The sequence below is a fragment of the Leiobunum rupestre genome, chromosome 4 (genome assembly GCF_980474605.1).
Source record: "Leiobunum rupestre chromosome 4, qqLeiRupe1.1.hap1, whole genome shotgun sequence".
In the NCBI taxonomy this organism is placed as follows: Eukaryota; Metazoa; Arthropoda; class Arachnida; order Opiliones; family Sclerosomatidae; genus Leiobunum; species Leiobunum rupestre.
Window position 1 is genome coordinate 43,646,527 of NC_143387.1, and position 72,089 is coordinate 43,718,615.

Genomic DNA, 72,089 nt, shown 5'->3' on the forward strand with positions numbered 1-72,089 from the left:
TCTTCTTTCTTTTTCTTGCAGACCGCTCTAAAGCAAAACCTACTTATCCGATTTGCATAAACATTGGTGACCACCTTCCACTTGCATTCCCATTGTGGCGTTCTAAAGGATAAGTCTCAGTACCTAACCGTCCTTGAGTTGATGAGGAAACACTTTAGCCCCACCACAATATTTTATAAAATTTAAAACCTGTTTGTTTCCGTGGTTTCGTGTCTCCGCTATATCTACAAATGTATTATCGTAACGATTTGGACCTAAACTATAGAACGCTTCGTCACGTTTCAATTTAAAATAGTATTTACGATTTTTTATTTAATATATATTATCATATAATAAGAAAAGCTTGTCATAACTCCCACTATATTTATTTAGCTGAATAATTTGAATATACATTCAATATTATCTTTATTTAGCTGAATTATTTGAATATTCAATATTATTATTGAAATACTACAAGACGTGCCAGAGGTAAGAAATTGTAAAATGGTTAGCGTACTTTTAGAATCTAAAATCATACAATTTTCCCCTACACGTTGGTTTAGGAGGGGAGGGGGGGTAGTTTAAACTCTCTATTGTCTCAAAATTATTTAATTTGGGATGTGGAAGTTTTAGGATCAGATTTCCAAACCGCAAAGAAAATTCTCTCGCGTTGTCTAATTCTTTTCTAGATTAAAATAGATCTTGCAAATCATGAAAAAAGGCCGCGCAAGGTCTAGCGTATTTGATGTCAAGTATAGCGTGAAAGCCGTGATATGCGGGCTTTTCTTTACCAAGAGTTATGTACAGGCCCGTATAGAACTAGTCCATATTTCTAATTTAAGACCTTGCCCATGGTTTGATTTCACTACGTTCATAGGCTGAGACATTAGGACGTAGTGTTGGGCAGAGGACCTTGCGAATTTTAACCTTAAGGTTTTTGGACAGATTATGTAATATCACAAAGCATTAAAAAAAGTTGACGATTTGACAAAATAAATTAATGAAGCTTTAATCACACATCCAATACATAACACTCGCCAGGAATTGAAACTATATAATTTTCAATGCCTAAAGGCCCATTTTCACGCTCGCTGGTAGCGGATAAAAATCATCAAAATTCGCATCCGCCACTCGCAAGCGTGAAAATAAAGCTAAAATATCTGTTTGAAACAGATCGACGCGGAAAGTGAACAAGTGTGTAGCGGAAGCGGATTTTGTCGATTTTTACCCGCTACTAGCGAGCATGAAAATGGGGCTTAACACCCCTCCTGGATCAACGATCCCCAAGCATTGTAAATGGTTTTTCATTCGTTGACTCGGCAAGATTTGCGTCAACTGGTCAGCTTGGTTGGATTCAGTTGGTACGTACTTAAACTTGATGTCTTGGTTTTCTATAAGTTCGCGGATGTAAAATAGTTTCAAGTCAATATGCTTCGATCTGTCTGATGGATTTTCCTCGAGCTTCATAGTTCCTTGGTTGTCTATGTTGACTTCCATAGTCAAATATAAATATGATATACGAGCTAATAGAATTTAAACTTTATTATTTTCTATGCCTAACAAATTTGCAATAGCGAGTCAGCAGAGATGTATGTAGCAACCGTTTCTTATGTTTTGCGTATTCTGTAAATGTTAACCTCTCTACATAAAGATGGGATAGGATTGAAATGTGCTATCAGTTTGGCAGTGAGGTCTTTATAATTAACTGTTGTGATATCTTCAGGTAATGTTAGATTCGTTAATAATTCCAATTTTTCCGGGCCTAAGAATAAGAATGCAGCTTTTTATTTTCTCATCTTTTACGTCATTGATCGTGAAATGTACATTCAGTCTTATTGAATATTGAGACCATGTTTCTACCGTAACATAAAATTGGCATATTTGAGGGTTGATTTTATTTTGGTTTATTTAGCTACTTGTTGTTGTTCTTCTTTTGTTGAAGGTTGAGTTTAATTTTGAATTTTTACCGTTATTGAATGTTGACTTCCAAAGTGAAACTAAAAGTAAATATTTCCTTACTCTTCAGGGCTAAACTCCTCTTTACTCTGGAGGGTAGATTTTTTTTCTTAGCGTTAGAACTTTAACCCACGAGTGTCTGTGTAGCCTTGTAGGGTTGAGTAAAATTTTCCTTAAGCCATGTCTCTTTAAAGCCTTTAAGGGTTGAATTATTTTGTTACTTTTCTTTTTCTTGGTTTGATTTATCGGTTTAAGATGGTGGCTATTGGTGAGGTCATCAATGTGTGGCTCATTTTTCTCATTTATTTAATAAAAATAATAATCAGCTAGGCTAATACCCAAGGCACCACCTTAGGCGTAAGTCCTCAAGCAACTTTTAAAGCTATTAAATAGCATTTAACAATTGGATTTTCGTTATTAAAAGCTTGCCACATGTGAAGAGGTTCAAAATCCGTCATGTTTAAGCAGACGAGTTTTCTATATAAGCAGACGAAAAAGCTAGATTACTCCCTCTAAGCCTCCTTTCAAGGAGGAGTAAAAAGTGTAACCTTAGAGCTCTGGAACAAGCGAACAAAGTTCGTGACAGGGTAAATCTTACCACGAGAAGAGGCGAATGAAACGTTTTAGGGTAAAAAGCTTACACTTTTTGTCCTCGGACAGGCGAAAAAACCACTTCAATAAATATGGCTCCCGGTCAAGTTAGTTCGCCGCTATTGAACTCAAGATTGAAATGCGGTAAACCTATAAATTCTGATGCCAAGCAATTAGTTGTTAATACTTATTCTTCTTTAAGAATTAAACATCCTGATTGTAGTATTAACAAGGTTTAATCTCTTAACTGACAGGCGTGGGTAGAAATACGATGATTAGTTTAAGACCGAGGCTAAACAAAATATCGATATAATGTCTTTACCTCGTCGTAGAGAGCGGGCTCCAAAATAATTAAACCGATCGAAAAGACTTGATAAATACGACGCCTACATAAAATGCGTAATACGACAAATTATTCATCGATATTTTTTGAGAAATGAACTTCCAACTGCGAATAAAATTTTACAAGTAAGTAGCGTTAATGTTATTTATCTAGAACGTCGCTGTTACTAAAAGATACCTCTAATTAATCGAAGGTCATTAACGGTGAACCAGATTTACCCTCAATGAGTGCTTCAATCTTACGAAGGCTTACGAATGACACACAAAAGCGACAATTTGGCACGACACAAGTATCCAATCAAGCCGACAAGCGTTTCTGTCTGGATTATCTACCGGTAACAAGGCACCCTCTGAAAAAGGAGGAAGAATTGTGGTAACACATATTGGTCTGTGACTTAAATCATTTACTTCCTCAACGTTCTTAAACATATCTGCGGTTCTTTCAATAGCGAACGAAGATGGTTTCGTACCAGGAGCTTTAGATATTTTTATCGCTAAGCAGGGAGACGGCGATTGCCAAGCTGAAATGAATGGGCCTTACTACTTCAAAAGGTTTAAGGAGAAGGTTTTACCAAATCTACCTAAAAGCAGCGTTATTGTAATCGACAATGTGCCTTACCACATAGAAAAAGTGCCAAATAAGCACACTCGAAAAGCAGAAATACAAGCATGGCTAACCCCAAAAGGCGACTTGATAAAACAAAATGGGCAGTAGTCTCATAATTGACTTAAATTTGTGTGTGCAGGTGTACAGTGGCAGCCGGATATGATTATAAGGGAACTGTTGGCTTGAGTTGAACGTATAAATGAACAATACGGTGGTTATTAAATTGACAAACTTGTGGAAAAAGAGGGACACACCGTTTTGAGGTTACCACCTTAGCATTGTGAACTAATTCCTATAGAACTTGTGTGGAGCCAAGTAAAGGGGTACGTCGCGGCCAATAACACAACATTTAAGTTGCCAGATGTGAAGCGACTATTTGAAGAAGGAGTTATTCAGGTAACAATGTGGCAATCATGTCGTAAAAACAATGTTGGAAACTTGATTGTATGATTGATCAAGTTGTCGAACCTTTCATCATAAATGACAATTCCAGCGACAACACAGACGACAGCACCACAAATGAAGAAATGAATTGATTATCTGTTAAATCAGAGAATGAAAATTATTTATTTTCTTATATTCTATTATAAGTGTTATTTTTTGCCGAATACTGTTATTTTTTTATTATAAAGGTATATTTTGTTTTATAGGATATTATTTAGATAATGTCATGATAATGAAGTGTAGTAAAATCTAATTACCTTATCAGAAACCAAAATTAATTTGCATAAGTGATTAAAAGATCTATCGAAGAAAAGTTTAGAAGCAATTGTAGACGAATTTTTGTAGACTGTTCAGTGCTTAAACCGCTGTGTAAGTTTGATTTAAAAGTCGCGCCGCACCAAAACGGAAGAAAATACCGCCATCTAATGAAACTTCGCCAAGTAACATAGATTTCAACAGGCCCCTAACATCAGAGTGGATTAACTGAAGAATACCCCCTTTCTTTGTTACCAACGCTTGTATGACTTCTGTAATGTCTTACTTCAATTAAAAGATCTACGGTTCAACGAAAAACAAATACTTTTTATTAGCTTAGTTACAAAAATACTACTTGGTTCGTTCCATAACCCACACTCCGATTGCCATAGTGTACAGGTTGTATTTTGGAAGTCACATGGTCTAAATATTTGAAAGTAGATGGCGCAAGTTAAGTTATGCACGAAATTTAAATGTTACATTCCTCCCTTTTTAAAGATATAAAGTTCTACTAACATCGTGAAGAAGTATTATTTGATTAATAGTATACAATTAAAGTTTATCAATTAAATATCGCGGTGGGCGACGATTTTGTCGCTGCGGATATCGTTTTTCAGCATGAACTTGGGTTGCTTCAGCGAGTTGACGGTCGACTACTTGCTCGTCCCGTCCTTGTGGAGTTGGAGGTGGTATTAACTGTTTAGGATGTGGTGCTTGAAGGTCATCAAAAACATTGTCGTCCCTCCCATGGTAAAGAGAAGGTCCCAGAAAATGTTTAAAGAAACTCTGATCGCGGGTAATGGTGCGATGTTCATTGGCCGCTGTAACCATGGAGCCTTTTGTTTTAGTCACAATCAGAGGATCTGGAGCAAATATAGGAGAAAGTTTCCCTTGCTTTTTCATTTTCACGAGTACGCGATCACCGTTGGAGAACGGTACCGTAGACTGGAGTAGATGTTTATCTACGTGTTTCTTCATGTGAGATTTCGCTTGTGCGTCGTTAACTCGAACTTTCGCGAAGTTCGATGTGGTGTCAGCGTCAAAACATACCTGTGGTAATTTACTCTGTATGTCGCGACCGAAAAGGATAGTCGCCGGTGCAACTTTTGTCGAGGAGTGCTTTGATGTACGGAGTCGCGCCAATCGGATTGGTCTATGGCAGATGTTTGGAGAGACTTTTTGAGTGTTCTATTGAGACGTTCTACGAGGCCATTAGCCTGGGGCCACAAAGGAGTAACACGTCGGTGGTGAAATCCGAGTTCTGAGCCAAAGTCGGCAAACGCGTGTCCATTGAACGGTGGGCCATTATCGCTTCGTACAGTATGCGGTATTCCAAAGGTGGAAAACAATCGCTTCAAAATTGGGAAGACTTTTTCGCCGGAGGTAGAACGTACGATTTCGACTAATGGAAACCGGGAAAAATCGTCCACTAATACTAGAAGGTAGTCATTGGTCGGTAGGGGACCAGCGAAATCGATAGATATTTGGTGCCATGGAGAGTTCGGTAAAGGCGAAGGCGTCAAAGGGTTCCGTTCTCTAGAGGGGCCGGTGGTTTATCACGAGAGACAGTCGTTAACCTTTCGTTCTACCATGTCATCCATGTTAGGAAACCATACCTTGGTCCTTAGAAGCTGCTTAGTCTTGGTCATTCCTTGATGACCTTCGTGTGCCAGGTCGACGGCTAGGGTACGCAGTGAGACGGGTAATATAATTCGAGAGCCACGCACAAGAACACCATCGATCATGGAGATTTCCTTCTTAACAGCTTTCATGGTCTCAAGGTCCTTGTTGTGTCTTTGGGTCTTTGGAATACGCCATTCCACAAACGGAAGTAGTCGTATGGCTTCCCGTAAAGTTGTATCCGCGGTGGTTGCTTTGACAACTTGTTCTAGGGTCATCGCTTTCGGTACAGCCCGGTGCAGAGCGTGGAGAGCGTAAATGTCTCCTAACAATGACTCTTTATACGGAGTTGATGCAATTTCAGGCGATCGGGAGAGAAAATCAGCTGGATTATCTATTCCTTTTTCATACCGGGTGACGTAGTCATAACGTTGGAGACGCAAGCGCCAACGTTCGATTCGTGCTGGTTAGTCGTATTAAAGACAAATTCAAGCGGTTTATGGTCGGTGATAATAGTAAAAGGCTTGCCGAAAAGATATATGTGAAACTTCTCACAGCCCCACACTACTGCAAGCGCTTCCTTTTCAATTTGGGAATATTTAACTTGGATAGATGATAGAGCGTGACTAGCGTAGGCAATGACCTTTCGCTTTTGTGCGTTGTCAACTTTAACTAAAATTGCCGCTAGCCCGACGGTACTGGCATCAGTGTATATCTCCGTTGGCAAGTTAGGGTCAAAAAATGCTAGACTCCTTTCAGCGCTAAGTTCGGTCTTGATCTGGTCGAAGGCGTCAGCTTGTTCTTTGCCCCATATAAACTGAGTGTCCGATTTGGTAAGACGCCGTAACGGTTCCGCGATGGTAGAGTAGTGAAGTAAGAACCTTGAACAAAACGTGACCATTCCTAAAAAACTGCGAACTTCTTTGGCCGACTGAGGTGGTTTGGCATTTTTCAGCGCAGAAACCTTGGATGGATCGATGGTTAAGCCTTTGCCGCTGATGATCATTCCAAAAAATGATAGAGAGCTTCGGTTGAAATCACATTTCCCAGCGTTAAGCGTTAAGCTGCTCTCCGAGATAGCCTTGAGCGTTTTGTCTAAGGTTGCGTCGTGGTCCGCCTGAAGAACTCCTCCAACAATTATGGCATCAGTGCAATTCAAGGTACGATCGATTCCACTGATGACCTCGCGTATGGCGTGTTGAAAAACTTCAGACGCTGACGATATACCAAAATTTAGACGTTTGTATCTGTACAGCCCTCTGTGGGAAGCGAACGTGGTGATGTAGCGAGATGATGGTTCCAGTTCAAGCTGGTGATAACCACTTCGAAGATCGAGCTTGGAGAAAATATTGCATCCATGTAATGTGGCGACAATATCATCTATGGTAGGGGAAGGTTGTCTTTCCCTAATAATAGCGATATTTTCTGCGCGCATATCAACGCAAACGCGAATATCTTGAGGCTCTGACGGGTTCGAGTGCGGTTTGGGTACCAGTACTAACGGCGAGATCCACGGTGTGGGACCGGTGGCCTTTTCAATGATTCCCAGCTGTTCCATCTTCCCAAGTTCCCGATCTAGGGGCGCTCGTAGATGAAACGGTGCGCGACGAGCTGGTTGCGCAATAGGTTTGATTAAGGGGTTTATGTGTAGCTTGACAATTTTTCCCTTCAGCTTGCCAATACCGTGAAATAGATCTGGATAATACGATATAATATTCTTGGTGGAACCCGTTAGAGAATTGACGATGATGACCAACCCAAGAGTCTCGCTTGGGTGACGGCTAAGTATAGGCTTTGTATGGTTGCCTTGACTTGGTACAACTAAGATTGAAGCGGTGATTGTCTGGTCGCGATACGACAAGGATGTTACAAAAGAACCTATACATTTTAGAGGATTCATAGATGAGAAAGGAAAAACACCTTTATCCGTTTGAGAAAGTTCTGGGCGTGGTTTGATGGTTTGGAACGTGTCTTGGTCAAGCACCTTCACCGAGGAGCCCGTATCTATAATCCAGGTGATTTTGGTAGACCCGATTGGGATGGTAACCTTGGGTGGTGCGTTATTCGATACTGTGGGAAAAATTGGCTTCTGACAATCGACGACGGTAAAGATAGTGTCATCTGATTCTTCGTAGTTCGGTGTGACGATACTGAAGATTGAGTCGTCCGAGGACGATTCCTTGGTGGTTTGTTCCACCTGATTTAGGTTACTCTTGCCTCCAAACTTGTTACCTTGGCCTTTGTAGTGGCTTTTCTGGTGGGTGTAGGCGCGATTGTGGTGCGACGTCTTGTTTGCGCCTTGTTGCTCGGTACTTGAGCGGCAGCATTTCGCAAAATGTCTTTTTATATGCAGGACATCCTTGCCTTCCCTTTGTATGGGGATACCGTCCACCACATAAACCGCAAGTCTGGGATGATGAGGGATGCGATTTGTTCGGCAAAGATTTTTCAAGGCCATGTTGCACGGTAAACAACGGTTTAGAAGATGTTGCAAGAGATCCTGATGTGCTTTGAATTCCCTTCGCCCGAGCTGTCGATAATTCGTGAGAACGAGCTAGGTCAAGTATGTCACCGAGAGTAAGTTTAGAGTCACGTTAAAACTTAGTTCGAAGTGAAGAAGATAAACAGCCATGAATGATTTGTATTTTAATTTCCTTGTCGGCATCCGAAAAACCACAAGTTGAGGACAAACGACGAAGTCGAGTGCAGTATTGATCCATGGTTTCTTCCGCCCTTTGTTTGGCATCGCGAAAAACTAAAGTTTCGTAATCGGTATTACACGCAGGAGCAAAATGGTTGCTTAGCTTTAATTTGGCGTGATCGTAGGTTTGCGGGTCGGTTAAAACGTTGATGTTTTCGAAAATTTCCTCTACATCAGCCCCAGCATAATGTAGCAATAAAGCTTTTTCCTGGCGTCGTCGGTGACAGCCATAGCTGTTAATAGATTCTCAAATCGCCGCAACCATTTTTTCCAACGGGAGGCAGTTTCAGGTGATGCGCCATGAACAAGAAATGGCTCATAGTGAGGGAGAGAAACGAGCGACGTCGTAGCCATTGTTTTAAACTAAGCCTCGGTCGAGCGCGATAGTTGTTCAAATAAAATACGGTCAAAGAAAAACGGTCGTTTCCATAAACAAACGTGAGATCGGTTCACAAATCCGTCGCCATTAATGTAATGTTTTACTTCAATTAAAAGATCTACGGTTCAACGATAAACAAATACTTTTTATTAGCTTAGTTACAAAAATACTACTTGGTTCGTTCCATAACCCGCACTCCGATTGCCATAGTGTACAGGTTGTATTTTGGAAGTCACTAGGTCTAAATATTTGAAAGTAGATGGCGCAAGTTAAGTTATGCACGAAATTTAAATGTTACAACTTCTTATTGTAATCTTTTAGTTTACAAGTTATACATGTATCAATATATCTTGATAAGTTCAATCCTCGCAACATACCCTTACTGGCGAGAAGCTTCAAATCTACTGCCCAAACCACTGATACCATCGATTAATGTCGATGATGATTTCCAGGTTGATACGTGCTTTTGAACCCTGCCCTCTTATCTGTATTACTACAGCTCCTACGCCTTCACCGCAAAATGTATCGATATGTAATAAACTATTTACGTCGGTTACAGAAATGAAGCGTTGTGGCAGTCGATTATTCAATCATCAGTACTGGTAGACGATAATAATAATTTTACAGAAGGAAATACAAATTGTATACACTTATTGGACCCAGTGTTTTGTACAACAATATAATAAAATTAAAAACCATTAAATTTGAAATTAATGCATTTAAATTTTAGATAAACAATTAAATTTTGAAACTAATGTCTATTATTTGTTTATCTAAATTAGTAGTGGAATAATACGCCTGTAAATTTTCGGCGCTTTACGCCCCGAGAGCGTTACTTTGTAGAGCTTCTCAGGCCGAATGGAGTAGAAATTGTAAAGGTGCTTGAAACATTCAATGAGGGCGATGCGTAGGCGTCGTGTTGCTAGTGGCAACAAGTTAAGTCATTGTTGGTACGGCAGTTGGCGTACCGCGGGGACCATTTTAGTAGGCTTGCGCTGTACTCGCTCCAATAGGTATAAGCCTTTAATGAGATATGTGGGCGAATGTATCTGTAGTAAAGTAGGCCAAAGCTCTTTTCTGACATTTGAGAAAATTAACGACGAAGCATAAAGAGAATACAGCTAACTTTCTAGCGGAACACGAGGAAGTCATATTTTTTAAATTGATATTTCCAGTCTAAACGGTTATCTGTGTAAAATGGTTGAGCATATTTTATGAAACCACGAACTCAAGATTCGCATTTTCTTGATTCAATCCAAGAATTCCAAGCTCTTGGATAAAACTTTCAAACGTACAAGGTGTCCAATCTCAGCCGCATCCCCCTTCTTCCTTTGATTTCTACTACCATAATTATAACTTAAAATTTCTCCAATTGCAGAAAGATTTTGGCCCATCAGACTATTCTGAACCACTGTTCTAAATCCATAGCTCTTTCTGTCGCGGACCTGATCTCACTGATGAAACTGGAACTAGCTTTTTGTAAAAATATTTTCATTTAAAAAAAGCTGGTTTCGGGGCCAAGTACCTTGATAGTGTGCCTTTAACCTCCAACGTTGAGCTTCCCAGGGACTAGAAACGTGCCAACATAACGCCGTTGCCAAGGGCTTGTTCGTTCAACGACCCTGATCAGTATCGGAAAATCTCTAAAAAGTGTCCGAGAATGTGGTGGCTTAAACTGTCACCACCCATCTGAAAACTCAAAATGCTATCACCCAGGCTCAGTATGGGTTCCGGTGTGGCTATAGCATGGAGACACAACTTGTCTCGCGTGTTGATTTTAAGAGTGCTGAGCTTGAGAGTGCTTCACAAGTGAACATTATCTTTCTTGATTTCAGGCAGTGGACACTGTCTATCCACCGCCAGTACTGGCCCCTCTCTGGCTACGGGCCTGCTTAGCTGTTTTTTAATGTGATATAAACTTTAAGCAGGCATGCTTTAACAAGGTTTGTATACTAAAGTTGAAAACTTCAGGCCTACTTTTAGCCCATCCGCTATCTTGTAATTAACACCTAAACTATTTTAATACGTGTTGAAGGAAACAAGCACTATATTATCACTTGTTGGCTTATTCAATTAGCAAGGGAAACTAAATCATCGTAATAATATTTTTTTTTAAATTATACATTAAATAAAACAAGTATTACCTTTTCATGTAAAGTCTGCTAATCCGTAATATTAGTTCTACATCTACGTAGAAATATGATCAAATATCGATTTACCTGAATTTCTTAACTGCTTTTTAAATTAAAATTAAATAAATCCGTCAATAAAACAACTATCCGCTACAGATTTGAAAAATAATTTTAAAAAAGGTTTTTTAGAGCAACGCGACTTTTTTACGTTTTCTTTCTGATAAGAAACATTAAAAATTCGGTAAAAAAATTGATAATTTATTATTACTATCTGTTTATTCAGATTATTGTCAACCAGTTAGGTGTTATCTGAAGGAGGTTTTTTCATTTGAGGACTAAAACCTGGTATGCCTTTTAAATAAAACCGCCGGTATTTGACGTGGGACACTTATACTTCCAATATTAGCCGCCCCATTGTATGGATTTAGATATTTCTGGCGCTAGTTAGTGAATTATTGCTCAAACTTGTTTCTCCTCACCTTGTTATCTTGACCCGAATATACAGTTTAAATAAACTAACCTGAGGGCATTGAGGGCTCAGTGTGAGACACTTTTCTTATATTTGATTCAATCATTCAGCCAGCGCTAAATCTACATTTTATTTCACTAAGCCTGTTCGAGGGAGAAGGATTCATCCAGCGTGTCTTAACAAGCTCAAATGACCACTACGTTCCGAAAATTTAAAGCACCAATCTAACCCAACCATCCAAGTTTATAATGTCCTCTATGGATAGTTATAACACTATCAATGTTGAATCTGTTCCATTGCGCCGAATCCCATTCGACCGAACCCAATCCCATTCGACCTAAAAAGCCGCACTTAGGTGGATTTAGGATTCGGTCTAATGGGATTGTCAAATTCGACCGAAAAACCCGCACTTCTCCGGGTTTAGGATTCGGTTTTATACGTTTCAGCATCTATCAGAACAGCATGCAGTGTTACCTAACCTAACCTAAATTGTGAATATTGCTTCGGTCGATTAGAAAAATACAAAACCCGCCTTTGGGCCAATTTCATCAAAATCATTGGTGGAATTCGGTCTAATGGGAATTCGGTCGACTGGGATTCGGCGCAATGAGAAGATACCTCAAGGGTCACCATATCAGTTCTTTTGAAACCTCTGAGAGTGTATGACCAAATTTATATTTCTAGTGTTGTATGGACAGTTAATTTATATTTGATTATAAATAAACAAAAAGGGTTAATTCGTTAACGTGTAAACTTACTTTTATACATCGGACCATTAGTTATTGAGATATTGTTTACATCGCGAATGCCAATAAAAATGTAACAAAACTTCGATCCCTTTCTTCTCTCCACTTTTAAAGAAAATGCATTTTTCATTTAATACCAACGCAATATAATTTTTACATTTTATCTTCCCATTCTTAAATATACGAAACTCTTTGCCAATTTTTTTGTAATATTTTGCATGAAATATTATGCCCTATTTAGTACTTTCTTAAATATTGTGGGCCATTATTAAAATCAAATATCGAGACATCTTGATACATCATTGGAGATGGCAGTTTTCAATCCGCATATTATATCCGCTTTACAATTTCCTTCGCATTCTTGTTTTCCATAGTTACTTCCTCTGGTGTATAACCTTTTCATAAAACAAAAAATTAGAGCAAAGCCTGCAAATTAACTTCACTTAAAATTAAAAATGATCAAGTTCTCCGACGAACCATATACGAATAACAAATGCGAAGTTATTTGATAAATAAAATATCATGACTTAATTTTGAATTGATTGGTGGTAATGCTTACTTCGTTCAAAATGAAACTAATCTCAGATTTATTTATTTATACTTAGAAAGATTCACTATGTTGAGACTATTCGTGGCCAATATGGTCTAGTTTCCCCAATAGTTTCGCAACGTGTTACCAGCCTGATTTGATTTTTTCAGGGGGACGTATAGTTTATTTCTATAGAGTGTGATGTGGATTGGGAGCAACATAATGATTCTGCTAAGTATAAATACATAATTCTACACGCAGCGATTTACAAGTCGAGATTTACAAGTAATTTTATTCGTATATAGAAGATTAGATAGCTAGAGATCGCGAGACATATTTTGGTATTTTTTAATCATGATACGATACTTATAAAAGGTTCTAAAAAGGTCATCATCCTCCTGCATTCGTTCAACGACTTTATTCCAGTCTTCCGGCTGTAAACTGTTCATTCCGTAAAGCTCCTTCGCGGAATATCCCTTCATCCATTGAAGGTCTTCGCCGGGATTTTCATTAGCCTTCGTCAAATTAATGAAATACGTTTCGTGGTCCAAAACAGCCTATATAATACAAATAAACGTTTTATATTTTAGAAGTACCTAAAGTTGAATTAATTAATGTTACGAAGATAATACCGAACTTCTAAGTTATCAGGATCTCGATAAACGATGGCAACAAGAGCTATAAGGGGTGACCTGTGCTGTCACTTACTTTGAGCGGATGATATCCTGATACTGCTTGTCACCATCTCGTTCGTAATTTACCACCTCGCATTATCTCAGTAAACATAATTATGTTTAATTTTTATTTGGCACTATTTTTTAATTTTCTTCTGAATGGTTTTTAAATAAAGCAGAGTCGAGGGACTAACCACTTCAGAAATATCGAGAATTGCAAAGAAAATATATGGAAAGCAGAAATATGCTATTCATTATTTTTCGAAATGATTAACCTCTCTGCCAGAGTATTGCAAATAAATATAGAAGCAGAAAACAGAGTAAATAGTGATTGAATTTCGAATATACCGCGGACACTTAGGTTACCTTAGACATAAAGTAGAAATCAACCTAATGCCTCAACAATGTTAGGGTTATGTAGGAATACGGGATCATGTTTCTAATATCACAAACTTCAATCACTACTACAGTCGTCTACAGTACCCTACGTTAGTGAGCAGTAATTGCGGTGAAACCAAATCAATAGAGTTTTAGTATGGTTCCCGCCGAAACCATTCTGCATTTTCAAATAATGGACGCGAGTGACTCCAAGAGATAACATTCAATCCTTATGCATAGTTCGTTTTTTTTTACATTGCAAAAACCTACCAGTCTACCCTGAACTTTGGATATAAGTGTACCACTGTTTTTTATCAATTAAAGAGTGAAAGAGAGATGTAGAGTCTGTAGTTGACAGCTTCTGGAATTGAACTGCCTAGGAAGCTGAACGGTTGAAAGGCGGAAAGCACCGGGATAAAAAGAGACATTGCCTTGGCAGCATAATTATAGGTGAAAGCCACGCGACCAAAATTATTATTCCTTTGTAATGCTATCCTTAGTTATCTTTGTGTGTCAGTATTGAACAGGAATAAAGGCCTTGTTTTAGAAATGACATTATTATAAGCGTTAATTTAAGTATTGTCTCACTTTCACATCCTGACAAATAACTAATTAGAGTTAGTAATTTGTTGTTGGCACGCGTTGATAATTCTGTAGTTTACTAGTCTGACTAGCTTTCACCGGTGTTAATTTATTAATTAATTAATACGTTTCCTTCTTACCCAAGAACTTCCCGGAGATTTCCCGTCAACTTTGAAAATTCGGTAGCTGGGATTCACTCCGAGGAAAGTAGTGACGCTTGGAGAAATATACGCCACGTTGGTAGCTCTGTCGGAAGTTTCATTGGCGTAGAAGATTTCAAATTCGTCGTAATGCGTGTGACCGTAGAATTGAGCCATCACCGTATTTTCGTACCTTTACGCGTATTCGTTCGAACATTAATTTGTTTTGGACATTTAGAAAGTAAAATTCCTACCGGTTGATTATCTTGTTATAATTAGCGCCCCACGATTTAACGCAGTCAAATTTTCCAGGTGGGATATGAGCAATTATGTGAACCTTTTATCAATTTTAAAATAAATCGCGAGTAATGTTGAAGTCGTTAATGTGTAATACGTACCTTGTCACCCTGGTCTTCGGCGTCTTGAAGCTCACCAACAAGCCAAGACAACTGCTGGGCAGGATCGGTCGCGTTCAGTAAAAGCCACCTAGCATTTAGTGAACTTGTAAACCACGGAACTAGTTACGCTCTCTCGACGTTCAATGGCGCCACGCGTAACTAACGGATAGCCACTGCGTGGCGCCAAGGCACGTCGACAGAGCTTCGGTAGATCCATATTTAGTTTTTTGCATATATTCTTCTCTACAAAAATACGAATTGAATGGGATGGTCTATTCTATTCAGTTTCCAATTACATGAAATTATATATTTATATAAAAACTATGGTGACTATGTTGATTCTCATAGAAACGGGCGTGGTTCACAGCCGAAATTTTTTGTCCGAGTCGTGTTACGTGCCTATTCGATATTAGGCCTCTTGTCTCCATCAACAGTTTACAATACGAAATTCACTCTTTTAAACCATTTAAATACGGGATTTTTACGCTAAAAAACAGTATTTTCAAGAACAAGATAAAGATAAAAAAATTATCCAAGAACTTCAAGTGGAAAGAATCATACTTTCTTAAATCGTTTTTGGTCATTCTATTTTCTGAGTGAGTACCTTGCATTAGCGACGGCGGCCAGCCAATTAAATAAAAATTTGCACTACCACTCATATTCGACGTAGCATTAGCACCGAGGCCTAGGTTGCAATGGCTCCTTAGATATTTCAAGTTCATAAATATATAACTGCCATAAAATAAATACCGTTTTCCCTGATAAAAATAACCGTTAGGCCTAGTACGAGGGGCTGTTCACTTCCATGATTATTAGGACACCCTACGCGTGATTAAATCATGATTAAATCTGATTGGAATAAAATCTGTAGCTTTGACTGCACAAAGATTAAAAATGATTAAATCTTGATTAAATTTTCAATCGTGATTATTAGGACACCCTTAAAAAGAGTGACCTGACCCTCGGCCTAGTACAATATTTTTGCGCTATCCGTAGTTGCGTTTTTGCCATGGCCTCCAGAGGTCCTATAATTCCTATAAAATCCTTTATTTTCAAAATTGTCCTATAACATCCTATAATTTTAGCCAAGTCCCCCAAAAGTCCCATAAAATCCTATAATTTTGATATTTTGCCCATTTCAAATCCAACCACTCAGTTAAATTGCTAGATTTAGCTATAGGATAAATTCCTATACCAAGTCGTTCTAATCTATACTTTTGTTATTGTTAACATGGTTAGCTACTAGTATATTTTGGTGGTAAAATGGTTAAATAGTTTCTATTTCTTAAGTGAAAATCAAAGATTTATTTATCTAAATATAGATTTTGTTTTTAAATGCATAAAGTTAGTAAATTAAATAGCATATATAGTCCTATAAAATCCTATAATTTTGTAAAAAATAGTCATATAAAGTCCTATTTTTTAAGAAATATAATCCTATTTTCCTATAAAAATTGAAGATTTGAGTGGGGGCCCTGCCTTGGTGAAAACTAGACTTATAAACCCGTTTCGGTTCGAATTTTCAAAAAGGAACGGCAAAACTTTTCTTACCAATTTAAACCATTGCAGTAATTGGAATTGAGAGAAATGATTCGTAAGCCCTCTCGGTGTTTGACAGAATAATATCCGCCTCTGAAAAATAGAAAAATATCCGTAACTAACCCTGAATTTTAGACTAAAATGTAGAACGCTACTTTCTAATTGTAGTTTTCGTGTTATTCGGCAACCAGAGGCCCCAGGTTTCCGATAGGTTTCCATACAGCCACGATATGTTAAATGGTCCTGTCATTTCCGGCGGAGGAAAGCTAACGAAATGTAAACCAAGTCTGAGTATTTAATCCTTTACCTTATTAAAAGGAACTGCTTCGCGATAATTGGGTTTCCCTTTCATTCTTTTTCCGTACGTCAGTCGCGAGCAGTGGCGGTGCCAGGATGTTTTGAGGTAGGTGAAACTGCCGAAGGCTCTTATTTAAAATACGGTGAAATGCGTTCGTCTGTGTTATTGTATTATCGTTGCAAAGAGTTAATTACTCATCTTGAAACGAGTCTAGCTTTATTAGTGGGAGCGGTTCGTGGGGAAAAACGGCACTTTGCATTATAATTGTGCCACTTCGTACACTTGTTCCCTAGAAATTTGAAATGGTGCCAATTTTCAAAATGGCGTTTAAATTTAGAGATAATTTTTCCCGAAACCAATTATGACGTCTGGGGTGTCGTTTTCGGTGTTCCCGAGGGTTAGGATATTAAAAATAATATCAAAAATGACTTTCAGTGCCAAAAGCATGCTAAAATTTTCATATTTAGGCCGATTTTACAATATTTTTAAGTCTTGAAAGATTTAAAAGAAGTTTTGATAGATTTTCGTAGTTGGGGTGTCGTTTCCGGGGTTATTTCGGGCTAGGATGACGAAAGCGACCTCGATAAAGACTTAATTGTTATGCCATTTTAAGTGTGCAGAAGAGGATTTGGAAGAAAAAGGCTGTGACAAAGGAAGTTGTGTCGGCTTTAAAAAAACAAACTGCGACAGTTCCGTTTCTACCTAATTTTAAAAAAATTTCAAGGTAAAACTACTTACCTCTGTATTTTGCAGTGTCCTCTGCAGTAAGTAAACTGTAGAGTGCATGGAAGTCTGTTGCGTAAACATGAACATCTCATGGTCTCACAGGTGGACTTGCAGCCGAAGTTCCCTAGGACTGGAAGCTCTTTCCATTATTGTGTCCAGTTCGGCTCCCAGCCCACTTTGTCTCGCTTCCACCCCCATGCTGAGGGATCAGTGGGACGATCGGTTGCAGAAATAGATCGGCCCCACACATTACCTGCCTGGTAAGCAGCTCGCAGAGCATGCTGCCGTAATGCAGAGGGTGTAGGAGGAAGGAACTGCACAAGTTTGTTTTTCGTGGAAAACAAATCTTTTCGCACGTTAGTAGTATATCTCGTGTTTTGGGGTCATACAACACCGCAGTAAATTCTTCCTAACTTTTCATTGTTTTCTCCGTAATTTCTGTCTGCGGATTGGAAAGTTCAAGAAAAGCTGGTGTCACGTCCTGGCATTTCATCCAGGCAATAAATGCCTTCTTTTTACCAATAGAATTTAAAAAGGACGTTGTGTCGCAGCCTGTGTAACAATGGAAGCCGCGTAGGGCTTGTTAGTTTTCTTCTCTAAGTGCTAATGCAATCAAGTGAGTTGCTATGTATCGACACTTTGCACCGGCACCTGACAGCATCAAAAGTTCTTGCAGTCCGAGTGCTCTCAGAAAAAAGAAGAACGAAATACATAAGAAAAGAACGTCAGTATCTAAAGATTCGACGAGGATATACTTGGCTCCATGCTCTACCATGTCTTTAGCATGTAAGATAATTCGCCCGTCCACCTCTTCTTGCGTGCATTTATGTCCATCCAGTGAGGTAAGAGAATGATTTGATGCCATGATCGTTTCCCCCCGATTTGTAACTACCGTCGCAATTGAAAAATCAGAAATAAAGTTGTCAGCGATGTACTCAAAAAGTACGGTCTTGTTTTCAGAGTTTCGGAGAAAGTCTGCCCAGTCACGAGGGACTTCACTTTTAGGTTGAACCTTTCGTCGAAGACCACACCCTTGATCTTCACGAGTCGAGTTCTTCAAGCTATCGGGCCATTAGAGATCCCAAACCAAATCAACGGGCACTGCTCTTGTAGTAGTGACTCGCCAAGAAATGTTTACCTTCAAGTCAAATTTAAAGTATTCTTCGAAAGTTTTGCCAATGCGTGGCCTGAAATTCTGTATTATAATATGATCTAGCATGATTTTGGCATTGAAAGTCATTTTTAATATTATTTTTGACATCCTAACTCTCGGGAACCCCGAAAACGACACCCAAGATGTCATAATCGGTCTCGGAAAAAAATCACTAATTTTGGACGCCATTTTGAAAATTGGCGGCATTTCAAATCCTAATGGAAGGAACTTCCGGCTCTGCGACTCAAATCGTTCTAATAGGTCTAGGGAACAAATGTACGAAGTAGCACAATTCTAATACGAAGTGCCGAATAATTCCAGTATTTGCCACGAGCCGCTCCCACTGTATTGAGTCGTCATGTGCTCTGCTTTACTCAAAAATGAGAGAAGCCAACTAAAGTAGACAGCGGGAAAAGACTCAAAGAATATCGCTTAAGAGGGAAGACTACAGTGGCCATTGTCTACTTTCACGCTATTTCAAGCTGAACTCTTTAAATTTTATATTTTAACTTAAATATTAATTTTATACGTGTAGAACAGCCTCTTGTTTAGTGATTAAAATAATTTTGACAATTTTAAATTTAAAAGTAATGAAGTTATTACGTTTTAATTCGGACCCCCGGAGCTAAAAAAGTTGGGCAAGCGCCCAAACTACCCTTTAGTTGGGACCTAATATCTTTTTAACTATTAATATTATAATTATCAAAATTATTTTAAGGACTAGAGGAAGGTTCAGCCTAATAAGAAACATATAATTCAATTATGTAATGTTTAAAACAGAAACGTTCAGCTGGAGGGGCTTTTAGTGTATTCTTCCCCCTTAATCTAAACAAGTGGTTCAAAATATAATATTTTCGGCATTTGGTTTGCTGATGGGTCTTTAAATTGGAATTTGGAGGCCCTTTCTGTAACTCAAGTAGTCAAGCCCACCCTATTGCTAGCGCCACCAATGTTCACGAAAGAAAATTACTTATATCTGTACCTATTGGAAATCTTTATAATATAGTTCAAGTCCGAAACAAACTAGTAACTTTATATACCTACTAACGGGCACCGATTCGTGATTTCCAACGCTTGGGTAAATAGGAATATCACCAAACGTGTTCTTAAGTAAGTTGGCAATGTTTTGAATGATGTTTAAGTTTTCAGTTTTGCTGGACATCCACATATCGTGTGGCGGTACGTCACCAGTCCAAAGAATGTAATCTATCTGGGAATACGGTTAAATAATGGTAGGAGGTAAATATATTATCGTACGACAGCGGTGCACTCGTAACGTTAACTCTATGAGTTACACCGGGTCGTTGTGTTTGTACCTTATGATTAGCGACGATATGGTTCAACATGTTTTGCAGAGTTAGCATGGGAGTGTCGCAGTTGTGGTAATCTCCCCATTTTCCCGCTTTCGCCTTCTTGTTTTTCCCGGGTCTGTCATCAGCCCGGCAGCACAAAGGCTCTCCGCACTGAGAGTTCGTGCCTTCCGTGTACTCCGGATCGTGGTGAATGTCCGTCAGATGAAGGACGTTCAACGTCGAAGCTCCGACCTTAAGACGATAAAGGTCAAACCAAAACGTACGCTCAAAGCCTTAGATTTTCCCTTACATCTGGTTTCGAAATAGACCTGACTGGCGGCTTCGTAGTGTCTGGTAGGTCAACGCTCCAAGAAAAATGAGGGCTGATGACTTTGGAGCACGTTTCGCCGAGGATGGTACCACAGATGTCGTTAGCGTCTAATTCCGTTCGCTTAATTACGTAAAACACTTGATCCTAGAAAATATGGTTTTAGGATTTAAATCAGTTATCTAAATCGCGAATTAAATAAGTTATTTTTAATGATTTCAATAGTCTATTATACTTCAATTTATTTATGAAATTATGCAAAAGTGCGTTCAGCCAAGTCAGAGCACACTAACTTAAAAGTAGTAATTTAATTTAATTATTATTAATTTAAATTTCATTTTGCATTATCACTTAAGTTTGTTTGAGCTATTCACAGCAGCCTGCAACGCCGGTATCACAACCAATATATATTCACGGCCACACATAATTGTATTTACACTTGGCCCTAAATGGGTTAGAGTGTGCAATAACTGATGGCTTTACCGGGGAGTTGAGGTCCGGCTCTTGTAACACATAAGGGCGGTGGCGCACGGGGAGATGTTAGCTCTGATAAAATGGTCCTATCTCCACCTCCGACTTCGGTCACGTTTGAGCTGGATACTGAGCTTCGGCTCAGGCTAACGGAGAGGGTCCGTGCAAACTGGCCGCCTCGGCGGATTGGATAGCCTGCTGTGGGGCGGCGGGCCTCCGTATGAGGGCACGGTGCCAGCTGTGTCGGGTTACTTCGACTGCTGTGTGCTCGTCGTTCCCCTTTCGGAGCTCTCTCCAAAGGGCTTGACTCTTTGCCTTTGTAGGTAGGGTGTCGGCTGCAGTTGCTACAGCATACATTCTTACTCCCACTGCTGTGAGCGAAGTGGGGATTGGTCCACCCATTGCTGCTTCTTCTGCTGGGTTGAGTGGCTCGCGTCGAAGGTGCGACCAACAGTAGTGGGGTACTGCTACCCATGCTGGATTTGTCACCTGTCCCTATCTAGTTTCCCACTGTCCGTATCTATTGGTGTGATGGGGTCACTGGAGCCTGTGGGGGCTCCATACCCGGCTCTCAAGGTCATGTGATCGGGGCGCTGGGTCACTGGAACCTCATGGGTGTTCCACACTCGTCATTCTGTGACCTACTAAGGAGGGTAGTTTGCAGTGGAAGAGGAAGCCACTCTAGTCCTCAGCTGTGCGAGGGTGAGTCTCGGGCAGCCCATGGTGTCGCCTTTTGTTGGGCCGTGATGAGGGCGTTTGCTTGCTATACGTGAGGCGGTCAAAATGGCTGTCTCACTGGCCGAACGTTGTTTCGCAAAGCGCACTTTTGTAACGGGGAGCCGTATCGGGAAGCCTCGGTGTGTTTGTTTATGTTCATAGTACCCTCGGGAGTGGAGAGATGGTGCCACCAGTCCGGCGGCAGTCGGCCGTATCTGGAGTTCAAGGGTTGGCAACAGCGGGCTTTCGGATGGATATAAAGAACGTGCTGGAGAGTCCGAGGTCATTGCGAATTCTGGGACCGATCAACGATCGACTTACCTCCTGTATTAAGTTTAATTTGTAACCGGTTGGTTTAATAAAGAGTTTTTAAGAATGAATCCTGTGGTTTTAATTCGGTTGGACAACAAATAACTCAGTGGCCAAACCTTGGTCTCCCGTACCCCTACATTTTTGGACGCACCGCCGAGATACTGTCGATCGTGAGTTATGGAGTTTTCCGGAGTTTTTTTTCTCGCTATGTTTTTCCTTTGGTGAATGGGCCGGTTTAACTTTACTTTTTATCGTTATGGGTTTTTTTAATGTAGGTTAATTCCTTTGGTTTTTTCGTTTTATTGCGGTTGTTCCTCATTTTATTATGTGTTTTAATTGGTGGAGTTTTTTTTGTGGCCTGTTTCTACGGGAAGAGATATGTGAGGAAGCGGGTTTTTGGACAGTTTTATTTTTGGTTTATTGGAATGGCTCCGGGTCTGAGTCGGGTTTAGCTGAAAATCCAGGTGGCTGTTCGGGCTTTGGAGGGGAATGGTCTCCTTTGGGCCCTCTAAAGGACATTGGGATAAATCGGGGCCGTCGCTCTAGGAAGGCGCGGGTTCGGGAGAGAGCAGAGGGCGGTTTCCCGTGGCGGCCTGGTTGGCAGGACGTAGCGAGTTTCGAAATTACTTTTTGGCTTTGCATGAAGGGGTCTTTGGCGGTAGCTTAGTGGGACGGAGTTTGCGGGGTTGTTGTCGTTTGGAATGGGAAATCTTGGGGACTTGGAATGGGTACCCGCTGATATTTGGGACGGAGCTGATTGGTTGCGGTGGTTCGGACAGCGGCGTGACATCTTGGTGGGCATCCTCAAACTGGGGGTTTAGCTGATACCGGGGGAACGTCGGGCTGCAGGCTTTCAAAGGAATCAGGGAGTCCGGGGATCAGGGCTGGGGTTATTCGTCCCGCTGGTAGTTACTTACTGGTGCTGTGTCCCCATCTCGATTCACGATTTCCGGACGATGTATGGCTTTGATTCTCTTGGTCTTACTTTTGCCGTTTTGGGGTCCCGGGTGGAATGCCGTGAGGTTTCGGGGGTTCTTTTTGGGCCTGGTTCAACCTTAAACTAAGGTGACGGGTAGTGGTTGCTGGGTAATGGGGAACCTTTGTTTCGACGGTATCCGGGGGGGATCATCGGCGATTTGCGGGCGACGATCGGCTATACGAATAATGCACTGAGCTGTGCCATTGTTTAGGTTCCCTTGCTGGGACTTGATTGGAAGGTGGGTCGTTGGCGCGATGTCTATGGTTTTCTCGGGGCCGGTTCGGGGAAGGTTGCTTCCTCAGGTGCGATGGGTCTGAGGGATGTTCCTAGCCAGGGTTGAGTGTTGGATTTGGGGTTTTTTTTTCGTTTGCACCGGTTGGGGATTTTCCTTTTGGTATAGCTAGGAAGGTCCTTGTGGTAATTCGGTTGGTTGATTCCAGCGGTGTCGGCGATATTTTTTCTGGTTCCCGGTGGGACGCGGAACAGGTTCTTGGGTTATTTTCCGAACCTATGGTGGACTATCTTGCGGACATTTCGGTTCCGTTGTCGGGGATTGTGGGGGTGCTCATTGGTCGGTTGGCGTTTTTTAGGGGATGTGAGGTGGATCCTTTGGCGGCGGTTTTGGTACGGAATTTGCAGGAATTTTATGGACTTTATTTGTCGGATTGAGAATTGTTCGGGTGGGGGTTTTTTCCCCTTTACTTCGTCTGTGGTTTTTTCTCTGGTGGGTTTTTCCCGAGGCTTCCTTTTTTTGGGGAGGGGGAAGATGTAACGGGGAGCCGTATCGGGAAGCCTCGGTGTGTTTGTTTATGTTCATAGTACCCTCGGGAGTGGAGAGATGGTGCCACCAGTCCGGCGGCAGTCGGCCGTATCTGGAGTTCAAGGGTTGGCAACAGCGGGCTTTCGGATGGATATAAAGAACGTGCTGGAGAGTCCGAGGTCATTGCGAATTCTGGGACCGATCAACGATCGACTTACCTCCTGTATTAAGTTTAATTTGTAACCGGTTGGTTTAATAAAGAGTTTTTAAGAATGAATCCTGTGGTTTTAATTCGGTTGGACAACAAATAACTCAGTGGCCAAACCTTGGTCTCCCGTAAAGGTCCCCGCTCATAGGCAACAACGTCCTCCTCCGTCACCTCAGGAAAATCCCCATTCCCGCGATTGTCCCAAGGCAAAGTCGGCTCGTGACCGTGGTGTAAATAAAACGGAGAAAACCCCGTCGACTGATGAACCGCGCTATTGATGGCCAACTGATTCAAAGGCAAATTCTCGTCCCACTTAGTATGACAGTTCCCCACATAAATACTAATCATCTCTCCCAGGACCCTATTAACACGCTCCGTAAGGTTAGACTGAGGATGATACGGCGTGGTCAGCTTAGACTTAATTCTCAAGAGCCGGCAGACATTTCCCCACAGCCCAGAAATAAACTGAGGACCATTATCCGATAGCAACGCCTTCATCGTTCCATGCCGCGATACATATTGAACTAGAACCTTACCCACCGTTATAGTCGTAATGTTACGCACAGGAAAAATCTCGACATACTTGGTGAAATAATCGACGATCACAACCAAAAACCTATTCTGGTTGTCTCCCTACAGTCAAAGGGAAACGAGCCCTTCTATTCCCCTGACCAGCCTCTTGATGTCCCACGCCAACCGGCCCTCGACAAAACAACCTATAACCAATCCACAGAAAGCCGCAAAAAAACGCCCCCAGAGTAAACCCAAAAGAAATCCACTCAAATCCAACCGATATAACGTCAAAACCCCCCATCTAAAACGAAGCCTAAAAACGGCAAAAACTAAAAACCCACTAAAAAAGAACTATACAATAAAACACCCAAAACCCTTTAAAAAACTAAAACTGAATAAATAAACAACAATAAAAAACCCCGGGATTAAAACTAAGCCACAGGAACTGAACAACTTCGGCGTAAAAAAAAACAAATCGCAACAACTCACTAAATGTAGGGGAGAACGTGGTCAAGGTTTGACCGTTGAGTTCGATTAAACAATTAAGTTTAGGAAACCAAATGATAACTTTAAAAAAACAAGTCTTTATTCTGCGCTCCGATATCGTGTATACAGTTCGATAACCTTTCCACCGAGTCCAGGCTTACAATAACCAACGGCCTCCTCTAAGCACCGCCTTATAACGTCCAAAAAGCCCGCCGATGTCAACCCTTGCACTCCAGATAAGACTCCCGCCGCTGGACTGGTGGCGCCATCTCTCCATCGCTCCTGCAACCAAACCATAAACAAAACCCACCGAGGCTTCCCGTAAATGACTCCCCGTTACACGGGGCTGGTTGTTTTAGGTGGCCGCTGTAGTGCTTAAGGCGGAGCAGCGGGGTACAAATACATATACTTATGTCCGGGCTTGGGGACGCTGGCGTAGGGCACTATGATGATAGGCCTCCGGTGGTATGGTCTCTGTTACTAGGTACACTGGGCTATAAATTCTGACACACTGTATTTACACTTATTTGTTACTTCTAGTCATATTTTGAAAGCACCAAAGATTCCTTTTATCAGTGTCTTTCTTATTTTTTACTTCTGATCACACTTATTTGTTACTTCTGGTCATACGTTGCAAGTATCGCGTAGTACTCCGATAAGTGTCACACTTATTTGTTACTTCAGGTCATACGTTGTAAGCATCGCCTATTACTCCGATGAGTGTCACACTTCTTTGTTACTTCAGGTCATATTAGAACGGCCTTGAAAAATGCCAGAAATAAATTCGCGTATAGTCTCTATAACCACGCGAATTTCCAATGTCGGAAGTTGAGGGGGGTACGTATAAGCTGTCCAAAAAACCTTATTTTGAATTAAACTTAAGCAACGTTCGTAGATGTTTAATTTGGCCATGGCTAGAATACTTATTAATTGGAAATATATATAAAACGACGGATATTTCATGGCTGGTTAAAATCAATTTAAAAGAATTATTTAAAAAAAAACATTTTTCTTTTTATTTACGTCGCTGTGGTGGAATGTCCGGCTTGGGAGAGCTAACTATTTTGGCTTAGAACGGACTGAAAACATTCTAAACTAGCGGTTCTAATTACGCGCAAATGATTGTTTATGATGGGAAAAAATGAGCGACTAAAGCGAGGGGCTAACCACTTCTTCATATTTTGTACACCGATTACGCCGGATTACGCTTAGATTAGCACTGCCAAAGGCAGGGACTTCAAAGATTACGCGTAGTCCCATTAGTACAGTCAAAGGTACGGCTTTGTACACCGATTACGCGGAGTGATCAGCCCCTCGGACTAAAGACACGAAAATTAGGCTAATGAAAACTGAGAATTTAATGAAAAACAATTTATAAAAGGTTAAGTTACAAAATGAATTATTCCGAGAAAAATTCGGGTAATGTTGAGTACACGCATTCGCGGAGGAGAGTTCTCGATTTTCGATCTTACTCCGATGGCGATTTGTCGCAAATAGTGTTTCTTCCGATTGTTGGGACGTTTCTCAACCTTGAGAAACCCCCCTTTGGCAAACTTTCCAAACGCTATATATGGTCAAAAAGGAAGGTATAGGGGAGAGACCCTCCTAGATTCTGGGAATTCCGAGATTCAAGAAACGAGCCGGTCCGGAGCAGCTAGCCGCCTCCCACTGGGGAGAGAGTACCAGTGACCAAGATTTCCAACACTCGCCTCTAAACCGTGGAAAAAACCCAAGTTTCTACTTCTTGGAAAGGCTTACTATGGCGAAAAAGCCGATCATCCAAATTACACATACATATACAGGAGATATAGTAAATATACGACAAATTCCAAATACAAAATATAGAAACATTAATTATACAGCACATTTTCATAAAATTCACAAATACAATGATAATTTCGACAATCAAACAATAACAGATACACTTAGTATTCAAATGTACAGAAATCAATTTAATTAAAATAAGCCCAAAATCGCTAGGTATCGAAATCCAAAATTCAACATCCTCCCCCCTCTGGAACATGTGACAATTGAACATGAAATACCCGTCATAGCTTGTGATCAGCCACTCTTTAAGCTGGCCAAAGAAATTCAATGGTACCGGCCTGAATCGTATGGTGAAAACCATTTTGTTATAATGCTCGGGGGGCTTCATATAGAAATGACTTTGCTAAAATGCATCGGAGATATTCTTGACGGAAGTGGTTGGACGTCTGCCCTTGATCAAGCGGATGTTGCTTCGTCAGGCACAGCAAATTCTTTCCAAAAGGCATGCCATGTTAAAAGAACAGATTATGCACACCGAGTGACGGCTAGCGTTCTTTATCACCATATGTTAAAGGCCTACAATGAATTTTGTGGTAAAAATTCAATGGATTTTGAAGACTTTGATGCATGGTGTGAAAAGCAAGCCGAGAAACATCCACAATTTCAGTTCTGGCGGCTTATTTTAAAATTGGAACTACAAATTTTAATCTGGGATAGAGCAGTCCACGAAGGTAACTTCCATTTGTACGTTGAATCTCTCAAAAACATTCAACGGATATTCCACTCCCTCGACCACCAAAACTACGCTAAAGCCGTCAGCATTCACATTCGTGACATGATCAATCTTAAAGACATGCACCCATCAATTTTTGAAGAATTTTGCAAGGGTAAATTTACTGTCAACAAAAGTAAAAGGCCATTTTCCAGGATGTCGCTTGACGAAAGCCATGAACAAAACAACGCCTGCGTCAAAGGCGATGGTGGTGCGATTGGGTTGACTGAGAAACCATCAGCGCTTTTAAGATGGATGGTTTCTGGCCCAGAAATGGCAAGAATTGTTAATGAATTCTCATCTTCGATAGAGAAAACCAAGTCGAATTACCTCAAACATCACGAAGATTTTTCGAGCTCGCAGTTGAGATTTCTGAATGCCGTCAGGTCTCTAATAAATACCATACGAGAAATGGGAAACCCATTCACAGACACTAGTAAGGATCTATTAGTTCTAGATAACCGATTAATTCTAGACAGTGAAGTAGCTTTAACGTTTAAAAATCTCAAACCATTAGGTGTAGAAAAAAAGCAAGATATTTTTCACGAACCGTCTAATCGAATTATCGGTAGACGTAAATGAAACCTTGAAAAAAAAAATTATGTCTCTTCAGAAATGCTGGGACCAAGTTAAAAACTAATAAAGTCTCAAATATGAAACAGGATCGCAACCTTTTTTCGAGGCTCTACATTGCGCCTCAAAATCGAAGAGGAAATCTCGAAGACTTTTTCCGACATGAAAATCAGCCATTTCCGCCTTCGATTTCTGAAAACGGGGATTTGAGATTTGGAAATAAAGCTGATCTTGGTCATTGTTTTGAAGCAGTTTGCGAAAACGATGTAACAGTTCCTGAAGTAGACATGATAGTTCTTGACGGTGCAGTAATTGTGAACTTTATCAAACCAAGTAGTACGCCAACTCGTTTATTAGCTACATTAATCAACAATTTGTCGGGAGCGTTCGACGAATAGACATTGTTTTTGACGTTTACGTTGCAAACAGCTTCAAGTTAACAGCTAGGAAAAAAAAGGAAAAGGCATAAGGATGAGAGTTGAAGGTCCAAAAAATGTACCAATTTAGCAGAGTTTCTCCGCTTGGACGAAAATAAATCAGAACTCTTCGCATTTCTCTCTGCCGTTATTACCGAAAAAAACTACCCAGGAACCGTGATAGCTACAAATGAAAACGTATTTTCTAGTAGTTCCAGAAGAAATTTCACCTTGTAATCACGAAGAAGCTGACACCCGACTTATACTTCACGTTTTCCATGGCTCTAAACATGGTTACAAGCGAATAATGATAAGGACGGTAGACACCGATATAATTATTTTAGGTGTCAGCTTCGTTCATAAATTGCTATGTGAAAAGCTATACATTGGTTTTGGATCAGGAAAACACTTCCGATTTGTTGACGCAACGAAGATTTCTCATACCATTGGAGAAAAAAGAGCTCTGGCTTTACCCATGTTTCACGCCCTAACGGGTTGTGACACAACATCTTCATTCGCTGGCAGAGGCAAACAAACTGCTTGGAAAACATGGCAGAACTTTGACATTCTAACAACAACTTTGTGCAATATTGCAGAAAAACCAAGCCTTGAAAACGTTCATTATTATTTACGTACGATAGAACGATTTATCGTTTTGATGTACGACCGTTGCAGCCCAGAAATTGAAGTAACCGTTGCAAGAAAAATACTCTTCGCCAATAAAAATCGCGGAATAGAAAACATTCCACCAACGCAAGACGCGTTACTTTAACACGTGTTAAGAGCAACGTACCAAGCTGGTTACGTGTGGAGTTAGGCATTGGATAAATCCCCGATACTTCCGGATCCAAGCATTTTTGATTGGACGAAAACATCTTCAGAATACCAACCTGCTTGGACTACATTGCCTACAGCAGGTGAAGCGTGCCAAGAAATGTTGAAGTGTGGTTGCATTAAAGGTTGCAAGAGGAACTGTAAATGCGTCAAAGCCCAATTACGGTGCACGGCACTATGTAAATGTAACGGATGCAAGCTAAAATATACCTGTCCTCGGAAGAATTGTCCCTAGCGGTATTAATTTTTCGAGATGACTTTTAAAGATATATCTCCGCAATTCCTAGTTATTTACTAAAAACGTAATCCCGGTTCTATCCCGCCTGGTATAAAATTTTAATTATAATTAAAATAATTGAGACGAAACAACCGAGTATAATTTATTCAGAATATTATAAATTAAGTAGTTACAACAGCGAGTTAGACGTACTAAAATAATGCACAATTGAATTTAACCCTATTTACGGTACAAGTTTATCAGTTAAATATAATACGAAGCCAATTTTAATGAAAGAAATGTCTACAGAGGGTATTTGTATTTTGCTCGCTTACGAAATACTTGCCGCATCTTTAACGCTCAATTTATTTCAAATTAAACAGCTTAATCGGTCGAGAAAACGTTTAAAATAAATTACGACCCAGTTAAAACCAGACCAACATAATTGTAAGCGCTCGATGTATACAGCTCGATAAAAATATACGACTGAGAAAACGAAATAAAATACAAATAAAACGAAAGATATTTAAAATTAAAAAAACTGATCCTAATAAAACGTGAAAATACCTTCCACGTCACGCACATTTGAAATACGCAGAAGAAACCTTATACTATATCTAGTTTAAAATATTATAGTATCAAAAAATAAAAATAACGAATAGAAAAATACACAATAACAACCCAATCAATCAGACTTCAGAAACAAAACTCATTGAAAAATATTATAACGCAGTCAAGCAATCAGACTTCAGAATCAAAATAATTCATAGAAAAATATTATAACGCAGTCAAGCAATAAATTAGTTCAAATACTTAGAAATCAAGCAATATAAAATATAATATCAAGAAGCGCAACACCTTACCATTCACAAATACGATTTTTCACGTTATTATAATGAAACCGGATAAGCTTTTGACATGACTTACGCTCATAAAGGTTCCTCTAAGACTGGACGATTTTGCGGGAAAAAGGAAATAAACTTAAAAAATAGTAGATACAAATATAAGACAGAAAAAGCCAACAATACCAATGATTAGACAAAAAAGAACGTAATCTCGATCAGTTAAAAAACACAACAAACAAGATTTGACCTTTAAAATTTCATACGTAAAAAATGTAGACTTTAAGAACCATTAATATACTCTTCTGCTAAGCTGAGTTTATAATTTTCTAAGAAACGTTATATGCATCTGTGGTTCAGAGGTAGAACATTCGCCTTTCATATAGAAGGGCTCGGGTTGGAGTTCTGCGCGGCGCATCCTTTTTAATCAACAGAGATGCAATAATTTAAATGGAACACGAAATTTCGTTCTATTTTAAAAACTGAAATTTAATGCTCTGTTAATTTGTTATAAACGATTCCGCTTAAGCTGAGCTTATAATTTTCTTCGAACCGTAACATGTATCGGTGGTTCTGTGGTAGAACACTTGCCTGTCATGCAGGAGGGCTCGGGTTCGAATCCCGCCCGATGCGATCGCAAAATTGATACTAAGACCGTAAACAATTGGTGGAACCCTGCCATTTGGACGTTGAGATGTTTATCGTAACCCTCAGCACTCGGTCCGTCCCAAAAGTCAGTATGAAGAAGTTGGAGAGCAAACAACCATACATACAAAACGCATACACTACAAAATCATCACCCACAATCACCATAACGCAAACTCAACATACCCACACTACACATAAACATTACAATAATAACATTTCCAATGAAACTAAGTTGAAACCGTCACGACGGTGAGCGTTAACGAAAAAAAAACAACCGTCAGACGGTGGTTTTGCCAACCTTTAAAGTTCAGCAAAAACGGTTTTTCGACTTTGCTCCGGTAACGCGTTTTGTACTTTGCCCCGGTAACGCGTTCGCAGAATACACACACACACACACACGCACACGCACACGCACACGCACACGCACACGCACACGCACACGCACACGCACACGCACACGCACACGCACACGCACACGCACACGCACACGCACACGCACACGCACACGCACACGCACACGCACACGCACACGCACACGCACACGCACACGCACACATGTAAATGTTAAAAAATAATTAAATTTTTTAACTATAAAACATTCTATACTTAATAATTACCCTTTAAATCTTTTTTAAATATTATTTTTTAGTATACTAAAATACAACAAAACAATTTAGACTTGAAAAGAGTGAAAGAAAACTTTCTTTTAATTAAACCACTTGTTCTAACGTTTGTTTTGAAATAAAAAAACTATTTCAGTAAAGATGTTTTATTCCTATTAAAGATGTGGTCAAAATCAATTTAATTCTAAATCATTCTTTTTTTTAATTTGTAACCATAATAGCAACTTCAAGAATGCATTAAAGTTATCGAAACTGGCATTTGAAGCTGCGCGCGTCCAAAAAGCCGCTTTAGTAATGTCCCCCAAAACAGGCTACCACGGAGACACCGGGATCTCAATGCGCGAGGCCAATCACGCCGGTTAAAATTGAGGGACATTTAATAAATGGAAATTCCCAAGTTTCTATTAACTAATGTCAATTAGCCGATAGCGAGTGCCTCCAATCTTAAATATTTTTTTATCATCAAAAACTAATAATACGCAAAATTTCACGCTTTATCACCAAACGCACGAATATTTCCCCATGCCGCTGGACTGTATGCCTTTTATATATGGGAGCGCAATTAAATTTTAAAATTTTTCTTTTGGTTTAGGATATTTTATCGTTTGGTCATTAAAAATATCATCGATTAAACCAATAGGGTAATTAAATTTTAAGAGTTGTTTACTCTGGAATTCTTTATCACTTTCGGGGTTGTCAGAAATTTTTTCTATCTTGTGTTTTAAGCTTTTTAATATACCAATTTTAGTTTTATTCGGGTGGGCTGATTTATAATTTAAATAATTTTGATATATATGGAAATCACAGCTATTCAAAAATATAACTTTCATGAAAGTCGGACTTAAGTTAAGGAACGTTATGTCGACTTTCAGGCGGAAATATAAAACCACGAACATTGGGGTCCCGTAAATTTCCCCGAAAACTATACTTAACTTTAATATTTACTGATATAACCGAAGTTGTAGGTCCGCTGAATCCTAACCTACCCAATAATATTTTTTTTCGTTACCGGACTTAATTTTTAACCAAATATCTACCACACAAAGCCAAACTTCCGAAAACGGTAAATTGGGCAAATGCCCAACTTCTTTGGCTTCAATACATAGTTTGCACCTTAGGGAGGCGCCTATGGTCTCCATGGAAACCGAGAGGGGAGATCAAAAAGTCAAACCTTTTCGCGCGTAGTTACTAAATCGGTAGCCATTTTGTTGGTCATCGCGACAAAGCGACAAAACGTACGAAAATTAAATTTATGCTTCAATTTTTTTTAAATTAATATCGCTATGGGCCCTAAACCAGAGAAGATTTTAAACCCGGGTTATTTAAACGAAATAGAAAATGACGACTGAAATATCTACGAAAAGAAGTTGGCAAAGTTTATCAAATTAGGCCTTGGTGGTGATCGAATAAAATTACAATTTTCGATCTCCTTTTCTAATTGAACTACTCGAACAATTTGTAACAAAGCAGTTAACCAATTTTAACGTGAATCTAAATTCTTAATCATTTTAAAATAATTAAAATCCGCAAACAGACGATTGAAACTGTTAACCCTCGCGTTTTACTGATAAATCTACTACACCAGCAAAATGGCGGCATTGTACGGTTCATTCTTGCTCAAAAAACATATTTATTCTTGGTGCATATATCTTTACTTGCAACTGCGTCATTGGTGACGTAGGGATGCAAACTATGTATTTCAAAAATGTATGAAAGGCTATCAATGGCGAGATATGCACACTTGACTCGTCTAGCCCTAACCGTTGAAGAGTTAAGCTGGTTTTACACTCAACGGAAAATATGCCGGAAAGACGATAATAAACGCCGAGCTGAAAATTGATTCCCATTCGATATACCGTTAACGTTCAACTTTACGCTGCTAATTTTCCGTCGAGTGTGAAACCAGCTTGCACGACACGGCGGCATCGGCAACGGCTACATTGTACGTGAGACTAATACACACAAATTTTTAGGATTCTGTGTAAAAACCAGTTATAATCATTAAAAAATCAATTAAATAAAAAAACAATCTACTAAAATCGTAAAAAATCAATTAAAATCATAAAAACACAATACAAATCATAAAAATCCAATTAGAATAAAAAATCAATTCGAATAAAAATATATTAAACTCAAATAAAATTATGAAAATCAATAAAATCATTAAAAAACCTATTAAAATCTAATTACTTTTTAATAGATTTTTTAGCCTGCTCGAAAATAATTTCAATAATATGAAGTTTGTAAATAAAGTTCTTACCTTAAACACTTTAATAAAACCCTTGCAGACTCGAGGCGTAGAAATTCGAAGTATTTTACAAAATAGTAGCAAGGTGTTAGCCAGTGAATGTTCGGGAATTCCAGTTTTAAGAGCTACTTTGAGCGCCCCAATTGCCAGCTTACATTCCGTGCAATATTTCGCTTTCTCTCCTTGAACGCCATTGCTGGCCTACCGAAAAAATTCAACTGGTTAATTTACATTTAAAGCTTAGTTTCCACTGGGCATAAATCCGCCGAAAAACGGACGAAAACCTGTCGTGCCGAAAATTTTTACGGCAGCCGTCAACGAAAACGGATTTTCCGCGGACGAAACACATTTTCTATTTTTTTCGCCCGTAAAGTTTTACGTAGCCAATAAGGGCTCTCAAAAAATTCACGTGATTTCTAGACGATTTCCTCTACCTTCAGCATGGAGGCCAAGGCAGCCAAGCCGGCAAAGCCGAACAGATGGAAAAATGTAAATAATGAAAAACTAATATAGAAATTGTTAGAAAAAGACCGATATTAAGTGAAATTTATAAATAATTACTATAAATAAAGGCAGAGAAAAACACAAAGGTTGATTATAATGGTTCAAGTTCGACATTTTCGCGCGAAATACGTTATTTTAGTGCAAATGGACTTAAAGCTTTGTTACTAACTGACGTCTGTAGGTGCGATAATAACTTGTATATCAACTGGTAGTGCATCGTTTCATTGTCCAAGGTAAAATCTAAACTTATGGGATCCGAAACGTATTGGCTATCGTTACTCACGATTGAGTTTCCGCAGACCAGAATCACAAGGAGAAAGGAGCACCCGTTGTTGGACATGGCGCCTTCAAATCGATCACTCTGAAATTAAAGAAATCCGCGATTGAACACTCGTTGAAATCATCGAACTTAAACGTCGCCCGATCAAAAGGATTCGGAACTTAATTCAGCTTCAGTCGTAACCGTAGGGTTGTTCTTGAAGATTCGCCAAATTTTACATTCAATTTTTAAGAGATACGCAATAGCTTACAACTACGCGCTGATACGTGTAAAATTCGTCGTTCGAATATGTAAATCATTTTCGACGCTCGTCAATATTTTTCAACAATTTCCACACAAATTATCTCCGTTTTATAAACTAATTTCCAACTTTTAGATAGATTTGGCAAAAGACCCGACTTAAAACTAAAATGAAATAACGAAGTATAACTATAATAAACAAATACATATTTGATGTAATATCAAAAAAATGAAACGTGCCGTTATGTGAAAATATGTGCCTTTCAAAATTCCACGTAATAACTTACCGAAAAAAAAACCACGTTTGATATGATAATGCGCGGAAGATCGACTCGCCATCTACTTACAGAAAAGAGAAGCTGTTAGTATTTATTTCTCCCCCCCCCCCTCCGTCTGGCAGGGCTGCCAGTTGGGCGGTTTTCCAGCCCAATTGGGCTACTTTCGACAGTCATTCACGATAAATTTATCGTTGGGCTGTTGGGCGATTTTTTGGGCTATTCGATAGACTCCTCGCTTTGACCTTCGGGATATAATTTATTTTTAGCAATTGACGGAACTTATTCTTCTTTATTATTTCACTCTGAAATAACTCCCGTCTAGAGTGTCTGCAATAAGCGATATAATAAAGTAACGTGGCCTTCTTGTTTTGATGGGAAAGGCCACCTTCCACTATGCTCCCATTAGCTTTCCCACCAAAGAGCCTATGAATTCATCCGTAGACTTTAGCTGTACTATTTCGTCATCCCATTTTAACAAGTTGAGCAAGCATATCTGACTTTATATTATTGCCTATTATATTTTTACACCTGTTAGCCAGACAGACGGCTCTCCATTAGGTCTAGACTATACATGACCAGACATTTTTTATAATGGAGTTTTTCTGTGCAGGTGCGTGTTTAGTTTTCCCCTGAACTGCCCTCCTTATTGCTAATTTCTACGTACAAAGACCCTAATATAGTAATATAACCTAGGGTCGGAGGTCGGGGGTAAATTGGGGGGGGGGGGCGGTAAAGAAAGACTAGAATAGGTTTTTAGTTATATTTGCGATTTGAACTCAAGAGTAGATCATTTATTTTAGAAGTCGACTCTTCGTCTCTTCGGTCTTCGACTTACGTAGTTTTATTTTAAATAAGTACGGTCGTTTTCGACAATAGTTTTATAAAGTAGTCATGGGTAAATGGGCGAAATATATAAAAAATATATAACAAGGAGTGGGAGAAACAGTTAAGGTAAATGAGTATCCTGTACCAGCGCCTCTTTCCACTATAGTTGATCTCAAAAGTAGAAGGAAGGAGGGGGGTAGTAGCCAAAATCTTATATTGTTTAAACGGGGGAAAGCTATATCTGGGGCCCCTAACATTAAGGGGACTAATCAGTTCCCAAAACTACCTATTATAATAGGTATAACTATAATAACAATTATGACAAAAGCGTGGGATGTCACAATTACGTTATAAATTGGTTCATTTTCTATTATTGAGCCTGGTTGCCCTAATTCAATTTTGAATTAGGATGCTTAGAGCAGAACCAACCATTGCGGCTCAAACCCCAAAAATTATATATAGTGTGCCAATATCCTTATGGTTAGTTGAGCATAATCATCGCGGTAAAATGTCTGAAGATAAGAGGTAAATTGTAAATTTATTTATGGGTTATTCCTTTTACTAGGGTTTTATAGTTTTAAAAAAATTAAAATTGCAAATTTTAAGATATACGTTATTAAACTTTAATTAATGTAAACTTTGAAGGTTAAAGCTTTAATAGCTTAGTATAATCAGTGGGCCTAATAAAAGGAACAAAACTGATAGCCAGTTTTTTTCCTTTTGTAGCTTAGGGGGTCTTTGGTTGAACATGACGAGGGTGCTGTAGCTTACTCGTAGATAAAAATATAAGTTAATTATGGAGCCTTGTAATGTTAAGATAATTCATAGGTATCTAGTACTTGTAATTAGTAGAGATAGAACTAGAATTTTTGGGACCCACCCAAACTTAATATTAATAGATATAGGGGTAGTCCGGACCCTTTATTTATAAATATAGTTTTGTTAAGTGAGCTAATATTGCGCTTATTTAAAATATTTGATAGAATGGCTAAGGTAATTGTGTAAACTAGAAAATAGATTATAAAGATTTTTAAGTTAAGTTTTAGTGCTACTAGGAGCCACGCCAAATGGGAAATAGACGAAAATGCTAGAATTTTTTTGTAGAAGTTTGTTTAAACCCTCTTAAGACCCCAAAAATTAATGATAAGACAATATAAAATAAAAGATTTATTTTTGTTATTGTTAAGGTAATTAGTAGTAAAGGGGTTAATTTTTGTCATGTAAGGATAATAAATGTGTTTAGCCAACTTACACTCTCTTATGATACGTTTCACGTCTGAAACGTGTCCCGAGGGCCGAGAGAGAAATTTTGGGGTTTGGCTCCTCGAATTTTCCACCCCAAAAAACCTATACCATATTTGTTCAAGGTCAGTTTCAGAGCCAAGGGTAGAGTTTTGTTCAATAAACGCCCCTTTAGTGGCCGTCTTGACCACTCGGTGGCGCCTCCGCCGAAATATTTTCAAAAATTTTATATCTGGAGTTTGCTCTCTATACAAGTTCTGACGTCACGAAACCCAGACTAAGATACCCGACCGAGACCCGGAATTTGTTTACTTAGAGAGAATGATCCACTTATGATAATAAGCATAGAAGAAGCGACTCCTTGGACAAATAAATATTTTATAGCGGCTTCTGAGCTGCTAATATTTATCCTATTAATGATTAATCAAGTTTATTTCGAGCCCAAATCAGACTAAAAATCAGGAAGTCACTCTAAGGGAAATTGTTGGTCCTAATAAAACTATTATTAGAACAAGTCGGCCCAGGCCGTAATATTAGTTCCTGTAGAAAATAATAACGTGCTCCTGTAATTTAATTAGTTTTAAGTGTATTTAGTGTAAAAGCGTATTTTGTATAAATTGTAAATAATCTTGTGTAATTAATATTTTGTTGTAAATTTTGTAAGCCGTAAAATAACGGCCAGATATAACCATCATAAAATTCCCATTGTAAGTCCAAAAGGACTCTCCTTGACAGAGATATTGGCGCCCGAGCGGCAATAGTTTCCGAAAACTAGAAATTTCTCGTTTCACTGGGGTCGAACAATAAGCCTCAGTTCCCTATATATACCTCTGTCAGGGAGCGTCCGAATTCAGTTGAACGTCGCAATAGTTCTTTCTATAAATTTTTTACGCTTATCCAACTTGTTAAAAGTAGAAGTATAACATGTTGCTCTTACGTCACAAGACTTGGCTTTGGTAGAATTATTTTAGCACGCGCGATTTGCACGAGCGTTAGAAAATAGGAAGCTCCTCGTTATTGGAGCGCGCGCTCCTAGTGTTTTTAGAAGGTAAATACAGTGACGTAAGAGCTACATTAAAACAAGAAGGCCATGTTACTTTATAGAAAGAACTATTTAATTCAAAGCCCAAACTAAAAGGGTCTCCTGCCAAAGCGGGCAATAGTCGGTCCCAAAAGGACAAATGTATCTTTAAAACTAAAGTGTTTAAATAAAATAATTTTGGTTCATCATAACTTTACGTGTAGTTTTTTCGCGACAAGCCGCGTATATTGTTTCAGTCCGATATACTCGGTGTTAAAACGCTCTCCTCAAAAAAGAACCACCCAGCTTCGGAAGAAATTAAAATCAGTTAAAATTAAAATTCGGCAAAACCGCGAAAACATTTTCTTCAGTTCCACATCAGTGTATTAGAGTGGACAAACCTATACACCCTTAGTAGACACAGGTAGGCAATCTAATACAAAAGCTAATGAGGCTACGTGATTTATTATCGTTTGATAAATAAATTGCCACCCTAAGTTAAAGAGTGGATGCCGCCCACCATCAGCTGACCCGGGTGGGCAAAATAATAAAAAAGCTGTTGAGCCCATGTGATTTCCTATTGTTTGATATAAAATTCATCATCCTATGTTAAAGAGTGGCCACCGCCCATCCTCATGAAATCAACTTTTTTTCCCGGTAACTCTCCCTTTACGGGGGTTGGTCGGAGGGGGCGGAAATTAACGGCACTGCGTGCGCGTCAAAGAGTTCTATCGAATGAGACCAACTGTTTTTTTTTTCGGACACTCTGCCTTTAATAAGAAAGTGCCACACTTATTTATTACTTCTGACCATACACGGTTTCGATAAGAAAGTGCCACACTTATTTATTACTTCTGGCCATACACGGTTTCGATAAGAAAGTGCCACACTTTTTACTTCTGACCAAAACACGGTTTCGATAAGAAAGTGCCACACTTATTTTTTTACTTCTGACCTTTGCGACAGCTACGAGGTAGAACTCTCTGCAATCAGAGAGCATATAATATTATATGCTCTCTGCTGCAATGTCTAACGGATCTATCTCTCCCGCCTTTACGGGCACTACTAGTTAACAATCTACTTGTACCGCTATTGAGTAAACGCAAAATTTCGTTCCGCCCCCAATGGAAGAAATGCGCCCCCCTATAGGGCGGGCACGAAACAAAAAGTATTCAATAGTAAAAGTTCAAGCTTAAGTTACTTGTGGGACAGCATAGCTCAGTTGGTTAGGTCGCCGGTTTTGGAGATTAAGCGGCCAGCAGCTATCTGTGTTCGAGTCTCGCCGACGCCGATAATATAAATAGTGAAAAAAATATTTTTTGCAGCTCCGTCTACCGTGTCGTCGCTTTTCCACGCCAAACAAACTACAACAAACAAACACTTAACGACATTCCGTCCATAGCAATAGTGCCACTTCGATATATATATATATCTCGATGTGGAACTAAAAATGAGGTTAGCGGGTTTTATGATTATAAAAGCATGAATTTATTCATTTTAAAATGAATAAATTCATGATAAAAGGAGTTACTCTCATCGTTAGGTTATGGGCCTAAAAGCTTAGTTAGCTTACTTTTAAGTTTTGGTGTTGTTGCACAATGCCCTTTGAAGACGCAGGAGATAAGTGTCTTATTAAACTTAATTTTTCCTTTTTTCTTTTCCTACCCAAACAAGAAAAAGGAAAATTAGGTTTTGTTATATATATATATATATTATTGTTAAGCTGTTCGGTTAGGTATTCTTTTAGGGAATTATTGTTTTGTTTAGGTTATTGGATAGATTAATTTAAGCTAAAACCTTTTATAGTTACTTTAAGGTTTTATATGTTTTTTGACACATTTTTTGGTAGAAATATTATTTTTGTTAATTTAATTTTTTTGTATATAGATTAAAGTGAATTAGCCAGCTAAAAGCGTGCCAGCCGCTGAGGTTATACGTGAGGTTTATATAAAGTGTGTTTATGCGCATTTTGACTTTGATTATTTAAAAAAACTAATGATTTAATTAGTGAAATATTATTCTTTTATAAATTTTATGGTTTGCTGGATAAAAAGTTAGAGTAAAGACTAGGCTTAGATACCCTTCTATGCTAATTTATATTTTTTTAAGGAATAAGGGTAAAATTAAAGAATTTGGCGGTGTTTTATACTCCTAGAGGAACTTGTCCTATAATCGATGTACCCCGAAAAATCTTACCTTAGTTTAATTAAGTTATTGAGTTTATAAACCGTTGTTGTTAGATTACTTAGTTAAATAAATTATTAGTTTTCAGCATAGTGGTTAGTTTTGTTACTTCAAATCAAGTTGTAGTTTATGCTCAGGTAGAGATGTGTTACTTTAGCTTAGGTTTGGACCATGAATTGAATTTTTGCGTGAAAAAGGATTTATTAGTAAATTTTTATTTATAAGATGAGTTGAATCAGGAGCTAGAACATGCCCGTCACTCTAATTTTAATATTAGATAAGTCGGGGGGTAAGTTGGGCGTTTTCTTTAGTAGTCTTTAGGTCCTTTACTAGTCTTATTAGGCGTTTGGCTCTTATCTTGTCTCTAGTGACTAATCGTAGCCCTTTTGATTTTGCTGAAGGGGAATCTGAATTGGTATCTGGGTTTAATGTGGAATATGGTTCTGTGGGTTTTGCTTTAATATTTATTGCAAAGTATGGTAATATTATTTTCATAAGTTTGTTAAGTTGTTATTTGTTTTTTAATATAGACTTTTTTAGTTTTATTTATGATTATATTTTTCTTTTTACGAGTGCGGGGGTCATTTTCTCGTTATCGTTATGACAAATTAATAATGTTAGCTTGAAAGTGTATTTTACCTTTAGTTTTGGGGTATTTTGGGTTTCTGTATGGGGTGCTAATTTAAGTATGTTTGAATTACTTCGTCAGATAGATTGACTTAAATTTATAATTTAAATAGGGCTCAGTTCAGGTAATAATAGTATTAATAAGAATGTTGTTTCTCACTATATCTCTTTTGCTTAGGCTGTTTTCAAATCTAGTTTTGAATTATATAAATCATTTGGTTACCTATATTTTGCTTTCAAAGCAAATTGCTTTTATTTAGCTAAATGATTAGTTTAGTTTGTTATCTTGAATTTTTATAGCTAAAGGGTTTAATAAGAAGTAGGCGAAGTAAGCGATTGTAAAAATTTGTCCTAAATTGAGATAGGGTTCTTCAATTGGGGAGGCTCCAATTCATGTTAGGAGAATAATTAGTGTAAGGAGACTTCAGAATATAATTTGGTTTAAAGGGTAGAATTGGAGCCCCCGAAACTTTCTTTTGCTTAGGGGAAGCGTTAATAAAATTAAGATTGAAGAGATTAAAGCTAGAACCCCGCCTAATTTATTAGGAATTGAACGTAAAATAGCGTAAGCAAATAAAAAATATCATTCAGGTTGGATATGGGGAGGTGTAACGAGAGGGTTAGCTTGATTAAAGTTTTCCGGGTCATTGAAGAAATTAGGATTTACAAGGATGATTATAATCAAAATATCCTTAATTGAAAAATAGGGGTGGAATGGAATCTTGCCTAAATTTATATTTAAAGTTCGAGCCTTTTTGGTGTAGAAATACAATGTGGATAAAAATTAGGGCGAATAAAATAAAGGGGAGTAGAAAATGTAAGGTGAAGAATCGTGTTAGGGTGGCATTATCAATTGAAAATCCGCCACAAATTCAGATTACTAGATTAGGTCCAATATAAGGGATTACTGAAAATAAATTTGGTAATTACTCTTGCACCCCAAAAGGATATTTGTCCCCATAGTAAGACATACCCGAAGAAAGCAGTTGCTATTAGTAGAAGAAGAATTATAACTCCCGTAATTCGGGTAGTTAAGTTTTTATAAGAAGCGCAGTAGATGCCTCGAGCACGGCCGTCTCGAGATCTGCTTCGCGCTCACAGAGGCCCAGGCGATCGTACGAAAATTGCGTATGGGAAATTAGTTCAAAAACTTCCCACATCGTTTTCTGGCGCTAGTCTAGCCCCCCCCCCCCCCCCCCTTGGGAAAATTCGCAGCCATGTTATCGAATGGGAGGAACGGCGCGGAACTTTGGAATTTCAATTATTATCGCGTAATGTGTAATTTTTTGTAAAATAGTTCTTTAGTAATATTTAAGTTAATTAATAATAAAAAGGTTAAACACCTCTTGAGATTTTTTAACGCAAAGTAAAGTTTTGAAAAACGTTATTAAAATTTGGTCTTTCTGGAGCCAGAAGTCGCCGTCGACGTTTTCTGTATAAAAATGGAAACATAAACACGTGGTTCTCCTTACAGCTGTATTTTTGTTATGTAGTAACTTCCAGAGGCCTTTGTTTTGTACAAATGTTTAAAAATTTAATTTAATTAAAGTAGTAAAATAAATTAATTTTAAAAGAAAACAAATGTGACTTCTCTTGAAGAATATGTAAAAGTTTATTATTAAGGTATTGACTTGTTTTTTTAAGAGACAAAATAAGTTTAATAATACATAATAGTTGGAATATGGGATGATGTATTATAATAATAATTTATACAGGACTAGTTGGAATATTGTTTAACATAGTATGATTATTTATTCAAATATTGACTAGTTGAAATATGTGTTAACGTGTAATAATTTATACAGATACATGTGTTGACTAGGTGGAGTATGAGTTAACATATAATGATAATTTATACTGGCATGGATTAATTAACTAACTGTCACTTGGAAGATCACTGTGAATGAAAATAGTGATGGAAAATTGGAAGGTATTTAAATCTGATAAATATAATAAACCAAGGTGGATTTCAAACTGAATGATACACAACTAAACAATAGATAGGAAAAATTTAGAAAACTAGAATTTACAACTTCAAGGCACAATTCGCAAAAATGTTTTTCTTCTAGGATTTGTACTACATAACCAGCCAAGTATGCGATACTTGCTAGTATCTGGGTACTCCTCCAAAGCATTTAGTATGTCAGTAACTTCAGATGGTAACGTAACTTCATTGCCGTTAAAAATAGTTGAAAATTCATCGCGTCTAGTATCAATCATGGCTGATAGATCTGTGAAGCTGTCTTGGGGAACGTTAGATGTTTTAGGTTTTGTTAATGATATAGTGCCTCTCTTCAGGATAGATTCCAAACTGAATATAGTGGCTCTTGCATGATTGCATCAAGCATGTCATTCCCTCGAGCCATTTGCCTGAGAATACTGAAAAACATTTCAATAGCATCACTCGTTAAATTTCTTGTCAAGACAAACTGGAAACCAGATTTAAGGAGGTATGACACGCAAGATATTGTAGACAATGAAGTTATTCTAATAGATTCATATGTTTCCTTTGTCAATATTTTCTTCTCGCAGTCGGTTTGAACTTTTTCTAGATATTGAGGAAAATCATTTTCTAGCCAAGCCAGTCTCTCGTCATTAACAGAGAAGAATGGACACTTGTTCTGATTTCTGGACCTGTATCCAAGACTCATAGTATCTACATTGTGAATGTCATACCACTTTTGAATAACTTTCATATAAGTGTGTTGAGGTTGTTTGTTGTTTAATTGAATAATTGTTCATGCCAGGAAGATGTTTTTATTATGAGATCTGTACAATTTGGGTATCTTGGGAGAAGACTTGTTCTACCCCCAAACTTGTCTATATCTTCTATTTATAACATGCAGCGCCCTCATATGGGTATTGCGCGAACGATTACTATAATATCCTAACAAAGTGATAGTTGGACCCGCTGTTTTAAACTTGTGTGCTTGTGGATGAATTCCTTGGTAGTTCATTAGGTATTCCAAAGCCGCTATGACAGGAGTTGAAAATATATCTATTGCTTGCCTTACACTCATCTTTTCTAGATATGTTCTTAGTCCATAATTTGCATAAATTTTCGTCAACTGGAAACTGATGAAATGATACATTGATATTTTTCTAAAGTTTGAAAAATGTGAACTTAATTTAAAGAATAATAAAGCTATATATTAAATAATATGAATAATATTGTGGTTATTTATTTAAAATTCTGATAAAATAAATGCGAATACTGGTTTGAAAACTTAAAAACTTGAAACCTGTGAAAATCAAAAGAATCTTTGGTTAGGCTTAGCAATTAACTAATAAAACTCAATATAAGCATATTACTTTAATTAAATAAATGTTTTAAATGAAAACTTATTAGATTAAGATCAAATCATAAGTTTTATATCCCAAACTTTCCAGAAGTTTTTGAAAAACAATGCAAAAATGATTAACTAGTTGAATTTACCGCCATAGAAAACTATTAAATATCCCGCTGATTTTTTACATTTAAGGGGGGGGGCTCGGACAGCGCTCCTAGTGTTAAAAAAAGGTATTCGCGGAAATACATAGGAGAGGAAATCTTTGCCTGGGCCGCTATGAGCGCGAAGCAGATCTCGAGACGGCCGTGCCTCGAGCAATGTGCATATAAATACATACAAAAAATAATCTAGCACCGTTGGCGTGTGAGAAACGGAAAAGTCATCCATAGTTAACATCTCGTATAATATGAGAGATAGAGTTGAAAGCTATATTGGTGTCAGGGGTATAATGTATTACGAGGAAGATGCCTGTGGCTACTTGAATGGTTAAACAAAGAATAAGGAGTGACCCAAAATTTAATCAATAAGAAATGTTGAGAGCTTCTTTCGACGCGTGGCACATAGAGATATACTCCGCCTCCACAGTCGATAGAGCAATCATGCTCAGTTTCTTCGTACTCCAGCTGACTGTGTTTTTACCTAATATAAAGATCTATACATTGAAGGATTTGCGATCGTTGCAGTCCGAACCCCAGAGTATCCATCGATATCTCTACTACTTCCTGGTCTATAGTTTAGTTTGTAGTCTTTAGTTCCTTTGACGTATTTCAAAATTTGTTTTACTCCACGGACATGTTCTTCATTAAGATTTTCGTTAAACTGACTCATAAAAGACGTCGCGAAAGAAAGGTCTGGTCTGGTTCCTCCGGACAAATATAAGAGATGACCTATAGCCTGTCTGTACGGAAATTGCACGTTGGTAATACTTGGCGAGTCTTCTTTTTATATTTGATTCCAGGATCCAAAGGACTCGCTACTGACTTCGCTTCGCACATATTGTCGGTCTTTAGAATGGTTTCGATGTAGGCGTGTTGATCTAAACTCAGAGATCCGTCTTCGTAGTGCGTTATCGCAAAAGATAAAATGAAGTTGATTGTGCCCCAAGTCTCTAACATCGTATCTCGATGCTAACTTCTCCCCAAATTTTTCCTAAGTGTTTTCGCTTTCAGCAATCGCGGGTTGATCGTCAACATCAACTCCGACTATTATTTAACCCTTGATGTTAAAATAGATACATGGATCTGCTTTCGAACGTGTAAAGCCGATTGATTTAATAAATTCGTCCAATGCAAAATTCCATTCGCGTCCGGATTGATGTAAACCGTATATTGCTTTCTTCAACTTGCAGATATGAAAAACTTTATCCTTTGCAACGAACGGATAAGGCTGTTCCATGTAAACGTCATGTTTCAGAGTGCCATTCAAGTAGGCTGCTACAACGTCATAGTGCCGATCTTTCCAATTTAAACACGTTTTCAAAGCTAATAGTACTCTCAGAGACTTAACTTTTAAACGGGACTAAAAGTCTCTTCGTAATCGACCCCTGGTAGTTGTGTGTACCCTCTAGCTACGAGTCTTGCACGATATCCACCTGGTACCAATAACATTAACGCCATCGGGCTTGATTACTAAATCCCACGTTTCGTTTCGTTTGAGATTTTCGAGTTCATCCAACATCGCTTTTCTCCAATTATCTGCGTCAGGACTTGACAAAGCCTCACTGATACTGTGTGGATCTTCGCAGTTTAGATCAACACCTTCAGAGAAAACTGCTCGTAACTTGAAATCTCTCTTCTCAGCTAGTCGTTGTGAGGTTCTCAAATTTGTGTCATGCCCTATTTGGGAGAGAGGTAGTAAGGTTCTGTCTACGTCATATCTTGAAAAAATTTCGTCAAATAGTTCTATCAATCCACCATTTTCCTCATTTGCTTCTTCAGGACGTTCTTCACAATTTCCTACAACCATAACTTCATTGTTTTCCATTTCGACATTATTTTCTACAGTTTCTTCTTTTTCTGGGAATGTTAAGGGTATTTGGTCTTCAATGCTCTCGTGTACGTTTGGATTGCTTTTATTCGCTTTCATAATCTTAAACGGAAACACGTCTTTTTCGAAAGTTACGTCTTGACATACAAAGAAAATGTCCTTCTCTGCATTCCAAAGTTTAAAACACTTTGCTTCTTGCGAATATCCAACAAAAACGCATTCGATTGCTTTTGCGTCTAGTTTGCTTCTAAGTGATTCGTGCACTCCGGCCCAGGCACGGCATCCAAGAACCTTCAAATTACTTAAATTTACTTTCATACCTGTCAACAATTCTCCTGGTACTTGTATATCTCCTTTTAGACTTTGAGACGAGCATTTGTTTCTAATGTACGCTGCCGTTGTAATTATGTCAGCCCAAAGATAATTCGGAAGTTCAGATTCGAGTAGGAAACATCGAGTCATATCCATTAATGTCTGGTTCATCCGCTCTGCAACGGCGTTTTGTTGTGGAGTTCTCGGGACCGTTAGCTGTCTCGTTATTCCAAAATTTTTCAGATATATGTCAAATTCGTTGCTGCAATATTATCCCCCGTTGTCCGTTCGCATAATCTTAATTTCCACCTCTTCTTTGTATTCTTTAAATCTGTTTAACGCTTCGCTTTTCCGCTTCATTGTATATACTTTGGTAAATCTTGAAAAGTCGTCTATAAATGTGATAATGTATTTTGATCCACCTCTCGATGCAGGATTTATAGGTCCAACTACGTCCGAATGTACAAGTTCAAGAACCTTTTCTGGTCTTCGCGTTTCGCTTGATTTAAATGGTTTGCGCTTCATTTTACCACGTATACAAACTGCACAATTCGCCTGGATATTCTTGTGAATTATCAGCTTGATCTTCGTCATTTTTTGGATCAACAACTATTTCCTTGGCATTTTTAAAATTTTCAACTGCCTTCAAATGGAGGTGTCCGAGTCATCGATGTCATATATATATTTCGTCTTTCTTCACTTTATTAACTGCCGGCATTAGGTTAAGTTCTTCCGTTTGTTCTTTCTCTTCTTGAAATGTGAATAACGATCTATTTAGCTTTGCGATAAGAAATGATATTCCTTCGTTGTCATCGGATATCTTCGCCTCTGTACCCTCGAACTTTAGAGTCATTTTCTTCTCAAGTATTCTAGCAACTGAAAGAAGATTACAATAAAATTTTTGGACGAGTAAAACTCTATGCATAGTGATGTATGCGCTCCCCCAATTTCGTCTTTAAGCTTCATTTCAAGTTTACCTTCACCCACAACTTTAAGTTTTTTGTTGTTTGCCATTTCTACGTAGGACGATACAACTTTAAATTCTACTAATTTATCTACGTACGGAGTCATGTGGTCAGTCGCTCCACTGTCTAGAATCGAAGTATAATATCCGATGTTCTTGCTCGCTTTCGCACACAGTGCCTTACGAATATTGACTTGTTCTGTTTCTACAGAAACTTTCGCTTATTGGAGTTTCAGCTACTTTTTCTAACTCTGCTTTCTTCCTTTGAGCTTTCACTTCTTCGCAGTCTCTGGCAATGTGACCCAACTTCCCGCAAGAATGACATATGAAATTCTTTTCAGTCCGATTAGTACTTTGGTTACTTTGATCTCGGTTTTGATTTGACGATCTTGACGAATTATTTCCTCTCCTTTCACTTTGGTCTTGTGGCGCCGTTCTTCTATTGGGTGTGAACTTGTTGTTTTTAGTATACAGTGCCTGTTGAATTTCTTTCGCTTCGTCTTCTTTAAGGTTCGGTTGATGAATCTTTCTCTTCTCCTCGACGAGTAGTTTCGCTTTTACGATCTTCGTAGTTATTGTGTCAGGATCATGTTACAAGCTTTGAATGGGTGCTTCGTATGTTTCGGGTAATCCAAGTAACATAATCATCGCTATTTCTTTGTCAGTAAAACCGTATCCGCAAGCTTTCAGTTTTCTATGTAGATCCATAAGACGTCCAAGATACTCTTTCATTGATTCCGTTTTCCTTAATCGAACATTGAGAAATTCTCGCATAATGCGGAGAATATGCAATAAACCGTGTTTGGTATTTAATACTTCTAGCGTTTCCCAGGCTGTAGAAGCTCTGCTCGCATCACCTATATTGTCTAAATAATGGTCTTCTACTATCAGAAATAGGAAACCCAACGCTTTATCGTTTGTTTTTCTTTCCGCAGCTCCCATTACAGGTCCATATCCCAGGTCTATCGCTTCCCAAGTGCCCTTTTGGATTAGTCCTGCCTTTGCGCGTACTGACCACGCATGATAGTTATCGTCACTTAACTTTGTTATTCCGTATTCTTCTACCGAGGTCGTCATTCACTTCTCTTAAGCCTTGGTTCTTCTAACCTTTTTGCCAATAGCGTAGACTTTGGAAAGTTACGTCTTTTTTCCTTCGAAATACTTTTCTTCTTACACTATTTCTTCAGTTAACGCGATGCGCGGTGAAATTACTGCTTGTCTGGACCAATAACCTGTTAGAATTATTTATGAGCAGAAATAACGAGGCTCGAGTTAGAACCAAAATGGACAAACTAAAGTTTTTATTGGCGTCACTGTAGACGTACATAAATAGAAACAAAAATAAAACAATGGTAAGGTGTCGCCATCTATAATATTGGTTTTGGCGGCATATTCAAACAACATAACAGTCATTCGTTATATTAATAGTAACACACACTAATATTTAAAATATAGGTTTTCTGAAGAAGGTTATGTTTCAAACGAAAGCCGCAAAGTAATTTATTGCTTATTACTTATAATTTGAAGATATAAAGGGTAAAATTGAAATTGAGACAAAATATAAAATTTTAAAGCGTTGTTCTGAAATTCAATGATAGTTGGCGACTATGTGTATTAGTTTCACGTACAGTGTAGCCGATGCTGCCGTGTCGTGCATATCTCTTCAACAGTTAGGGCCAGAAAAGTCAATGATATCTCGTTCGAATGTACATACATCGGCATCGATAGCCTTGCATAAAGTTTTCAAATCCGAGCCTTAAAAGTTGGGCATTTGTCCAATTTATTATTTTCGGTGGTTTCACTTTGTGTAGTAGATATTTTATTTAAAATTAAGTCCGATAACGTGAAAAAAATATTATTGGATAGGTTAGGATTCAGCGGACCTACAACTTCGGTTATATCAGTAAAGAATAAATTTAAGTATAGTTTTCAGGGTAATTTACGGGACCACAATTTTCGTGGTTTTATATTTTCGCCAAAAAAAACTACATACAGTTCCTTAATTTTAATTCTAAGTAAGGTTTTTTGGGCAGCGTATACGGACCCCCGCAATTTCCAACATTGTAAATCCGCGTGATTATAGAGGTCTACGCACCCGACTCCCGTTTCCCTCTAAGCGCTTTTCAAGGCCGTTCAGAGTGCGTCGCGCTTTCAACGTATGACCAGAAGTAACAATTAGGTATGACACTGATCGACCTAGTCTTCGGCATATGACCAGAAAAAATAAGTGTGACACTCAACATAGCAAATAAGTGCGGTCAGAAGTAACAATTAGGTGTGATCAGAAGTAAAAATTAAGTATGAAACTGATCGAACTAGTCTTTGTCGTACAACCAGAAGAAATAAGTGTGACACACAACGGCTGACCAGAAGTAACAAATAAGTGTGATCAGAAGAAATAATAAGAGTGACACTGATCGAAGTAGGACTTGAAGTAACAAATAAGGGTAAATACAATTATGTGGGCCCGTGGATATATATTGGTTGTGATACCGGCGTTGCAGGTTGCTGTGAATAGCTCAAACAAACCAGTGGCGTAGCTGAGAACTCAGAGCCCCCCCCCCTCCGCTAAAATCTCTAGGGGGGCCCCCCTTTCCAACTTTTTAATCGTGAGTGGGGCCGCCCGAAGCTCGGGGCCCCCCGTGTGGCGAGCCCTGCGAACCATCAGCTACGCCACTGAAACCAACTTAATACATTAGAAGGATTGTGTGTATTCTTACCGTCGTACGTCTTGTTTTCTCTAATTGCAAGAAAATTCCAAAATTTTAAATTTTGCGATCGGGTCGAGTTCAGTATCGTTTCTGTAGTATTTTTTAACACCGAGTTCAATGTGACCCACCACGGGTCGCTAGGTCTAAGGGTTTTCACAGTTATGATCAAAAGTACATTAACAAACGTGGTTTTTTTGAAATTTCACTAAATATTGTAAGGATATATCAACATTTTGGTCTGTAGGAGTTATCATTTCCGAGTTATAACTAAATATGTGCAAATTATAAGTTCAATTTTTGGAACTGGTAAAATACACACCAACTAATTTGAAACGCGTATTTTCTGATAATTGATTTATTGAATTGTGAAAATAATAGAGCATGTAGTAAAACCTACAAGTTCTTAACTGTGCAATAGACAAAGCTGTTTGCAGTAAAATATACAGGGATGATTAAAATTCCTGTAATTTTAACGCGAATGCACTTGTTAAATAACGGGACAACTAGTAAAACCTACCGGGGATTTTAGTATATTTAGAGAAACACTATCTCGTTTATTTTACTTGAAAGATGTAATTTTTAACGATAAACAAGTCGGCCCAGGCCGTAATATTAGTTCCACATCAGTGTATTCGAATGGGCAAAGCCATACACCCTTAGTAGACACAGGTAGGCAAACTAATACAAAGCTTTTGAGGCTTTGTGATTTATTATCGTTGGATATATAAATTTCCACCCTAAGTGAAAGGGTGGATGCCGCCCACCATCAGGAGACCCGGGTGGGCAAACTAATATAAAAACTGCTGAGCCCATGTGATTTCCTATAGTTAGATATACTATTTACCATCCTATGTTAAAGGTAGGCCACCGCCCACCCTCAGGATACATGGGTGGGCAAACCAATTCATAAGCTGTTGAGGTCATTTATTGACTTAACTTGCAAGGTAATTTGACAAAAAGCTATATTTTAAATTTCGATCTATTTGTGGTAGAGCTATAAACGGGTAGTCTTTACGTGAACTTGTAAGTTAATATACCTAAGTTTTCCGAATGGTATACGGCAAAGATTATCGTAATAAAAATTTACCTTCATAGATATAAAACTACATATGCCCGAATGCCCCTAGTTTTTGGATGAGTATGGGAGTCCAATAATTAATAATGGCGGTACGTAAGTGTGTGAAGGGAAATAGAGTCTTCAATGCTTTAACTTTTTAAGCGTACGCGTGTTCTTAATAATATAATACCTTCTCCCGATAGTGACTTCAATGTATAATTGTTTCTCTATGGTTCTATTGCTTTTATTACCCAAAAGGAAGTTCGTCAGTGTGGATTGAACTCGTAGTTTGTCTTGAACCTTTTGTTTGGTGTAACGAGTGATGAAGTTTTTTAATGTCTCTTGTTGATTTATTTAAATAAGAAAATAAGTATCTCATTGTGGGGCTTTTAGAGCATTTATAAGTACATATGGGGAAGAGGGCATTTAAAATTTTCGAGCTCGTTTATTCGAGTACTCACTTTCGAGCGAGGCATCTTAAGCGAGTATGCCCACCTACCACTGCTCACCACCCGAACATTTAAAATTTTCGAGCTCGTTTATTCGAGTACTCACTTTCGAGCGAGGCATCTTAAGCGAGTGTGCCCACCTACCACTGCTCACCACCCGAACATTTTAAATTTTCGAGCTCGTTTATTCGAGTACTCACTTTCGAGCGAGGCATCTTAAGCGAGTGTGCCCACCTACCACTGCTCACCACCCGAACATTTAAAATTTTCGAGCTCGTTTATTCGAGTACTCACTTTCGAGCGAGGCATCTTAAGCGAGTGTGCCCACCGCCCACCACCCACCACCCGACGCGAAGTTTGAGGTTCACTTGACCTTAAATTTCGGAAAATATACGTAAAATAAGGCGTAAAAACGGACGAGAATTTCGACAACTTAACTAGCCAGCTCCCCCGCGCGCCGCTAAAACTAACGAGAATACAGTAGAAGTTCCGAACAAGTTTTGGGAAGTTTCCAGTGGCTGAGAGCGTAAAGGCGTCATTGTTCGGAATTTTTAACTGTGAGTTCGAATCCCGGTTTCGCCAAAACTTCAAATTATTTTCGCAAAGCCATCTGCCGTGTCGTTGCTTTCCACACCAAACAAACAAACAAACACAGAACACTTAACGACAATCCGTCCATAGCAATAGTCCCACTTCGATATATATATATATCTCGATGAGGAACTAAAAACTGCGAAAATAATAAAAACATGTAGTAAAAACTACAAGTTTTTAACTGAGAAATAGACAAACCTGTATCCAGTAAAATATTCACGATTATAACTGTGAAATCCTTAAACATAATCAATTGTAAATTTTACGAGAACCACCTGGCTTCACCGGTTTCCAGGTAGTTCTTGTAAATTCAACATGACATTTTTCCTCGGTGAAGGGCTTGTCCGTTCAACGACCCTGATCAGTATCGGAAAATCTCTAAAAAGTGTCCGAGAATGTGGTGGCTTAAACTGTCACCACCCATCTGAAAACTCAAAATGCTATCACCCAGGCTCAGTATGGGTTCCGGTGTGGCTATAGCATGGAGACACAACTTGTCTCGCGTATTGATTTTAAGAGTGCAGAGCTTGAGAGTGCTCCTCAAGTGAACATTATCTTTCTTGATTTCAGGCAGTGGACACTGTCTATCCACCGACTTCTTACTAAACTACGTAGCTACGGAGTTCACGGTGCTAGTAGGGTCAGGGTACCGATTCAAAAAGGTCCTGCCTCCGGGGGAAGGAAATGCAGAGCCAAAGGCTGGGGGAGGCCGGGAGACAGGTGGGAGGAAATGCAGAGCCAAAGGCAGGGGAGGCTGGGGGACGCAGGGAGGCAGCGGGAAGGAAATGCAGAGCCAAAGGCAGGGGAGGCTTCGGAATGTAGAGTGGCAGAAGAGAAGACCGGGAGGCAGGGGAGGCTGGAGAAAGCAAAGAGGCAGGTTGATAAGATAGAGGTTTTGTATAGTGAAAATTATAATGACGTAGAATACGATGTGTTAGTATATATAGACGGACACCAGGGTAAAAATTAATTCCAACTCAACGGATCAACAAGTAAAAATAAGAAACCATCAAACGCAATGTAAGTATATGGCTTATTGAAGATATCCTATAAATATTCTCTAATCACATTTCTTATACAGAATGACTGCCGAACTATTGTTTGCTATTTCGTCGGAGAAATTCGTCGAAATTACTCCGAAGCTAGATGTACGACTGGGTCACAGAGACGGTACTACGGGGATTATTTTATCCGAAGCTAACTTCCACGAGCTATACCGAAAGAAGCACGACATTTAAGCGTTCTTCGAGAAGACGACACCCCAGGTTCATCGTGGTTTTTCATGGGCTCCGAGACGCAACGTATTGAACTGCGAATGTATCAGGACCGTAAGATTTTAGACATCCGGGGGAGATGTATGGAAAGTTCTTACCCACTAAAAATTGTATCGCCATTGGATACAATATCTCCAAAACTCTGATGGATATGCATGATGACGTTGAAACGTATCTTAATGAAGCGAGACGGGTACACACTCTGATAAAAGACGGTATTATTGGACAATTGACCGATGGTATACTTAAATGTTGTTACGGATGTAGTGTAGCCCATCCCTCGCAGACCCAACACAACTGTCTGGGAGACTGGGAAATGCGTGTTAACATGAACTATGATACCGCGATAAGAAATTTAAACTATATCGAGATTTATAAAATTTTTACATTAAAAACATTTTTATGTGATGAATTTTGTAAGTGCTTAGTTGCACGCGTCGTTTGCAAAGCTAAACAATATTTGTATATAAATGCACCGTGATTTGAATAAAATGTGTCATTCTGTAAAATGGAGTTCAACTTACAACACCCTTGTAATGGTTTAGTCGCGGTCGCTACGCAGTCTGGTGAAAGTTACTGGGTGGCTATAATCTCATCAAATATAAAGATATACAGGGTGTCCACTAAAAAATGAACCAGGGCGAATATCTCAAAATCGGTTTTAGGTACGAATTTGGAATTTCCAGGTCACATAGATTGCGTAGGGGGAACGTTTACTATGAAAATGTCGATGACCTTGAACTATGTCTTCAAGGTCTATCTCGAAAACCGTAAGTGCTAGAAAGTTGGTTCCAATTAGAAAATTATTCCCTGTCACGTTTTAGGTCTAACTAGCTTTGACCTGATCGGATTTGACCAATAGGTAGTCGAGAAAATTGTTACTAAAATCACAAAGGCCGTAAAAGGGAAAATTGAAATAAAGCGCTAATAACGCGAAAACAGGTCGTGTTAAATTATTATAAGTTATTTCTTAAGGTCATTTTCGAATGTCCTTGAAGCTACTTGTACGAGAAAGTGGTGATACTCATTTTTCTAATTGCAACCTGCTTTTTAAACCCAATGGATCGAGAGTTAATTTTTGCACGACCTTTAACCGCGTTTTCAAGGTCATCCAATTTTACAAAATTGATGAGTTCGTCTAGGAAATGTCAATAATGTAACACGAGTTGTTTCCGAGTTATTAGCGCTTTCCTGCAATTTTCCCTTTTACGACCTTTGTGATTTTAGTCAAACATTTATCGACTTCCTATTTCGCAAATCCGTTCGGGTCAAAGCTATTTAGACATAATACGTGACGTGGAATACCTTTCTAATTGGAACCAACTTTCTAACACTTACGGTTCTCGAGATAGTTTTTGGATGACCTTGAAGACATGGTTCAAGGTCATCGACATTTTCATAGTACGTGTTCCCCCTACACGCTCTATGTGACCTGAAAATTTCAAAATCGTACCTAAAACAGATTTTGAGATATTCACCCTGGTTCATTTTTTAGTGGACACCCTGTATGTATTTCACCCCCACCAGATAGAATAATATGGTGCTATACCGAGTACCACAATAATCTATTTAATTCGGTATTGGATCATACCCCCACAGTTGAATTTCATGAAGGCTTAATAGACGTGAAAATATTGGACCCTAACGTCAAGAACTTTGTCATATTAGACGATCTACTTCGCGAAATATCAAATAACAAGGACATAACGAATTTGTTTATACGCGGATCCCATCATAAAAACTCGTCTGTCTTTATTCTCATGCAAAATTTGTTTTGTCCTGGGAAAGAAATTAGAACATTAAATTTAAACGCGCATTATTTGATGATATTCAAATCACCTCGTGACAAATCCGCGATATTTCATTTGGCTAGAGAGATTTCTCCCACCAATAGTAAATACGTCATTAATGCCTTCCAGAATTTGGGTATTTATGGGTGTATTTCAAACCAACCACGTCATATGATCATAGACTACGAACTGGTCTTATACCAGGGGAAGAACCTGCGGTGTTTGTGCCAAAATGAAAAGAATTCACAACCATAAAGAGTTTTTAAAGTATCTGACTAACGAGGAGACTAAACGAGGTGATAATCAACGATTTTGTGGAAACTAGGTGGGTATGTAAACCTTATGGTAACATGAAATTTCACCAAGGGAAAAATTGAAATGGGCATTAGTTTTGCCATGGCAACCTAAAATGTTTTTGACAACACAGTCTGTATATTGTCCCATTGAAAATAACAATTAATCAGTTTTTACATATTTTGATCAAATTGACCAAAATTCATCAAAATATCATAAAATTCATTACATTTGTCAATTTTGATCTATTTTTATTTGGTTTTGAAATTTTAAATTTTTTTAAATTTTTTCACAAGAAGTGCTCAGATTCCCATGTTATTTTCAATGAGAAAATAAACATACTGTGTTGTCAAAAACATTTTCGGTTGCCATGGCAAAACTAATGCCCATTGCAATTTTTCCCTTGGTGAAATTTCATGTTACCATAAGGTCTACATACCCACCTAGTTTCAACCAAATCGGTGATTATCACCTCGTTTAGTCTCCTCGTAAGTGTAATTCGTGTCAGAGAAATGCGGCTATCAAATATGCTAAGGGTGACGCGATCAAGGCAATTGTAGAATGTTGTATAAATGTTCTACGTGGGAATGTTAAACTGTCAGATGATCGAAAACCAATACCCTAGCAAAACGAAAAAATAGTATCCCTTTACTCTTAGCGCCTCTTCTATCTATTGTGAGTAGTGCCGCAGGCACGGCTATTAGTAGAGCGATCAATAAAAATGGCTAGAAAGATGATCTTGGTCTCCGAAGAAGACTGTACCTCTCACTCGGTGATTCCAAATTCCGCCACTGGAGGTCTCTATCACATGCAATAGCATCAATTAACTCGTTTAATAATTATTATAAATAGCATTGGAATTATTTGCGCTCACCAATTAAGACGTAATAGAAGAGTAGCTGGTTACGAATCAGAATTTTTCACGCCAATTGAGAAGAAAAGGAGCCTAATTGTTGGTTTTTCGGAATATCTGGAATTCTCAAACACGATCGCGCGCGGAGCGAGCGCGTGCAGGGGGCCGTGGTTCTGTATAGGTTTATGGTTGATCGGTCAGCTGATATAATATAGCCAATCGCGGAGTCATTTGGGAAACACGTCATACTACATTAAAAACGGCTAGTGGGTTCGGAAGTATGTCTGTCCACACAAACGGCATAATAATACAATTTAATTTTAATTTTTACCTCTCCGAGGGGACTTTGTACCCTATAAAGAACGTCCAGTTGTCGGCTCTAATATTATGGACATTTTACATGATACTGTTAAAAGCTATAAATATAAACCAAAACAAAATGCTGTCGGTATAGATCTCTTTTACGAATTGCTTACCAAAGAAAATGTTCCCAAGTATCTCATAAAAAATAAAATCCCTTTCGAACACCATATTGACACTGTAACCCATACTGATATATCAAATGAATACCCAAATGTGAACCCCAAAAAATAAGATTATTTTCCACCAAATCCCGAATCTATCAATGATAGACGCGGGCTAATGAGTTGGCTTTCGTTGAAATAAAGAATATAAACTAATACCACGAGTCATTTTATTTCATTTACGTTTCAAACTTCACTATGGAAAGTTAACCACATTAACCCTGTCATACATGAAGTCACCCAAATTTATCACGGCGTTTTTTTATTATTTATTATTATCGTTATTGAACTATTTGATTTCGCGCACTGGTATCTGGAACGAAATATGAACTGTATGAGAAATGGATAAATTGGAATGAATATATTTCAATGTAAAGGACCCTGGAAGTTTCGGAGGTGTACGAGGACTTTATCGAGCGGCCAGAGCCAAGGGGGTTAAGGTATCCTTAAGAGACGTTCAAGAATTTCTAAATTGCCAAGATACGTATACACTTCACAAACCAGTGAGACGCAATTTCCAAAGGAACAAGACTATAGTTTATGGAAAGGATGAACAATGCCAGCTTGAGCTGGCAGACCTGCAGGACTTAAAACGTCACAATGACATGCGTCAGATTTATAGCCCGGTGTACCGGTAAGATTCATCCACACCACCGGAGGTCTATCATCATTATGCCCTACACCAGCGTCCACAAACCCAGACAGGTGACAAAACCAACATGGGTACCAGAACCCCACTACTGACGGTCGCACCCTTGACGCAAGCCGCTCAACCCAGCAGAAGGTGCAACAATGGGTCGACCAGCCCCCACTTCGCAGACAACAGTGGGAATGAGAGCGGATGCTCTGGCAACGCCGGCCGACACCCTACCTACGGAGGTAAAGAGTCAAATCCTTTGGAGAGAGTTCCTAAAGGGGAACGACGAGCACACAGCAGCCCAAGTAACCCGGTACAGCCGGCACCGGAGATCCCGGTGTGACCCCCACAGCAGGCTACTCAATCCGCCGAGGCGGCCAGTTTGCACGGACCCTCTCCGTTAGCCTGAGCCGAAGCTCAGTATCCAGCCCAAACCTGACCGAAGTCGGAGGTGGAGATAGGACCATTTGACCAGAGCTAACATCTCCCAGTGCGCCACCGCCCTTATGGGTTACAAGAGCCGGACCCCGACTCCCGGTAAAGCCACTAGTTATTGCACACCCTGACCCATTAAGGGCCACGTCACAATGATATTAATTAGTGTATTTATATATACCCCTGCATCGTAAACTAGTACATAACAGGGGTTAAGTAGCTAATAGGAAATAGATAAGGGAGAGCTTTTAAAGTGAAAGAAAGAAGAAAAAGTCCAGCAAAACCACGATCAAGGGAAAGAACCAAAGGGAAAAAACAGCACGAAAAGAGGACCCCGAAAAGTCCGACTCCGCCAAGAGACACGAGAGGTGCAACCCAGGCAGCAGGCTGCCCACGACAGTCGGAGAATTTTAATATGAGCAAAAACAGTTGAATAGCAAAATATGTGTACAAAGTTAAAATTTGAGAATAACAATTGGTGAATAAATAAATAATTTAACGAGTACAAATGATTATCTATTTTTTTTTTATTTAGGTATGAAAGCACAGCAAATCCTTGGAAGTGAAAACACAAAAACCATTGAGGAAAGGCAGGTAATTTTTTTTTATTTAGGTATGAAAGCACAGCATGTCCTTGAAAGTCAAAACACAAAAACCATTGAGGAAAGGCAGGTAAGTTTTTTTTTATTTAGGTATGAAAGCACAGCAAATCCTTGGAAGTGAAAACACAAAAACCATTGAGGAAAGGCAGGTAATTTTTTTTTATTTACTTATGAAAGCACAGCATGTCCTTGAAAGTCAAAACACAAAAACCATTGAGGAAAGGCAGGTAAGTTTTTTTTTTTAGAATCAATTTCGCGAAACACAAAAACGAGGAAAGTCAGGTGGGTGATTTTTTTTCTGCAGAATCAATTTCGCGAAACACAAAAACGAGGAAAGTCAGGTGGGTGATTTTTTTTCCGCAGAATCAATTTCGCGAAACACAAAAACGAGGAAAGTCAGGTGGGTGATTTTTTTTCTGCAGAATCAATTTCGTGAAACACAAAAACGAGGAAAGTCAGGTGGGTGATTTTTTTTCTGCAGAATCAATTTCGTGAAACACAAAAACGAGGAAAGTCAGGTGGGTTATTTTTTTTCTGCAGAATCAATTTCGTGAAACACAAAAACGAGGAAAGTCAGGTGGGTGATTTTTTTTCTGCAGAATCAATTTCGCGAAACACAAAAACGAGGAAAGTCAGGTGGGTGATTTTTTTTCTGCAGAATCAATTTCGCGAAACACAAAAACGAGGAAAGTCAGGTGGGTGATTTTTTTTCTGCAGAATCAATTTCGTGAAACACAAAAACGAGGAAAGTCAGGTGGGTGATTTTTTTTCTGCAGAATCAATTTCGTGAAACACAAAAACGAGGAAAGTCAGGTGGGTGATTTTTTTTCTGCAGAATCAATTTCGTGAAACACAAAAACGAGGAAAGTCAGGTGGGTGATTTTTTTTCTGCAGAATCAATTTCGTGAAACACAAAAACGAGGAAAGTCAGGTGGGTGATTTTTTTTCTGCAGAATCAATTTCGCGAAACACAAAAACGAGGAAAGTCAGGTGGGTGATTTTTTTTTCTGCAGAATCAATTTCGCGAAACACAAAAACGAGGAAAGTCAGGTGGGTGATTTTTTTTCTGCAGAATTAATTTCGCGAAACACAAAAACGAGGAAAGTCAGGTGGGTGATTTTTTTTCTGCAGAATCAATTTCGCGAAACACAAAAACGAGGAAAGTCAGGTGGGTTATTTTTTTTCTGCAGAATCAATTTCGCGAAACACAAAAACGAGGAAAGTCAGGTGGGTGATTTTTTTTCTGCAGAATTAATTTCGCGAAACACAAAAACGAGGAAAGTCAGGTGGGTGATTTTTTTCTGCAGAATCAATTTCGCGAAACACAAAAACGAGGAAAGTCAGGTGGGTGATTTTTTTCTGCAGAATCAATTTCGCGAAACACAAAAACGAGGAAAGTGAGGTGGGTGATTTTTTTTCTGCAGAATCAATTTCGTGAAACACAAAAACGAGGAAAGTCAGGTGGGTGATTTTTTTTCTGCAGAATCAATTTCGCGAAACACAAAAACGAGGAAAGTCAGGTGGGTGATTTTTTTTCTGCAGAATCAATTTCGTGAAACACAAAAACGAGGAAAGTCAGGTGGGTGATTTTTTTTCTGCAGAATCAATTTCGCGAAACACAAAAACGAGGAAAGTCAGGTGGGTGATTTTTTTTCTGCAGAATCAATTTCGCGAAACACAAAAACGAGGAAAGTCAGGTGGGTGATTTTTTTTCTGCAGAATCAATTTCGTGAAACACAAAAACGAGGAAAGTCAGGTGGGTGATTTTTTTTCTGCAGAATCAATTTCGCGAAACACAAAAACGAGGAAAGTCAGGTGGGTGATTTTTTTTTCTGCAGAATCAATTTCGCGAAACACAAAAACGAGGAAAGTCAGGTGGGTGATTTTTTTTCTGCAGAATTAATTTCGCGAAACACAAAAACGAGGAAAGTCAGGTGGGTGATTTTTTTTCTGCAGAATCAATTTCGCGAAACACAAAAACGAGGAAAGTCAGGTGGGTGATTTTTTTTCTGCAGAATCAATTTCGTGAAACACAAAATCGAGGAAAGTCAGGTGGGTGATTTTTTTTCTGCAGAATCAATTTCGCGAAACACAAAAACGAGGAAAGTCAGGTGGGTGATTTTTTTTCTGCAGAATCAATTTCGTGAAACACAAAAACGAGGAAAGTCAGGTGGGTGATTTTTTTTCTGCAGAATCAATTTCGTGAAACACAAAAACGAGGAAAGTCAGGTGGGTGATTTTTTTTCTGCACAATCAATTTCGCGAAACACAAAAACGAGGAAAGTCAGGTGGGTGATTTTTTTTCTGCAGAATCAATTTCGCGAAACACAAAAACGAGGAAAGTCAGGTGGGTGATTTTTTTTCTGCAGAATCAATTTCGTGAAACACAAAAACGAGGAAAGTCAGGTGGGTGATTTTTTTTCTGCAGAATCAATTTCGCGAAACACAAAAACGAGGAAAGTCAGGTGGGTGATTTTTTTTCTGCAGAATCAATTTCGTGAAACACAAAAACGAGGAAAGTCAGGTGGGTGATTTTTTTTCTGCAGAATCAATTTCGTGAAACACAAAAACGAGGAAAGTCAGGTGGGTGATTTTTTTTCTGCAGAATCAATTTCGTGAAACACAAAAACGAGGAAAGTCAGGTGGGTGATTTTTTTTCTGCAGAATCAATTTCGTGAAACACAAAAACGAGGAAAGTCAGGTGGGTGATTTTTTTTCTGCAGAATCAATTTCGGGAAACACAAAAACGAGGAAAGTCAGGTGGGTGATTTTTTTTCTGCAGAATCAATTTCGCGAAACACAAAAACGAGGAAAGTCAGGTGGGTGATTTTTTTTCTGCAGAATCAATTTCGTGAAACACAAAAACGAGGAAAGTCAGGTGGGTGATTTTTTTTCTGCACAATCAATTTCGTGAAACACAAAAACGAGGAAAGTCAGGTGGGTGATTTTTTTTCTGCAGAATCAATTTCGCGAAACAGAAAAACGAGGAAAGTCAGGTGGGTGATTTTTTTTCTGCAGAATCAATTTCGTGAAACACAAAAACGAGGAAAGTCAGGTGGGTGATTTTTTTTCTGCAGAATCAATTTCGTGAAACACAAAAACGAGGAAAGTCAGGTGGGTGATTTTTTTTCTGCACAATCAATTTCGCGAAACACAAAAACGAGGAAAGTCAGGTGGGTGATTTTTTTTCTGCAGAATCAATTTCGCGAAACACAAAAACGAGGAAGGTCAGGTGAGCTGGTGAGTGAAAGTTGTTTTTTTTTTATTTTTTTTATCGCCGAAAGGTGTAGAAGTTTTCCATAAGGAAGCGCATAAGGGCTGAAATTTGGTGATATGAATTTTTGTTTTTCCATAGTGCGTGACAATAACGGTGTGTCAGAATTTATAGCCCGGTGTACCTAGTAACAAAGACCATACCACCGGAGGTCTATCATCATAGTGCCCTACGCCAGCGTCCCCCTAGCCCGGACAGGTGAAAAATCCAGCATTGGTAGCAGTACCCTACTACTGATGGTCGCACCTTTGACGCAAGCCACTCAACCCTGCAGAAGGTGCAGCAATGGGTGGACCAATCCCCACTTCGCACACAGCAGAGGGATTAAGAAGGGATGCTGTAGCAACTCCAGCCGACACCCCACCTATGAAGGCAGGGAGTCAAGCCCTTCGGAGAAAGCTCCTAAAGGGGAACGACGAGCACACAGCAGTCCAGAAGGCCGGGAAACAGGACCGCCGTGCCCTCATACGGAGGCCCGCCGCCCCACAGCAGGCTACCCAATCCGCCGAGGCGGCCAGTTTGCACGGACCCTCTCCGTTAGCCTGAGCCGAAGCCCAGTATCCAGCCCCTACCTGACCGAAGTCGGAGGTGGAGATAGGACCATTTGACCAGAGCTAACATCTCCCAGTACGCCACCGCCCTTTTGGGTTACAAGAGCTGGACTCCGACTCCCCGGTAAAGCCACCAGTTATTGCACACTCTAACCCATTTAGGCCCTTCGTGACAATGACAGTGGTTACTTCAATGACAGCTCCTCTTAGCTGTGATATGGATGCCGGATTACATTCCCTCTTCATATACTCGGATATAATACCGAACCGGTCGGTTGGAGACTCGGATGTTCCGCTTTTAAGAATTACAAGTATTCATGGAAAAGACGGAGATATTGTTGAAAAGGAGTTTTCGAGACCTCATTATATGCCTCTCGCGAACAACAACTTCCAAACTATTGAAATTAATGTCATGAGTGACATGGAACATCCGGTACATTTTGAAAGAGGAAAAGCGCACGCAGGGGCGTACCGAAGGGAGAACGTTTGGGGGGGGGGGGGGTAAGTGAAATTTGCCAAGTAAAAAACAAAGTTTGTCAAGTCGTCTAAGTTCGGATTGTTACGGTAGATTTCAATTTAAATGTTTCATAATAATTATCGGTGGCGCCATCCGCTGTTAGCGGCGGGAACTATATACTATACAATGGAATTAATAGTACTAATGTACTTTGAAAGTTATAGATGGCGCCACCCGTATAGTGATAGAGTTGACGGCTGAGTGCGCCGACTGGAAATTTCACAACTACCGAACGCGCCTATGTCATTCTAGCGGTACTATTCCCAATAGAGTGTTGTCGTCTGAAACCCTGCGACGTCACCATTGTAATTTGCCTATTGATAAAAAACGGTAACTGTCATGGCGGCCACTATTAACACTACAGCTGTGACGTTACAAGTTTTCAAAATCGTATCAGACGACAACACTCTATTCAATGGCGAAAACGGCTCGGCATCTAGTTATATTGAGTGAAGCATTTGCGTACTCTCATTATATATAAAGTAAGATACACGAAGAAGAAAACAGAGATTGAGCGATGATACAGCAATTTAAGAATCCAATCAAACCCTCTTACTATTTTCTCGTCGTGTATCCCGCTGTAGTAAAAAATAGATACATTTCATCCTGACGAATACTAGTTGTTGTTAACTGAACTGCTTTGAATAACTGGAATTATTCATACCCAAATATAACATAAACAATTTATACACTTATTACTGAAATATTAACGTAAGAACAACCGACACTGTATCACACCATATGATCACACGTTATCTTTACGCAACGCAACTTTAGGAATATTGTCTTGTGAAATTTTCACTTTCCTAAAGAATATCACTATAATATTCACGACTTACCTAATTTTACCTAAAAAAAACTGTAACATCTCCTATAGAAATTAAAACTATTTTTATAAATTTTATACAGATTACAGATTGCCAAATTTAACGTAGAAAATGAACACTGAAATAATAACGAACAACCGATATTCTCTATCACGCGTCTATCTCTGCCTTTCAATTTTATAAGGTGCTGTAGGAAAAATTACTATTTAAAAAGCTTTTACCACAAGGCTGAACTAAAGTTCCAACACACTAGCTGCCTAGCATAGAAATCAGGTCTTGTAAGTTATACATAAGGAGAAGCAACTACATAGAAATCTCAAACATAGTTAATGATTTTAGGGAAGTAATTTGCTGGGAAATTCTAAATGATTTGTTGCAATATCGTTTACTATCGATTTAGGAGTTTTTTTTAATTAACTAACATGTTTCATGATTTTCATTTTGCCAAGTCCACCTCGATTTGACAACTCTACAAAGCTTTGGGGGGAGCCTCCCCTCTGTCCCCCCCAAAGGTACGTCCCTGAGCGCACGTCACACTCCACCTTAGACCTCGAAGAACTTGGACTCCACTATAAAACCTAGTGGGAGGATCAAATCCCACTTCATTTACGACGAGAGCGTCAAAGGCGCAACAATTGTCTCCACATAATTTAGACCGTGTTTCCGTTAGCGACTATCAAAACTTTTACTTGAATCAAATTGGACACGGATCCATAAAAATAATAATAATCAGCTAGGCTAATACCATTCCTGTGTATAGAGGAATTTCCGTACAAAGAGGTAATACAGAGAAATACGGTATACATCCTTGAATTGTTACCTAATCATTATTATTACCAGGTTATGGATTTGGAAATATAATGGCTTCCGCATTTCGATCGGCCATGGCCATGTTTAAAAGGGGTGCTTCGTTCCTAGGACGAAAATTTTAAACGCCGGAGCTAAAATTGCATCAGATGTCTCGAGTGGTGTATCTCTTAAAGAAGCGTTAAAGACCAGAGGCACTGAGGCAGGGAAAGAAGCTTTGAAACGGACGTAAAAGACGACGTAAAACGTCACCCATCATCAGTTCGGTTCGAATCAAGAAGAAGAGAAGGTCGATCCCTCAGCGCTCCGATTTTCTTTCATAATGTCCCTCACACATCCCAACTCTCAAAATAGTATTAGTTCGGAACTTGATTTATTCCACGTACCGTATACGCAAACTGGAATAATAGGAAGCCAATGGGTTGAATATAAGCCGACATCGAACGTGAAAGAAAATCAAGCGATTATATTCTCAATCGCTGATAACTCGGAAACGTACATTGATTTGAAGAATACTCTACTACAAGTTCAAGTGAAGATAGTAAAACCAGATGGGACTTTACCTAAAGCCGCGACTACGGCCAACGCGGTAACAACACCCGCGGATAAGGTCGCACCGGAAAACGTATTTTTTCCCAGGGCCCACCCAAAATGTAGGTCGAGCCCCCCCCCCCCCCAACCAGCGTGGGAAATAAGGTGGTGGCAGTGGGCAAATAACCAGTTTCAAAATTGCCCGGACCAGTTTATTAATTTAATCGGAGGGGGGTAAGTGGTCCAACGGACCACTTAATTAATTCGAGGTGTTTTAATTTTTTTAAGTGATTCTGCTTGAATATTTTAAAATTGGTAGGTCCAAATGTTATAATATTAGTCTTTTGATTTGAAGGTCTGTGTAACGGCAGCTGTGGCATGTTTGTACCATTGAGTTGGGAATATTAATCTAGAGGTCCAATCAAAACGTCGGATTTCAGTATTTCGCGAAACAAGTTTTAAAAAATTAGAATACTGCCGTCTGATCCCAAATGACGAGAAAACTTTATCATTCTACCCGTTGCGCCGTCTATATCTCAATGGTGCGTTCAAATAAGACGCGTTTTCAGGCAAAAAGATTTTTTTTCAAAAATAATGAATGGCGCCACGGGTCATATGATAACGTTTTCTCGTCATTTTAGAGGAGACGACACATTCGTAATTTCCAAAAACTTGTTTCGTGGGGAGCAGATTTGATTGGATCTCTAGATTAATATTCCCAACTCAATGATTTGTACACTCCAATTCGAATTAACTAGGACTGTGGGAGTAGTGGTTTTAGGCAATCGAGTCGGGTATCGAGTACGAATTTTTTTTCATCGGGTATTCAAGTCGAGTCGAGTAATGGAATTTTCTTATTCGAGTCATGTAATTCAAAAAAACCTCGAGTAATATTTTTAACGAGTAGGGTTATCGAGTATACTTGATTAGAAGCTGGTCTTATTCGAGTAATTATGAAATTAAGTGTAAATTAGCTTTCGATGCTGAAAAATAAAATGAACGACAATTTTCAGAACTTTAGTGAGATAGCCTAATCATAGTAGTTAATAGTAAAGTAACCATAGAATATACTTTTTTTAATTATTGATGTACCGTCTGTCCGTATATTGCTTAGGAAGTTAAGACTCCTAAGTTCTAACGCCGACCGACATCCGAATTCGTGAAGTGACACTCCAAACCAAAACAGAAACTTCATAATATTGTTTGAAAAAAACACCGCGCAGGCGCACTACGTATTAAAAACCGTGATCCATCCCCAAGGTCATTCAAAGCATTTGTTGTGTGTACGTCTTATTATTTCCACCCCAAAAAGTTGCAAAAACCCGTCTTTGAACTTACAGCAGCTTATTCGAGTAATCAGATACCCAACTATTCAACTTTTTGGTCTCGATAATCGACGAGTGTTTTCCAATTACTTATTCGAGGTCCAGTTCAAGTACTCGATTTCAAAAATGCCGAGAAATCGATGATGCTCGAGTACTCGCACCATAGAAATATAAATGAGACTAGAAGCAAGATTAAACCGTGGTGAGATGTACGATTAAGAAGGCTGCCATGAGAGTGGAATCGCCAGTATTCTTTGTGGGAGAACGCCATCTATTTTAAAAAAATTAAAGTTAAAATTTTTTTGAATAGATGGCGCACTCCTGCGTGGATTAGTAGTGATTCCACTCTCATGGAAGCCTTCTAGCTTGCCCGTTTCCCTTGAGATTACCAGATAGCGCAGTGGTTCTAGTCTCATTTCTATTTCTATGACTCGCACAGCCCTAGAATTCACCCTATTAAAAACCGTAAAAAGTTAAAACACGCAGACGACGTGCACTGTTCATGGTCCAGTTTATTTATTCACGGCCAGGGGGTCACTGGTCACCTGTCCACTTTCAAAAAAATCATTATTTCCCACCCTGCCCCCAACTCATCAATAGACCATAGAAATCTCATAGGTAGCTAGAATGCTGCCGTGTAACTGGCAAATGGACCAAACGCCGTGGCAGATGATAGCCAGATCTCAGCCAATCAGAGCTCAAAGAGTGGTTCTGCCAAGAATTAAATGTCACCAGAGAGAATGACGTCACCTATCTCCCGCTATAGTAGCGGAACCAAGGAGGATAATAATCCTCCTTGGCGGAACCACTCTACGGCCTCTCATTGGCTGAAGGTTCAAAACGAAATGGCGACAAGCTCGGCCGTAGGCGGTAGCATTCTAGTTACCTATGAGATTTCTATGTAATAGACTACGTTATCTTCAATTCTGGCAAAAGTGTGTATACACTACTAAAAGCATACTTTGGTATACTTGCACGATAAAAAAATGCTAAATTTATTGTAGGTTTATATGTACACCAGAAAGCTGAATAAAAAAGAAACAGCTGCCAAAAACATTATTGTTTAACGTCCCGGGTTTCTTATATTTCCGCATGATTCCGTCTTCAACTTCGCGGGAAAAAACGGTTTAAGGTCGGCAACCCGGATTTTAACTTGCTCTCGATAGCGCTTTGTGTCGCTTTGCACCTTCTTCCATGGATAAGAGATAACAGTTTTCGGTTTTTCATATTAATTATTTTAATTTGGAGGATACATAGACATAATAAAGAAATAGACACCTTACGCGGAGTTTGATTTGCCAAAAATATACGGGAGCGATAACTAGCAGACAACCGGTATTTGTTCCGTATTCCTGTGGTACCACGTTTAAGCGACGCCTGTCGATTAGGCGAGAAAATACAAAATCATCACGTGACACGTCACACATGTTCGTGTTTGTAATCTTTTAGGTACTCTGACGTGATTCGCGAATATTTTGGCTGTGAGAATTTAAAATAAGGTAAATTTTTATTATAATTTTTAAATAAGTCAATTAATTCTTTCAAAACCCAAATAAAAAGCAGCAGATGATCTTATAATTAAAAACAAAAAATTCTAATTGCGAAATGATATTTTGTCAAAGGCTTAAATAATTATCAGGTTTGTTGTGGTTATGGCTTGTTATGCGAATATTCTGAGATTCTAAATTGTAAACAAAAGTAAATGGAATTTTGATGAAAAGGATGATAATGATTCTACTAAAGGTATGTAGCTATTGTCCTCGAAATAAAATTAGTTTTGACAATTTAAGTCTGATGGCTTGACCACGGCCGTCTCGAGATCTGCTTCGCGCTCATAGCGGCCCAGGCAAAGATTTCCTCTCCTATGTATTTCCGCGAATACCTTCTTTTAACACTAGGAGCGCGTCTGAGCCCCCCCTTAAATGTAAAAAATTAGCGGGATATTTAATAGTTTTCTATGGCGGTAAATTCAACTAGTTAATCCTTTTTGCATTGTTTTTCAAAAACTTCTGGAAAGTTTGGGATATACATCTTATGATTTGATCTTTATCTAATAAGTTTTCATTTAAAACATTTATTTAATTAAAGTAATATGCTTATATTGAGTTTTATTAGTTAATTGCTAAGCCTAACCAAAGTTTCTTTTGTTTTTCACAATTTTCAAACCAGTATTCGCATTTTTTATCAGAATTTTAAATAAATAACCACAATATTATTCATATTATTTAATAAATACCTTTATTATTCTTTAAATGAAGTTCACATTTCTCAAACTTAAGTTTTAAAATATTGCCTATTTTTAATTTGCAAAAATGCCCACCACAAAAATTTGTTGTGTTCCATTTTGTGAATCTAAGAAGAATATCAATGTATAATTTCATCAGTTTCCAGTTGATGAAAATTTATGCAAATTATGGACTAAGAACATATCTAGAAAAGATTTTGGGGTCAATCAAGCTTACGCATCACGCAAGATTTGTTTGTAGTGGGACATTTTAAGGAAAGTGATTACTATCAAGGTCTAAAGATCCGCAAATTAAAGAAAATATTGACAAAGGAAACATATTAATCTATAATATCTATTAGAATAACTTCATTGTCTACAATATCTTGCGTGTCATACCTCCTTAAATCTGGTTTCCAGTTTGTCTTGACAAGAAATTTAACGAGCGATGCTATTGAAATGTTTTTCAGCATTCTCAGGAAAATGGCTGGAGGGAATGACATGCTTGATGCAAGAGAAACTATATTCAGTTTAGAATCCTACCTTAAGAGAGGCACTATATCATTAACAAAACCTAAAACATCTAACGTTCCCCAAGACAGCTTCACAGATCTATCAGCCATGATTGATACTAGACTCGATGGATTTTCAACTATTTTTAACGGCAATTAAGTTACGTTACCATCTGAAGTTATGAGTACCCAGATACACAGAGATGCACCTTACGGCTAGCAAGTATCGCATACTTGGCTGGTTATGTAGTACAAATCCTAGAGGAAAAACATTTTTGCGAATTGTGCCTTGAAAATGTATCACAGCCTAATTCTGACTTACCATTAGTTGGATTGATAAAATTGTCCGACAGAGGAAACCTTAGGTATCCGCAGCAAAGCTTTATCATGTTAATGGCTATAGTAACAACATTCATAGAGAGAGCTGTACCCTATCTCCGGGATTCACCTGCCATTTTAAAAAAACATTGAAATCCACTTGTGGCCAAAAATTGCTCTATGCCTTACATCCAATGTGATTTGAATAATAATCACCGAATGAAATTGCTGATTTAATTTGTTGAAAGGTCGTACTTCCAATTATCACAAATATTACCAAAACTCTGTCCGCAAAATTTGAGAAAGTGAAAGAACTTGTGCATAAGCCTCTTTCTTGAAAAGTACTCAAGTTGTAAATTTTAGTTTTCTAAATTTTTAGTCGTGTATCATTCAGTGGGAAATTCACATTGGTTTATTATATTTATCAGATTTAAATACCTTCCAAGTTTCCATCACTATTTTCATTCATAGTGATCTTCCAAGTGTCAGTTAGTTAATTAAAATTCATTTATTTCACTACTTTAATTAAAATAAATTAAATAAACATTTGTACAAAACAAAGGCCTCTGGAAGTTACTACATAGCAAAATTACAGCTGTAAGGAGAACAACGTGTTTATGTTTACATTTATATACAGAAAACGTCGACGGCGACTTCTGGCTCCAGAATGACTAAATTTTAATAACGTTTTTCAAAACTTTACTTTGCGTTAAAAAATCTCAAGAGGTGTTTAACTTTTTTATTATTAATTAACTTAAATATTACTAAAAAAATATTTTACAAAAAATTACACATTACGCGATAATAATTGAAATTCCAAAGTTCCGCGCAGTTCCTCCCATTCGATAACATGGCTGCGAATTTTCACAAGGGGGGGGCTAGACTAGCGCCAGAAAACGATGTGAGAAGTTTTTGAACTAATTTCCCATACGCGATTTTCGTACGATCGCCTGGGCCGCTATGAGCGCGAAGCAGATCTCGAGACGGCCGTGGCTTGACCGTTCATTTCTAGATTTTTGTCCTTCGCTAATTTGTGGAGTCTGAGCTTGCAATATAAATTAATAACTTTCTTAATGATGATTTTCGATTCCAACTTCATCAAACATGTTCGTGGTGATCTGGTAAGATGTCCATGCCAACAATATTTCGTAATACAGCAAGTTCTAGTTCTTAGTCTACATTTCTTTTATATTATCATATTATTTCGATGAATATTCATTCTTATTTAAAATCTTTTTATAACGAAACCTACAATACTTTCTCAATGGACAATTGCTGTAAATCGCGACACATTCAAATCATTTCTTTAAATTAAATAAAAAAATTATTTTGACTATTTTTACTTGTTTTAATTCTATGGAAACCAAACCAGAGTTGGAATGGCTTTTAGTGTGACCCACCTTTTGCCATTTACAATTTGTATATCCCGTTCTAAAAAGTGATCATTACAAATTAAATCATGATTAAACCTACAATACTTTCTCAATGGACAATTGCTGTAAATCGCGACACATTCAAATCATGATTTAATTTGTAATGATCACTTTTTAGAACGGGATATACAAATTGTAAATGGTTTTTTACCGACGACTCGCGACCGACCATTTCTGACTTTTGTGATAAAATGGTTAAATTGATTCTAATTTTAAGTGGGAATAAAATATTTATTTCACTAAATATATATTTTGTTTTTAAATGCAAAATGTTCGTAAATAACATGGCATATATAGTCCTATAAAATACTATAATTTTGAAAAATAGTCCTATATTTTTAGAAATATAATATTTTTTCAATAAAAAAAATTTTGAGTGGGGGCCCTGATCGTATATCAAAATAAATAATCACTGACTAATATATTCATTCATGGTGTTACTAAATTCTGAACCATTTAGTTTAGTCCAAATACACATTTGGGATTCGCGTAACTCGCTTCATGAAATAATCTTAATATCTACTAAAATTCCAGGTAATCCTTCGCATTTCTAGACAAAATAATTTAATATGACACTAGTTTTTTCGAAAAAGGAAAAAATCCTAACCCGAACAAATTTATTAATTAGGAAGTCATGGATAAGTTCGTAGTTCGAAAACCGAAAGGTGAATCGTCTAACACTATTAAAAATCAGAATGAGAAAGATGAGGTGGGTTCTGTTGGGGAAATTGGTAACGGTGAAATATTTGAGGATGGTAATGATTGTGTTACCGAAACGGACACCAGTGTTTCGGGACAGTGCAAGGCAGTGAGTGAATTGAAAGATTTAAGTAAATCTCCATATGAGGATCCTCGACAACCAATTCTATTTCTGTGAATTCGGCAAGCGAAAAAGATCTTTTAACGGTTCCTGGTATAAAAAATTTAAATGGTTGGAATATAGCAAAAGCCAAGATGCAGCATATTGTTTCGCGTGCAGGCATTTTACAGCCAAGGATACGATGATGCTAGCGTCATGAGCGGTAATTGTAAAGGGGTACAAACGCAATTTAAAGAAGACCACCCAATGGCGATTTACGTCGATTGTTACGCGCATCGACTCGACGTGGTTTTGGTTGACACGTGCAACGACATCAAGAAGCCAAGGATTTTT

At 38.5% G+C, this 72,089-nt stretch overlaps 1 protein-coding gene and 1 long non-coding RNA gene across 3 annotated transcripts; both read right to left on the reverse strand.

Moving 5' to 3' along the window:
• Positions 1 to 12,425: 12,425 nt before the first annotated feature.
• Positions 12,426 to 34,998, reverse strand: LOC149947914 (sphingomyelin phosphodiesterase-like). Its single transcript, XM_090172229.1, has 13 exons — positions 34,956 to 34,998; positions 34,432 to 34,509; positions 33,657 to 33,845; positions 20,241 to 20,405; positions 19,955 to 20,182; positions 19,679 to 19,848; positions 16,617 to 16,727; positions 16,474 to 16,554; positions 14,923 to 15,010; positions 14,779 to 14,861; positions 14,525 to 14,717; positions 13,117 to 13,307; positions 12,426 to 12,616 (listed from the first exon to the last, which is right to left on the reverse strand). The coding sequence occupies exons 2-13, from the start codon at positions 34,486 to 34,488 to the stop codon at positions 12,496 to 12,498; spliced, it is 1,677 nt and encodes a 558-aa protein (XP_090028355.1). The 5' UTR covers positions 34,489 to 34,509; positions 34,956 to 34,998; the 3' UTR covers positions 12,426 to 12,495.
• A 33,759-nt stretch (positions 34,999 to 68,757) lies between these two features.
• On the reverse strand, positions 68,758 to 70,032 carry LOC149947915 (uncharacterized). Of its 2 annotated transcripts, XR_016480608.1 has the most exons (4): positions 69,942 to 70,032; positions 69,508 to 69,633; positions 69,356 to 69,443; positions 68,758 to 68,801 (listed from the first exon to the last, which is right to left on the reverse strand). It is a non-coding gene; the product is annotated as an uncharacterized LOC149947915 (long non-coding RNA). The 2 variants fall into 2 exon arrangements; XR_016480607.1 differs by lacking the exon at positions 68,758 to 68,801 and having other exon boundaries at positions 69,081 to 69,443.
• Positions 70,033 to 72,089: the final 2,057 nt, after the last annotated feature.

Excerpts from the sequence above, each read along its gene's own strand:
- LOC149947914 (XM_090172229.1), bottom strand. The coding sequence starts at position 34,488 with ATGTCCAACAACGGGTGCTCCTTTCTCCTTGTGATTCTGGTCTGCGGA. Across the intron at positions 20,183-20,240 it reads GGTCTATTTCGAAACCAGAT|GTCGGAGCTTCGACGTTGAA; the intron begins GTAAGGGAAAAT and ends TATCGTCTTAAG. Across the intron at positions 19,849-19,954 it reads ATATCGTCGCTAATCATAAG|ATAGATTACATTCTTTGGAC; the intron begins GTACAAACACAA and ends CCGTATTCCCAG.